The 68,390-nt window shown below is 31.4% G+C and overlaps 2 protein-coding genes across 2 annotated transcripts in view; both read right to left on the reverse strand.

The window, feature by feature from the left end:
• Window positions 1-35,038: 35,038 nt before the first annotated feature.
• LOC129906375 (protein bowel) lies at window positions 35,039-58,603 on the reverse strand. Its single transcript, XM_055982118.1, has 3 exons — window positions 58,154-58,603; window positions 40,870-41,756; window positions 35,039-37,030 (listed from the first exon to the last, which is right to left on the reverse strand). The coding sequence occupies exons 2-3, from the start codon at window positions 41,679-41,681 to the stop codon at window positions 35,650-35,652; spliced, it is 2,193 nt and encodes a 730-aa protein (XP_055838093.1). The 5' UTR covers window positions 41,682-41,756; window positions 58,154-58,603; the 3' UTR covers window positions 35,039-35,649.
• A 6,982-nt stretch (window positions 58,604-65,585) lies between these two features.
• Window positions 65,586-68,390, reverse strand: part of LOC129906427 (uncharacterized) — a 16,573-nt gene continuing 13,768 nt past the window's right edge. Inside the window, exons 15-20 of the mRNA XM_055982200.1 lie at window positions 67,399-67,530; window positions 66,907-67,319; window positions 66,647-66,852; window positions 66,418-66,581; window positions 66,220-66,361; window positions 65,586-66,160 (exon numbers count right to left, since the gene is read on the reverse strand). Coding sequence (XP_055838175.1) covers window positions 66,109-66,160; window positions 66,220-66,361; window positions 66,418-66,581; window positions 66,647-66,852; window positions 66,907-67,319; window positions 67,399-67,530 — 1,109 coding nt within the window. The 3' untranslated portion in view covers window positions 65,586-66,108. The remainder of the gene's footprint in view (window positions 66,161-66,219; window positions 66,362-66,417; window positions 66,582-66,646; window positions 66,853-66,906; window positions 67,320-67,398; window positions 67,531-68,390) is intronic.

The following is a 68,390-nucleotide window of genomic DNA, read 5'->3' on the forward strand; positions in this document are numbered from 1 at the left end:
TTTAATTTAAAAAAAAAATGTTATTCTTTGTAACTACGTTTAAAAAATTTTGATATGGATTTTGGGTGCTCAGATATATATTTTAAATACTGTTCATTTTTTCTTGCCCATGATAACACAAGCCAAAAAAAAGTGTTAATACTCTTGACCGAACCTGCCTATCTTTATGTATTTTGACGTGCTGAATCCGAATCTGAAGTCAATTTTGCCCAAACACCCTCAAAATGTTCATAAAATTTCAAAAATCATTAAAATTGGGGTTTTGTGCAATAAATTGAAATTTCATTCTCGGGTAAAAAACACCATAACTTCCACAAATTCTAACTGTTTTTAATGAATAAAAGCTTTATTGATTCGGCATAAATAGAACAATAAAACTGTTTATAAAAAATAATTTCCAAAATACAAAATGTAGCTTAAAACGATCTCCGAACTCTGTGAAAAAATGTTGTACATTAGGTATTAGGTAGGTGCTTTAGCGAGCATAATAAAAAAATATTTTCAAAAAGAACAAGTAGTCCTCTGTTCAGAACTGCAAAAAAATCTGATATTGATCGAAAAATGGCTGAGTAAAAAATCTTTGAAATCTGAAAACATTGAAAAACCGTTTTTTGACGATAACTTGAAATTAAAAAAAAAATTTCAAATGCCGAAATATGATGTACTCAGTAATACCTACAACCTCTGCTAGGTCATTTCCAAAGTAATTGACATGATTTTTATTTTGTAACACAGTGATCAATGCATCAGAAATCTTAAGATAAAGGCCCAATTTATCCACACTTCATTAAATTTAAAGTCAACGTTTAAAATAGAGAATTTGGACGCTTTTGGACAGACACAACATTTTTAATGGCGACTTTAAATATAATGGAGTATGGAGAGTGAATTAATTGCTTAAATATGATTTGGATCTGACTGGCACCTTATTTGGTATTGATCTCAGAAATCATTTGGATTTGGTATGTATTTTTTTACCTAAAGGCAAGTGTTCTATTTGGTTGAATAGTTTTTGTTAAATTTTTTACAAAAATACATAAAACAATTATATTAGAATTTTTAATAGGATCCATATCGAAAGGGGATTATTTTATACCAAAAAGTAACAAAATCAGATTTTTCAAGTAATAGACTAAAACTCGAAAAGTAACAAAAAAGAAAAGAAATTGTTTACAGAAAAGCTTATATCTTAACAGCATATCCATTAGGGTGGGTCAAAAAAATCGAAATTCTTTTTTACATATATTCTTGTAGGAAATTGAACGCTCTACAAGAAAGGTCTCACACACTTGTTTCGTTTATCTAACCGTTTAATAGATATTTGAGGTCCAAAACTCGAGAAAATCTAAAAAAAATTCATTTTTTGTTCTTAATTTTGTAACAAATTGAAAAATTATAATAATCAAACAGGCAGGACATATTCTTGTATGAAACAGATTGCTCCACAAAAAAATTTTCTTAACTCTTTTTATTAATCTAACAATATGAAAGATATTCAAGGTCAAAGTTAAAAAAAAAAATTTTAAAACATTTTATACTTTTTAAAATTTCCTAATTAACTTATTCGTACATATATTGCTTACTTGATAGTAATGAATTTTCAGTAGGTAAATAAAAATATTTCCTGAAGATGACAAGTAAAATGCCGAAATGCATGGGCCAAAATACTATTTAGTGCCTAAAAAGTTGTCCCTTCGGACAGTAAATTTTGAAAAAATATGGACATTTTTGTCAATATATTACACTGGTTTCAAGGGTTTTGTTGCCGAAACAAAAATATACTTTTCTGAAGGTTTTTGGTATGCTGAATTCGAATCCGAAGTCAAAAACAACTAATCAGGTCCCATTTTTGAGATAGAAAATGCAAAAAAACGTTTTTTTTGAGCTCTTCGGATCATATTCTTTTGTATAAGGAAAATTGTTTGAGCATATTTAGTAACGGTTTCTATAAGAACTGATTTCCATCTTTCGATACCTGTTTAAATCTTTTCAATATCTTTTGTATTGCCCGAGATATCTTAAAATGAAGTAAGTGGGTTTGGCTTCATATATCATATAGGAGATAATGACGTTATAAAATTTATAAAAATACCAAACAACTGGGGATATCTCGGGCAGTAAAAAAGATATCGGAAAGATTTAAACAGATTTAAAAAGGTGGAAAATAGTTCTAAATATGCTCAAACAATTTTACTTATATAAATGAATAAGGTCCGAAGTACTGCATTTTCTAACGGTAATATTTCAAAAACGGGAGCTGATGAATTTTTTTTGACTTCGGATTCGAGTTCAGCACACCGAAAACCTTCAGAAGAGTATATTTTTGTTTTGGCAACAAAAAAAAAAGTTTAATTTTGCTAACCAGTGTTATCATATATTTTAGTTGACATAGAATGGTTATGCTTTAATCTTTTATAAAATAACATTTGCACCGATATGTTTTTAATGATATTTATATATTTATGACAGTTTAAACAGAAAGTGATCAAAACCAAACAACTGCGTTACTTTACTGCAAATTTCAGTTTTATTTGTAAAATCATATAATTAAGTTCTCTGATATTCCTATTTGTTACTATATAGGAACAACGTAAGTCTCCTATGAAGTTAAATCACAGAAAAATTAATTTCAATTAAAAATCAGCTTTAAAACTTTAAATACCACTGCGTTACCAAGTGTAACCATAATGTTCAATGCCGTCTTTACCATAAGGGCACACGGGGCCCGTGCCCAGGGCCCCCATTCTGAGGGGGGCCCCGAAGGAACGAAAATTTCTCTCACACATTTATTCTCAAAACATTTTTGGCGGGCAGACCATCTAACAAAAATTTTAGTTTTTATATGGCAACCAAATAAAGTTTTTTCTACACCTATACGGAAAATATGTATATGTTTTCAAAATGAAAACAAATTATGTGGCGTCGTATGCGGACAAAAATTTAAATCCAAACGACCAAACCCAAATTCAATTTTCCAAAAAATAAGACAATAATATTTTCAAAAAACAAGAAAAATATCTTTTTTTTTTTCACTGAAGGTAAGATTATTTATTATTAATAAAAACAACGAATTCTCTTCCACTATCTTTTTCTTTAAATAATAATTTCGTTTGAAGTTTGCAAAACTGTCAAATTTGTAGTGCGTGCTAAAATTAGTGTAAAAATATGTGTAGATTCGTATTAAAAGACGAAAAAAGAATCAATTCGTCGGCAAAAAAAAAACATCAATACTTTTTTCGTTGGAAAACGTTTAAGAAAAAACTATTGCCGGCTCATCGACGGTACATCAATGTTTTGGTTCAATGGAAAACGCCATGGTACAATGGTTGGCACCCCCAAACATTTTTTAATTTGAATTGCGAATTGCTCTCGTATTTAAAGTTCATTAAATAACTTTTTCAAAAAAAAAAAAAAATAATTTTTTTTAAATCCAAAAATATTTTTTTTTAAGTTTTCTTAATTTTAATATTAGTATAAACCTATTTATGTCAAAATTTTCATTGAAATCGGTTGTTTACATTAACAAATCGTTTTGATGGCAATAGGTACCGTTAATAACGGTCCAAAAACATTTTTCTTCTATCAAAAGTGCGACTTTATTTGCAGCATTACATGGATTTTTTTCAAAGCAAAATCGTTATCCGTTTTTGAGAAATATCTCGAAAACTTTACACTGGATATATACGTTAAAAAGGAGACATTAAAATAAAATAACGGCTCTTGGAAATCACGTACAAATAGTTTGTACCGAGTTTTTAGCAAATCTATCAATCCGTTTGAGCTCTTTTTTTCCAATTTTTCAAACTGAAACTTATAACGGATACAGGGTATAATTATTGGCAATATAAAATGTACAATTATTAGCAGTGGCAACGTTTGATGTCTCAATGCACGTATTATTGACACATATGGAACGATATACTTGCACCCCTTTATAACCAACCATTGCCTTTTAGCCAACCATTGTACTTATTTTACTTTCCAAAAGGGCCCCAAATTCTTGTGTGCCCAAGGGCCCCAAGATAGTTAAAGACGGCCCTGATAATGTTACCGTGATTTGTAAACAATTTAATCCAAATTTGGGTTTTAAACTTGTATAAAAGTAAATAATGTTAATTTTATAACTCAATATAGTTTTTCTACTAATTTGTACTTTTTCTTCAAGAAAAATGAAATTAAAAAAAAAGGGACATTTTTTCAGGCACTAAATAGTATTTTGGTTCGCATACAAAACTGAGCATTGTTTTTATTTTTAATTTGTATTTTTATTTCCCTATACCTAAGAATATTAAGACAGGCATTGAATTATTAAGAAGAAATTACAATTTACTTTTCCCAATAGTTATTCTACTTAATTTCAAAATTTTTAGCTTTGAAATAATTCCATTTTTTTTCAGGTAGAAAATTGTATCATTCAGCTCGCAAGGGCTCTATTCTCAAATTAAAATCACCTATATTGCTCCGAAAACCGAAAGTTGTCTCATTTTAGGTGAAATCGCGGCAGAAAAAGTTTAGTTCACTAAAACACTGTCAGTTTTGCCAACCCTTCATGAAGATTTATCTGCTTCTAAATCATCTTCTTAAGAAATTTTCCTTCGTTTATATTTCTCTGTAAAAAAGTCATTCTATGGGAAATATTTTTATTGCACACAAAAAGCAAAAGTGGTTTATTTTTTTTTTTTTTTAATTTTTTGTTGAGGTCTTCAATTACACATCAGATTAGGAAGCCATTTGAAGTCCCCTCCTTGTTTTCGTTTAGTGCATCGTTTATCTGTCAGCAGCGAGCGATTCTATTTTCTATGTGGCGTTAAAGTGAAATTCAATAATAAACAGCGCGTCCTTATTCTTAAAGATACACTATTTTTTTCCCAGAACATTATTGGTGTGTTTGGTTTCATGGCCAAAGCAGGTCCTTCGTCTTTGTTGTTACAAACACGCAGAGCTGCAGAGCCCCGCATTGACCGTCAACACTTGTTGCCATTACGTAAATTTATTCGAGTGCGCCAATTTGTCTCTCACATTACTTCGTCCGGGGCGCGCAGGTTCTCTCCATTCTATAGGTTCTGGATTGTGTAAACAAATTTCAAGGGCTTAGTTGGAACGCCTTGGTGTGGCGTTGCACAGATTTATGAGATTACGAGGTCGGATATTTTTACAAAATATCCAAACCACTCCTATTACGTTATTTATGATCAAGTAAATGTTTTGTATTTTGCTGAAAGAACTATGGAATATGTGTGACCACTTCTTGTTTGGGTGTCCAATTTCAATGTGTGTCACCCTTAATCGTAGGTTTCGTAGGCGTCTTCCGAAAATGCAATTTAAGAATTTGTTTTTTTTTTCGAGTCTCTATGGAGACCACTTGAACTATCACACTTGCTTAAGTGGCGCTGAGGGACATTAGGTCTACGCGTTCCTCTCCTCTGCTGGATCGGGTGCACGTTTATTTGTAAGTAATTTTTTTTTTGTCGGGTAATGTTTGGCCATATGTTGATTTGTGTTCTACATAAATAGGCATTTTAGTGGGATGCAAGTGTTTAAGGTTTTAAATCATTAAATTTATGGGTGTGCGCCGTCATGTCTGTTGGGCAGTTTTTCACACTTGCATTCCCATATTATTTGTTAACCGGACACCACAGTATCTGATTTTAGAGGAATATCTATGTTTATACTTGAAGATTATGAATTGGGATAGTTCGTTGGAATTTATTTAAAAAAAAAAAACACAAGAGTTTTTGAGCAGAAATGCTAAGATGGTTATTACCCGAGTAAAAATTGAATTCCGCAGCACCACCGCTGCACCACGTCCGCACCATTTTAAAAATTTCTTAGCCCCTGCACCACCTCCGCACCATTTCATTTTGAACAACTGAAAAAAATAAGAAACAAATTCGCTGCACCACCGCGCCGCAGAAATGCTAAGATGGTTATTACCCGAGTAAAAATGGAATTCCGCCGCACCACCGCTGCACCACGTCCACACCATTTTAAAAATTTCTAAGCCCCTGCACCACCTCCGCACCATTTCATTTTGAAAAACTGAAAAAAATAAGAAACAAATTTGCTGCACCACCGCGCCGCACCACGACTGCACCATGATCAAAAATTCTATTCTCGTACTTATACAAATATTTTAGTCGTCTTCAAAGTTATTTTGACTTAAGCAACAAATTGCTAGTTTGTACAAATATGACTGGTGGTAGAGTGGTTAAGGCGTTGGACTTCTAATTGAAAGCGCTCTGGATACACAGGTTCAAATCTCCTTCTCGTCGATATTTTTTTTTTTTATTTTTCTGTAATCCAAAATTAATTATCATGGTGCAGCGAATTTTTCATACAAAATGAAATAGCGCGTAAGTGGTGCAGGCGTGGGAGGCAGTGGTGCACCGAATTTTTCATTCAAAATTAAATGGTGCGGACGTGGTGTAGTCGTGGTGCGGTGGTCAAGATTTGTTTTAGTTTTTTCTTTAAAAATTCAATTTCTATTTTTACTATTCTCGTACTTATACAAATGTTTTAATCGTCTTCAAAGTTATTTTGACTTAAGCAACAAATTGCCAGTTTGTACAAATATGACTTTGGTTGTAGAGTGGTTAAGGCGTTGGACTTCTAATTGAAAGCGCTCTGGATACACGGGTTCAAATCTCCTTCTCGTCGGAATTTTATTTTTATTTTTCTGTAATCCAAAATTAATTATCATGGTGCAGCGAATTTTTCATACAAAATGAAATGGCGCGTAAGTGGTGCAGGCGTGGGAGGCAGTGGTGCACCGAATTTTTCATTCAAAATTAAATGGTGCGGACGTGGTGTAGTCGTGGTGCGGTGGTCAAGATTTGTTTTAGTTTTTACTTGCGATATAGGTACTATAGGGCAAGTTTAGGATTCGTAAAAAAAATCGAACTCGAGATAACAATTTTACATGACATTACGATGATGGAGAATGCCAAAAAAGTGGGTCCGGCAATTCTGTCTGTCTGTCTGTCTGTCTGTCTGTCTGTCCGTCTGTCTGTCTGTAAGAACCTCGAGCTACAGCCTAAACTACTGAAGCGATTTTCTTCAAACTTGGTAGTTAACAGTTTTGGGTGATTCCCTAGAGGAGAAATTGAAATTTTTTTTTTAGGACCAAAATTAACGGTACCTGTCATATAACGGAAACAGAAAAGTTGATTTATTTCAAAAACGGCTCTAACGATTTTGATTAAAATTTTTCTGTTTAGTTTTATAGATAAGAGCTTCCTTTGGAAATAAAAAAAATATTTTTTGTGCAGTTATTTACGGTACCGGTCATAGAACGGTTTTTTTGATTTATGAATATCTCTTTCAAGAATACCCCGATTTCAACGAAAATTTTTATACAAAAGCGTTCAGGTAAAGGTAATATTAAAATTTTAGAAAATTTTCAAAAAACTCATTTTTGGATTTTTAAAAAATATTTCAAAATTTTTTTTTGAAAAATCAATTTTTTGAAAACGGCTTTATGAAAAATTTTGAAATTTCGTTTTTATGTGTAAATAAATTATTTTTTCAAACTGGCATACCAATTTTTTTTTTGAAAAATATTAGAAAATTTTTATATATAAAAAATTATTTTTTTTAAAAACGGCTCTAACGATTTACGAAAAATTTTTTCTAAAAATTCCTTTTTATACAAGAAGTAAACTGGCATACTTGGTTTTTTGTGAAAGATCATTTAAAACGGTATTTAATTAATTATAAAAACAGATTTTTTTCTTTCAAATTTTAAATTTTCCTAATTTTCTTGAATAAAAAGCTTTAACATTAGAATAACTTTAAGTATAAGAGCAAGTACGTGCGACCCCAGTCGTGCATTTTATTTCTTTAAAAATTCAATTTCTATTTTTACTATTCTCGTACTTATACAAATATTTTAGTCGTCTTCAAAGTTATTTTGACTTAGGGCCAATTTTTCAATAGTCAGTTAAACAGTCAGTTAGTACTTATTCCTAAGGATAGAGAAAAAATCAATTTATCAACAGGCAGATATACATAGCTTATTCCTAAGAATAAATCTATCTGCTTCTTTTAGAGACGAATAAAATTATTCTAAGGAATAATTTCAATAAAAATATTGTGTCAGTTGTCAAAGCTGTTTTGAAAGAATTTTGAAAAAAATACAGTGGAAAACAAGAAAACAAAAACAATCGTGTATAAAAATGACGTTTAATTTTAAATATTTTTGAATTTGACAATTTTTTTTTGTTATTCTGTAGAATAAATTATTCTTGATTGAAAAATTCAATGTTTTTATCTGATTGTTTATGAGCCTAATAACTTTATTCGTCGAACAGTTAACTGACTGTTTATTAGAAGATTGAAAAATTGGCTCTTAAGCAACAAATTGCCAGTTTGTACAAATATGACTTTGGTGGAAGAGTGGTTAAGCGTTGGACTTCTAATTGAAAGCGCTCTGGATACACGGGTTCAAATCTCCTTATTGTTGGTATTTTTTTGTTTGTATTTTTCTGTAATCCAAAATTAATTATCATGGTGCAGCGAATTTTTCATACAAAATGAAATGGCGCGTAAGTGGTGCAAGCGTGGGCGGCAGTGGTGCACCGAATTTTTCATTCAAAATGAAATGGTGCGGACGTGGTGCAGTCGTGGTTTTAGTTTTTTTCTTTAAAAATTCAATTTCTATTTTTACTCAGGGAAGGTTAGTGTTCTAAAAACTCTCACTTATTGCCACTTTCACTGAAAACAGAACCCAAAACTGAAACTCCTTGACAATTGGCGATGATAAAATCCTTGACAATTTCTTTCAAAAATAATAATAAATACCTTTTAAAAGAAGGTAAATTCAGCGATCTAATAGAACAATACCTACAGCACCGCCAAAGACATGTTTTATAGATTTTATTTTTATGATTACTGCTGCTGTTGCGTACGACAGTTTTTATTTTTTTATTATCGCCGCCGTTAATAACTCGCAGAACGCGCGGATAATGAAGTCAATACTTGGAAGACTTGCATTGTCCAAAAAAAAACAGCAGTTTCAGGCATCCGTAAAGTAGGTATTTACATCTTCATAGATTTTGACTCTCAATGTAAAGGTTTACGATCTTCATTGTTGAGCTACCATTTCTCCTCTCTGTTTTTTTTTTTTTCTGTATTCGGGATTCTTTATATTCAAAATTGAGAATTGATGCACCACGCGACCTTATATAAAGGTGTCCTTAAAGCAATTTTTAAAGGTATCTAAAACAAAAACATTAAACTCGCTAAAGCAAGGTTTATGACTTTTATGAAATTCCATTGAAGTCGAATCCATCATACCTCATCATGGAATTGCTTTATGAGCTAATTGTAAGAAGTGTCAGAAACAAGAATGTCGCGCACGTTCTATACCCTCCAAGAAATTCTAAAATTTGTTTTTGTTGTTGAAGTAATTTTCAAGGACGCATTATCGTTTTGAAATTTTCTGTTTACATCAATTTTTTTTTTTTCTACTGTGGGATAGAAAAAACTGTGGGTTTCTTCAATAACCATATAATTGAGAGTTGATAAAGTGCTCTTAACACAAATTGCTTACTCAATTTAATTTTCAATCAGAAATCAGAATATTACTAAATTTCAAGTGGATCTCAATCTGTACCCTTCCTTTTTTTCCAGGAGTGGATTCCCCTACATCGTGGCCGCTTTTGTTTGGAAAATTTTTGGTTAAAAAATGCTTAAGTATTAAGTAAACAATTCCATACGTCCGCCAGAATGAATAAAAAAGTGTCATACCAAAATACTAATATTCTGTGATACTGTGTTGTAAATAAAAAATAAAGTTAAGAACAAGCTGTGGGAAATTTAACCGAGAAGCGGAAGGTAAATATTTGTAATCAAAAAAGAATTTGGATAGAGTTCCACCAGGTTGATATTTAGGGCCTATATATTTTCTAGTATTTTCAACAAGATTTTATAAAAGAAAATGCCTTGTATCTAAAAAAAAAAGAAGGTGCAGAAAAGAATAGAAAATAAAACAATATTTGTCATCACAAATGAATTTTCGATTGAGTTCCACTAGGTTGTCATTTAGGACCTGTTCTTTTCAATTTAATTTGTTGAAGATTTTACAGAAAAATGCCACATCTCTAAGAAAAAGACGTGATATTATATATGTTTTATATTCCTCGTGATCCAGATCATTTATTTGCGAAACAATAACAAAACAAAATCCTGCACTTGTTGTTAATCTAATAAAATCAATGATCTGATCTGGATTACGGTTAAAATAAAACACAACCAAGTAGAAGAAAAAAAAACAACCTTTGTCAGCAAAACTAGATTTTGGATAGAGTTCCATAAGGTTGATTTTTAGGGCCTATATTGTTTTTTTTTTTTTTTAAAGAATTTATTTTAAAAAAAAGAAGCTCTGGTAAAGTTAAAAGAGTATAGTAAATTTGGGATGGAATTCCGCAAGACTATGTTTTAGGGCCTTTTCCATTTATACTACTTTTTTGGAGATTCCATAATAAATACATCAAAAGATCATTTATATCAAAAGAAGTTATGGCAGTGAAATTAATAAATATTTTACAAGAAAGACAACAAGTTTTAAATGGCATTCCACAGGGCTGATTTGTAGGGCTTATTATTATTATTATTTTTTTTTTTTTTCGAAAAAATACGTTTTTTTCGTTAAGTGCAATGTTTCTCCGTTAGGCGGCAGAATATCACCGAATAGGTAGAGTTATTCTGAGGCATTTTATTTGTTCCGCAACTACAAAACACGAAGAATATACGACGTCATTATTACAGAAAAGTGCTCAGTTTGAGTGGTGGGTTTTTATACAATTTAAAAAATCTGAATTTTTGCGAAAATGTGCATTTTTCGGAGCCCTCCCGATTTCGTTTTTTCCATTAACGACTCAAAATAGGGGATCAGATCTGGTTCTAGGGATCACTCAGCATAAGTTATGAGCAGTTGGTAGTGAAATGAAAAAGATTAAGTCAATTCAGATGGGTTCTAACTCCTCATAAAATATCGATTTTCGTGAAATACGAGCAATCTTTAGAGGCCTCCCGATTTTTATTTTTTCATTTTTTCCATTGTCAAATAAAAAAAAAAAGTATCAGAATATGTTTAGAAGAGCGCAAGCCATAAACCATGAGTTGCACGCAGTGATCTTAAAGAAAAGTCCAAAAACGCTCCACTCTACTATGCAGTATAAATTTTTATTTTGGTATTCAAGGTATGTCACTTAAATTCAATCCAATAGCTGTAAGCCACATACAATTTATTTGGATAGATATTTTACTTCAAAGCATTAATAGCAAAGAAAAATCTGTACTCCAAAATTCTGTAAATGATAAAAGAAAAAAAGTGCGCACTTTTTTTTTCATAATCAAATAAATTTTTCTTTTATCATTTACAGAATTTTGAAATACAGAATTTTGAAACCTAGAATTATGAATTTACAGAAATTAAAAAACAAAATTTTGAATTTACAGAATTCTGGAAGACAGAATTTTGAAATTCGAATTTTGGCACATACAGAATTTCGACCCCGACCTGAACCATTTGCTGAGCTACAGTCGTTGTATCTTACTTTTTCTACTTGGTTGGTTTAAAATTTTTAAGAATGGATGACTTGATTTTCTGTTTTCCAATGTTTGTGTTTCAGTGGTGTTTTCAAGACATCAGCTATTAAGTTTCCCTCGAAGCTTTGGATTGAAAACTACGAACGCTCAGACATCTAGCACTAAAACAAGTTGGTGACGTAGCAAGGCTGACTGAGGAATATTTTGTAAACTCCAATTCTCCTTTATATATCTAATGCGGCCCTGTGTAATTGTCTTGTTTGTAAAGTGAGTAAGTGGCCTATCAGTGTTAATTAAAAGGGGCAGTCATCACGCAGATAGATTGTGTGTATATATTTTGGTTCTGTTGTGGGCGTTTGTTTAAAAATATTTCTCATGAGACTTGACTTCTTCTGAACTGAGCCCAGAGATGTGGCTCCTCTGTGATTCTAATTATGAGAATTCATACTGCTCCCAAGAGCCCTTCACATTTGCCACCCGATAAGAAGCAATCCAAAAACTCTAAGCACATTTCCCAATTCTACATTAATTTTTTTTAAGATAAAAATAAATGAGTGCACGTTCTGTGCGTGTATCCGCTAATTTTTAATAATTTCTTATTCAAACTTCGACAACAATGACTTTGGTTTTTTTTTGTTGGAGGATTCGGTTCACACACAGAGCATTCGAGAGATGAATCTGAGAATCATATCATCACACCGAATAATTGATGGCGGCTTTTGTCAGTCCATCACCTATCTACAACAGATCTCTAGGCTTGGAGTGATAAATGACGGACTTTGTGTCATTAACTGGTGAATTATAAATGTGTAGATACAACAGATAGATACACACCACACGGTTAAAATCGATACGCTCGCATTGTGCGTGATCACTTTTTTTTTTTGTTAAGATACATTTTGTATCTTACAGATTGTTGTATAGTGTAGGTCGCTTTTGTTCTCTGGCGACCCTACATGTTGACAAGGTGGTTTAGTGCGGTTGTGTTCGCGGCTTAAACTCAGCTTAGCCCTGATGATGAACAATATCGGTACGTGTCTGGAAATATTGGAGGAGATCTATTGAGATCCAAACATCAAAAAAGTATAAACTGATTGATGAATTGTTATGTTCGAGGAGCAAAAAGATATAGATCGGTTTCGACAGGTCTATTAATTTTCGTTTAAACTCTTCAAGCGAAACATAGTTTTCAGAGGAACAAATTTCTTAGTCTCTATATTGTTTGCGCTTAGTAGCCAGAGCGTCAGGACATGCATTCCTACTGTAATTGGAAGAAAAACAAAATCACAAAAAATCTGAAATGATGGAGCGGATTCTTTTATAAAGGATCTGTGTTTTCTAGCACGATGATGTTGCAACCTCAGTTGGTGGTTTCTTTTATGTTTTGTTTGAGCAAACATTTTAGAGAATATTATTATTCATTAATCTTCTTTTGATGAACAAGAATACAACAAGTTTGTGTAATACAAATTAGTTTCTGATGAAATATCATTATCAAGTGGCTTTTTTACTTCGCAGCTCTAAAGACTGCTAGAAATTATTTCTCTATAAATCATCTTCATGGTTAATAAACCATAAATTGTTTTTGAAATTAAAAGACCATCGATATTATTCCAACTAGTGATACCTACTCTGGATGATCAGAAAGATTTTTCATCATTAGCTGAAAAATCTACAAGAGCTATACAAATAGATTAATTAGGACATGAGGTATCGTTTATTAACACCTTTAACTAAAGTATTCACTGTTAAGTTAAAAAAAAGTTATTAAGTCGTATGTAGCAGGAAGGAGAAAGATTTGAGTAAAAGATGAACATTGAAGATTTGAAAAAGAAAAAAGAAAAAAAGCATTTCGTTGCATTTAAAAACTAAAATAGTATGCTGGAAAGACTAGTAAAACTCTTATCGCTTTTCACATTTTCAAATCAAGGTAATATTTGTATTCTTCTGCCTGAAGATAACTCCCAAAATGTTTATTACAATATTTTTTTTTTTTTTTTTTCAAAAAAATTGTAAAAGTTGTAAGTTTAAGACATAATTAAAAATGAGAAATGAAGTTTTTGAGGAGTTCTTCATTTTGTATCGATCTCAAAAATGGTGTGTTTTTACCAGGGTTATAAAAACTCATGTATATTAGACTGATTCAAAAAAAATTTTTTTTTTTTGTTCAAAGCATTGTTGAAAATATTGTTGGAAATGACGAAAAAAAAATACTGTAAAAGTTTCAGCCATTAATGTTAACATTTAGTACCGCCGCACATAGGAGTATTGTCATCAAAAACCTGGCCATAATTATTTTTCGTGGTTTTTGTTATTATTTCTGTTTAAAATGAGTATTCCTACAAGAAAATTCAATATAAACCTAGTTTTTGTTATTTTTATTTTTTTACCAAAAACTAAAAAAATTGATTAATGGCCTGTACTCCGCCTGTCGACATTATTTTTCTCAAAATTTTTTCCTCATCCCTAATACGCAATTCTCAGTTTCTTTTCTCTCTTCCCCAACCTTAATTAAGATCACCCAAAATAAAATACACTAATGACATCAGTAAATTTAATTTAAAAATAAAAAACGTTGCATAAAGTAAGGAGTATTTTCTATCAGAAAGTGTAAAACTAATTGACCCTCGATTCTCTAAAGAGCACCTAAGAGCACCCAATTTTTGTTGCATTGTGTTAAAGAATATATAAACTAACTCATAAGTTTCAATTCATCGCAGAATAACGGGGTATACTAAAACAAAATTATTAAAGTTCAAATAATAACTTACCAAAAATATCAAGTTTTTAGATACTAGTTCTAAGCCCGGATTAAAATAGAAAAAACCATCTAACATTTTCAAAACTTTATTAATATCGTTAATAAATAACTGAAGAAAAATTCTCCATTTAAATTTTTTTAGATTTCTATCTCAACACTTCGATATCGCATATAGAATAACACTTACCAAAATACATCGCATTCAAATAAAAATGAGGTAGATGTAACACTTAACATTGAACTCATTTTTTAACAAGACACGATCGAAAAACAAAAAAATGAGTGCAGCATATTGACACATGTTTATTTTGCACCCATTTTGCCAAGCTTTTTGGTGTCAATTTTGATTTTTAGAAAATCTACTTATGACTACTATTTCCCATACGATTTGTATGGGAAAGATTGTGTATTTTTGTTTAGAATTTTTTATCTTTTTAATGGTTCATCCAAAAGGCTTGAAAAAATCATTTCTTTTGTAAAATTGTCCGCTCTACAAAAAAGCTCTTATTAAATTTTTTGATTTACCCCCGTGTTTCAAAGTTATTCAACTTTAAAATATAAAAAGTAGTTTTTTCTCATTTTTTTCCGATTTTTTGACGAAATTATTAGGTTTTTCAAAAAATTTGGCAAAATTTTCGAATATTTGTATTCTATGTTTTGTTTTGGTTTCACAGATCCTTTTATATAACTCTCAAACCCCTAATACTATCATATTAGATTTCTTCAATGAATTCGAATTATTCATTTTCAACTAAAAATTATTTTAATCAATTTTTCGCGTCCGTTTTTTTTTAAATTTTATAAATGCAATTTTGTAGAGCGTTCAATTTTATACAAGAAAATGATTAAATCTAGCCTTTTTGATGAACCATTAAAAAGATAAAAAATTCTAAACACAAATACACAATCTTTCCCATACAAATCGTATGGGAAATAGAAATTTGCGATGCGGCGGTACTAAATGTTAACATTAAGGGCTGAAACTTTTACAGTATTTTTTTTTCGTCATTTCCAACAATATTTTCAACAATGCTTTGAACAAAAAAAAAAAAAATTTTTTTGAATCAGTCTAAAGTATATGCCAGAAATTTGATTTTATATTCAGTCTTAATAAAGCTTTAAATAAATAAACTTTGACGATAATGTTAAATACTTTTAAATAAAGAACTATTCAACAAAAAATTATTTTTTTCACTTTTTGTGAAAAAAAGGTTTAAGGTGGCTTTTATTAGCAGCGATATCAATTTCTTTAAATTTTATATTTAAATTTTATATATTTATGTTTGAACAATTTTTTGATTTTATAAATATTAAGAAAGTTACAACTCTAAAATAAGTAACCAAATTATTCAAGAGCACACACACAGAAAAATAGTACTAGGTAAAAACAATCACAACAAAAACATTACTGTTAAAAAAAGAGCCAAGTTCTACTATGTTGAAATTATGCTGGCACAAAAAGTATTGAGATATAAAAGTGTACCAAGTTCTAAAGTTTGGGTTCAAATTCGTATCAATAAAATTTTGATTGTTTACTTGACAATTTTTCTTTTAAATATCGATTTTTAAAGTTATTTCAAAAATTTGGGTTCGGCGAGCTCAACAAATGTAGCGAGTTTTAAATTTCTGGCATCTTTGGTGTGGAAGTTAGAGGGGGGTCGAAAATGGCCTGAGTTGTTTCCTGTAAATAAGGGTGTAGTGCCAAAGTTGCTAGAGAACTTGGCTGGGCACTACCGTGCCCCTTGATAAGACTTGCTTATTGAGATCTTTTGCAAAGAAGTCTAAATAAAATCCATGAATAATTTTTTTTCTTGATAAAACCCTACAAATGCAGATTTTAAAACAATAAGGAAAACCAAATTGTTTTAATAATACATTCTTCTTGGATGAAAACCATGTGGTTGATTTTTCTCTGTCAACACTGGTTTACCGCGAAAATGGACACTCAATCCCACTATTTTTATCTTACGTACTTTAACCTCAGGAACTCGGAAATCACTTTAAAAAAAATACGATGGATACGTTATCGAGATATGCTTTTTCAAAGTTTTTTGTCGTTGTTTTTTCCTAGCATAATTAGTATTCGGGCTATATCTTAAGTAATAATATAGGATATATGGACAAAAGAACCGGCACACTAAAGCTGATTATATAAGAAAGAAACACTAAAAAAAACTTTTCAGGGTAACTCTAGATTTTTAAGTGCAATGTATTAAAAAATTTAAAAAATTGATTTTTTAAGGAAAATTTTTACAAAAAAAATTCTTACTAAAAAGAAAAAATAAAAATCTTTCGAATTCTTATACTTTAAAATTTTTTATGTGTAGTACATTCTCTGGCAAAGATAACAAGATACTTTTTTTCAATCTATGGATAAGTTATAAAGATATGACCAATTTCGTAACCATTAAAATTTTAGACTCTTTTTATTACTTTTTGAGTTTTTGTCTATAACTTGAAAAGCAAGTCGAATTTGAAAATATTTATTAAGTAATATTTTGTAGACAATTTAATTTTCTATCGATATGTGGCATTTTCAAAAAATTTAAAATTAAAATATTGTAAGAAACTTACCTGTAAAAACTATTCACAAAAAAGAAAAAAACGTCATTTTGGATGTTTTAACTAAGTAGTTTAGTTTTATACTTTGAGCATTTATAGATATTGAACATGTTAAAGAGAAAAGAAGATACTTTATCTTTCAACATAATGGTCTCAAAAACTTAATACGGCTAAAATTGGATAAAATATGGACTTTCAAAATCTACTGTTTTTGGTTTTTTCTTTAACACATTTTACAAGTTGTAATTACGAGTTTTGTATTTTTTTATCTATATAAAATTACAATTTACACCTCTATTTTCTAAAAAAAACAATATCATAATGATATCGTTTATCCTAAATCCTGAAACTATTTTCTAATTTTCTAAAATTTTTCAAATAAAAATAGATTTACTATTTGTTTCAATATGTTTAATATTTTATAAGTTTTGAAAATACTTAAGTGGTTTTATGATTTAAATTAATTTTGAAGAAGTAAATTTAAATAAGGAATTCATACAACAAAACCACTACTTTTTTCTTGCATTTTGGTCTGTTATCACTCAAGATATAGCGCGAATACTTAGTATGCTAGGAAAAACAACGACAAAAAAACTTTGAAAAATCATATCTCAAAAACGTTTCCATAAACATTTTTTTAGATAAGATTTTCGAGTTTCCTGTTCTCAAATCTATATGAAAACAAAAACGGCACTTGGTGTACAAAAAACTTTTTTGTAAACAAGTGCAATTAGCCATTACAGAGAATGTTAAAAAAGTTGATCCCGCAATTTTGCTTTTTTGTCCGTGTCTCTATCTCTTTCTTTAGAACAACCAGCTATATCAGCAATTCTGGACGGTTGAATTCCCTAGATTTTTTTTTACCGTAGAAGTTAGTTGTTTGGGAAAAGTGTTCTTTATGTATGTATATTTATTATTTAGATAAAATTTAAAATTATTCTAACTTATTAATTGCCAACGAACAAAACATATTCCTTCATTTCCTGAGCAGATTAAAGTTAAAATAACAATCAAATTTAAATCAGAAATCCTTCAAGTTTATCTCAAAAGTCAAATCAAAAATTTTAAATCACAGCCCGTGGTGTTATTTCAACAAAAAAATAAAAGAAAAACAAACAATGAACGAAAATGAACCCTTTGAAAATGGGTAACCTTGTTATATTCCTGCTGAGGGTCTACATACAGTGTTCAACAGTAAGGCCATCAGCAGTGGTATCCTTCTTATTCCTTATCCCTCTGCTCCATCAAAAGAGTATATAAATGAAAAGTTGATGGGATTTTTTGCTCATCTTCCCCCATCAACTGTTTTTTCTTGTTTTATTTTGTTGGGATTGGATTGATGGGGGTTGGAAAATGAACAATTTATGTATAGGTACATCCTGTTCGGATGTTGCTCGTTTCCCATTTGCATACTAATTTCAAATTGACTCTCCTTTAGTTCCATCCTCCTTCTTGTATATTTATATTTTTGTTTTTTTGTCGTTTCATTTTCTTTGAAGTCCTCTGCTTAAATTGAATTTTCCATATATTTTACTCGCAGCTATAGAACGCATAAATAGATCCTCGTTTGTAGATTAACAGATTGAAACATAATTTAGTTACACTATACAACCGATTGTCGATGTGATTTGTCACATCACCAATACGATTTCATGGGCCATCACCCCAATGATGTGATGACAATTTATTTCACCATGCATAATTGGACAAATCGTTTCCACATCGTTATGGGTCGTTCTGGTGTAAACAGTCTTAGAAAAAAGCTATTAACCTCGAAAACCATCGAAAATGATCATTCTCCTTGACAAATTTGCAGTGATAGTTTTGGCGAAGCAGAAGAACCCCCAGGAAATGCAATAATTTGTGACCTTTATTCCTTGGTTCAGCTCCTGCTGAGAGCTGTAATGGCTTCTTCTTCTAAAGATACCTTCAACAATAAGCTACCTGCAGTGCATTCCGAAAACTCATAATTCCCATATACTCGCTAAGAAAAACCGTCCGTCGCGCTTCGATGTTTATATACATGCGAAAGAAAAGAATGACACCAAATATTATTCGATAAAGGTCCTTGACTGTCCTCCTTGTCAAGGTACACTCACATACCACTCTCTGTGTCATTAATGACGGAAATTTAAAAATACAGAAGGTACAATAATTGAAGGACCATAATGCTATAAAATCATTCCTTTTGATCTTTTGTTTTAAGCTAAATTGCCAAAGTCGTGTTTAGAATAGAGGCGATCTTTTCGTTTTTCCATAATTCCAGTTATATACAAAAAGTCCTTTTTTACAACGGTTGTAGATACACGAATGTATAAGAAAAAGACTGCTGTTTTTATTGCTTAACGTTTATTATTTCTTCAACTACTACTAACGAATTTCTGTTTCTCCTGGTATTTAATAAATTTTATGATAATTAGGGGCAATAATTTCTTAGAGGGACAAACAATATCTATAATTTCATTTCAGGATACTGAAACAGCGAAGAAGTCCGTCACACACAGGTTTTTGAAAGAGAGAGAAAAAAAAGTCGTTTTATGATTATCTACGGTCGCGTGGAAGAAGCAGTTTCAGCGGAAGGGCGTGTGCATTTATGCACTAAAAGATCAATAGTTTAGCTACAAATTCGTGTTCAGCTACTTTGGAACTCATGTTTACTTTACGAATGAGGCTATCGCGAGTAAATTCTCAGGAAGTGTTGCAACAATCGCAATTTGTTTATTTTTTCCTCGATGACACTGTCACTTTGTTTAGCCTCGTCAAGGTTAAAAGCAAATTCCAATCAACACATTCCTTTCGCCAAGTACCTTTAACTTATACCCTTAGAAGTTGATAGTTTTTGAAATGGATTTTTTGAGAAACAAAAAAAATTCCAAACAGCTATCAGAAAGCATGACAAATTGCGCAGCTTGTTGAAAACTGAAAAACAAAATCAATCAATCAGTGTTTTCTTTCGACTTCGTCTACAATTTTTGTAGTAGTTGGTGTTGAAGATATGGGGATATGTACTGGCATTGCTAATCAGTGTCATGTTTGGAGTGGGCTTTGTAGGTTGTCGGATAGAAGTGGGTACTTTGCTACTTCATGTCTAAATGTCTTATCTGCTTATGACTTCTGTAGTTTACAAATCAATCGATACTTGAGATTTGCAACGAAGAACATGCACCATCTCGAGGGTCTGTTTAATTAAATTGTCAAGAGTTGTTGTAGAGTTCTAATTAGCTTAAGTTTGATTAAGGAATGTGCTTCCCTATAATATCTCTATCTATCTACTCGACGTAACACAAAATAGACTTTTTCCTTGTCATCCAATGTAGACATAGTATCGTCAACAGAAATGTGTGATGTAACTCATAATCCACAGAACAGATGGAAGTAGAGATAGAGGGCGAGGTGCATTGATATATTTTATATCATTGTTTGAGTTATATCGACTGTTGGCTGTGAATCGGGCCCCAGGAAGTCGCCACTGCAATCTACTCCAGCTCTATGGCAATCGATTGTCCTTTTTTGGACTCTGGACAAACAGTCTTCGTCGTCGTCATTGTTTGTCCTCTAGAACTAAAACAGCTGTAGGATAATTAAAGCAGATTAAATGCAAACATCGTAACATCGTTTATTATGTAATAATCCGGAATGTTGCTGTGATCATACGAAATTCGCATTCGGTATCCATCCATTGTGTGTGCGCCCTAAAAACATATAAAAACTGAACGATGGACAAACATTATAGGTATAGCACTTCAAAATCAATACCAATTTTCTGGTTTATATTCGAGCTTGGCCTCAATCAAAGACATGAAGAGTGTAAGAGATGTGACATATTGTGAGGGATTTAAGAGGGGCGGACGACGTTGATGTGTCAAACCTTTTCTTTCTTAATTAAAGAGGATAATAGTTGTTATGTGCAATGGAAGAATAGGTAGGGTATTACGGAATAAGAGGTCTTGACTCCCCCCGATTCCATATTTGTATTTGGTATTGTTTTCTTTATAGTTTTAAGCAAGATAGGGTATGATATTGATAGTTTACTTAGAACATATGTATCAGATATTAACACTCCAATTTCATTTATGTGTCTTTGAAAAATTAAAGATAAATATGATGCATCGTAAAGTACGGGTTTTTGACACATTGTTAAGTTTAACACTTAAGAGTCTATTGAACAGTGATTTTTTCTGTTCATTTTGGTATACGGAGAAAAATAAATAAAAAAAACGGAACAATTTCTTATTCAAATACATAGAATCTGTTTAAGCTCTGTTAAATTTAAAATTAACTTCATTTAATTTTAATAAGAAGTTTCTTTAAAAACAACTCGACTAAAAATTTAAAGATTTCTTATCAATTTTATGTGCATACTAATTGATATTGAAAGATTTTCTTAAAGAAAAGGGAATCATTTAAAATTAATGTGAAAATCTTTTAAGAACATTATTTTTGGAAATTATTTTTTGTCAGGTACATTGTTTTTGAGTGCGACAGTGAAAGTGAGAGAATGCTGAAAGTTTTTGATAGTGAAGTGTACGGTTTTAAGTGTAAAAATTAATGTTTTACAAAAATTTTAGTTAAAAAAAAATCTTCAGCAGGTAAAAAAAAGGGTTGGGGTCAAAATTCTGCCGGGGTCAAAATTCTTTTGTCAAAATTCTGCTTTCAAAATTCTGTTTTTCAAAATTCTGCAAAAAATTAAAAATTATAATTATTTGCAGAATTCTGTAAAATCATCTTCTTGAAAAATGATCTGCTTATTTGATTACTTACCTTAGTAATTTGTCATTCTTTGAATGCATATTAATTTTTGTTTTATAAATGAATACATTTGAAAATATTAAGAAAAGGTTTTTAATACTAAAAATTTCCGAAAATAATTCAAAATTTTTTAATTAATCAATTAAAAAAATGAATATTCAAAAATTTGAATAAGAAAAGGAATATTTTGTATCAAACAACATCGGTTCCAATAATTTATAGAATTTATTTAAAGAAAATCAGTCTATGCATTTTAAAAAATATTTGCGACACTTAAACAAAAAAATTAAGGAAAGTACCAATGTTGAATTACATTAATGAGGTGTATTTTTCTTTAGTCAGCGCATATGCTGTAAAAAAAAACAGAATTGGCAGAATTTTTTTGGTTAAAGTATAATAATGGCAGAATTTTGAAAAGAAGAATTTTAAAAAGCAGAATTTTGAAAAGCAGAATAGAAAAATAACAGAATTTTGAAAAACAGAATTTTCGTTAAAAAAGCAGAATTTTGAAAAGCAGAATTTTGATGCCAGAATTTTGACCCGATCCAAAAAAAAAAAAAAAAAATCATGTGTGCAATTCACACGTGGTAGAAGTGAAACCTTAAAAAATCATTTTTCTTGCAAAAAAAAAAAATAGAAAAAATCTACCTATTTTTATTCTATCACCTTCAAATCCAGGTTTTTTATATGACAACCTATATAAATTTTATATCATCTGAAAGCTTATTGTCTAAGCTCAAAACATATATATCGATCAGGTATATGAGACATCTACAAAAATAGCTAGAATTTTTTAAACTCGATGAAATTTCATCAAAAAAAGCAAAAAAAAAACATTTATTTTTATGTTCTCATGCTATTAAATCAATTTTTTGTTTGACAACCTATAAAAAATTTTATACCATGTGAAAGCTTATTGTTTCACCTTGTATAATGATGTATAAATCTTATTTCAAAGATGTCTACAAGAGAAGTTAGAATTTTTTAAAGTCAACCATGTCGAATTTCCAGACTGAGATTAGTATACTTCCTACACTGGTAGCTGGTAATCGCCAACAGATCTCCACAGGTGTTTTGAGGTAAGTTTCATTTTTTTCAATTTAAGATTGTGTAACTTGTAGAGCACGTACCGTTATGTGTGATATATCAAATAAAAGGTTATGTTATCAGCATTATTATTAAAGTTAAATCAATTTGTATGTGCACTCGATCAAAAGATATAACGTGTGTTGGAAAAGAACATCTTTTTACCGTTATCTCCGAATTTTGAATATGAAATTAATTGAAATTTTGTACAATTATAATTTATTTAATTACCTATCTACAGTACAAATTTCATTCATCTATCTATTAAAACAAAAAAGTTATAACAAGTTGAAGTCGTGTCGCGTTTTCGTTTCATCTTGTTTCAAATCACTACGATACTAAAGAAGTTTTCACTTCAAAAAAAAACTTATTTGTCTTACAGTAAAAAATCTGATATTTTATAAATGTTCCAATAAAAATAAAAATTCGACCCTGAATCAGTTTCGTTTTTTTTTAATTAGCTACTACACATTTATTTTATGCTTCAGGAGTCTGAAGAAAAACGTTATTAATTGCCTTTATTTTTTACTTGCTCTATATAGGGCAAGTATTGGTTTCGTGTCGAAAAAAAAATTTGAGGTTTTAATCAAAACCAACATTACGATAATGGAGAATTCCAAAAAAGTGGGTCTCGCAATTCCGTCCGTGCGTCTGTACGTCTGTGCGTCTGTGCGTCCATCTGTACACATTTCCACAGCCTAAACGGGTGGACGGATTTTCTTCAAATTTGAAACAGATGATTTTTATGGAATTCTGAAAGTTGGTTTTTTTTTGTTTTTTTATATCTCGTTTAGAACGTATACCTCCCATACAAAAAAATACGATATTGCGAATTTCTCGAAAACGGCTCTAACGATTTTGATTAAACTTTGTAAACGTAATATTTAAAGCAGTGGAAATAAAACTGCATTTTTATTTTTTCTCAAAAAAGCCAAACAACAAAAAAAAAATTTCATGTCCTAAATGTCGGCTCTTCCCCAATATCAATTTTTTTTTTTAATTAAGAGCCAGCTTTTAAAATCTACAAGTAGACTAACATAAAAGTGCTTTGAACTGCAAGAGCAAGTACGTGCGGCCTCAGTCGTGCATTTTATTTAATTTAAAAACACTTTAAATAAAATCGTCTTCACATAAAAATAAAAGGGTTTTCGTATTAAATTAAATGGATTTTTTACATTAAGAATTTGAAAAGATTTGACCGTTTGAATTAAGATGGATATCTTCTTGGCGGAAATCTTTTTAAAATACAAATTCTATTTATTGTTAGGATGTTTTTTTTTTTTTTTCTTCGTGTGGATATGTTCCGAATGAACGTGCTAAGTTTTCGGAATCAAGTGTCGAGCGAACATTTTCAAAAAAAAATTTTAACTTGCAGGTGGCTAGAAATCAAGAAATTAGAAGTAAAAATGAAAGAAAGTCTGCTGCATTTTCCAAAAATAAATTAAACTAAGGTCGAATTAGACGACTGATTTTTTAATTGAAAGGAATTTGAAGTATGTTATTGGGTATTTAATTTAATTAGAAAAATTTTCAAATAAACGTATATCTCAAAATGGTGTCTCTAAGGAAATTCTCCTAACGTGCATCGTAAAAACGGCACTCATCATAACTTGACTTTTGACTTGAAATTTAGAACAAATCTTAAAAACATTATTCCGCGTAGAAATAGTTTGCATGTGTTTATATAACAGTTATTCAAGGTTGGCTATTTTTGAGTATGAAACCGATTAGTAGCTTAAAATGCATGTAAAATAACCAAATTTTATTATTTTCAAAAAATTTTACGTACATATCTACGTATTGCAAAATAAAGTTTTAAAGATGTTGATTTAATTTCAACTGAAAATATTCACAACAATAAGAAAAGGCCAATTTTTTGTTTGGACTAAAGACCATAAAAAGCTAAATTAAATCAAAAATTTAACAAGTCCAATTAAATATATACATACCAAGTGCTTATTCTTCTTCTTTACTGATTTCAGTAGTATATAGAATTTGTATTATTAAACCAATCTTCTTCTTCTATATTGAAACAACTAACTTAAAAGAAAGCCCCACGAAATCAATGACAACAAATTATAATAGATACAAACTTTTTTTCTCATCGTTTTCCTAAAAAATTTTGTATTTTGTTTTAATATTAAAAACAAATTATTTAAAAAAAATGTGTCTGTTTATTGTTCAATTTGCTACTTTATCAATCATTTTTTAACAGCTGCTGAATTTTTTACATCATTGTCCAATTTACTGCAAAAATGTCTCTTCTTCGGAGCCACTTAAATAATTGCCGCCCAAGTGCCACATATTTTACCGACTGTTCATTCCTTAGAAGACCTCTTTCATGGTTCTTATAACTTGACTGGATTAAAGAACCTCAACAATAATAAACAACTATCAGGACCTGATCCTATTCTTGTTTGCAGGAGTTTATTTTTTAAATGCGACATAAGTATCAAAAGAATCACTTCAATTTGGGATAATAACCACATTCAATCCTGGGCCAGCACACGACATTTTTTGTGTTTTTATTTCTATTTTTTTTTTTGTATTTTGTCAAAAAGTAAACACAAACTACTTGCAGACAAAACAAAAAACAAAACTTCTCCAATTGCTTACACAACATTCACTTATTCACAAGAAATCCGGCCACACAATGCCAAAGCAAAGTCAACTGTCATTTCGCACCTTTCAAAAATGCGACCTACTGTGTAGATGTCATTCTCTGATTGTCGAAACTAAAAACCTCAATGGGCGACATTCGATCTCTGAATAATTCCTTGAAAAGTTTCAATTTTTTTTGTCTTCATTTCTTGGATATTTCTCGACAATCTAAGGATATATGCACTCAACATGAATCTTAAATCTCTGCGAGGAAATTTTTCAAACCCTGCCTTGTTGTGGTCTTCATATACCTAAACAATGATCCCAATCCCGAAACACATAAAAAATCTTGTCCTCAATGTTTTGGGCAATTTCAGGACAATTAGGACAAAACACCATCCAATGGCCATGTAATGGAGAGCAATATAGTTTCGATATGAATTTGAAACGAAGAAGGTATAATTGTGCCCATGCGTGTGGTCCTTTACAATAAGAATTCCTGGATTTAATGAGGCGTAGAGAATACCTACAACACACCAACTGGCAAGTGATAGAGTGAACAACAAAACGCAACACAAAAAAAAATAGGTACACGGTACACACATCGATCCTTGTTGATGGCTGATTGCCTTGTAACAGCTATTATCAGTATGAGAAAGGATGTGCCAAGGATATTATATGGATATGAAGTCCTTTTTAAGATTTTGTTTTGCTTTTGTTTCTTTAGAAGATAAATGAATGAAAAGATTCTGTAAACAAATCAATTTTTGGTGCGAAGGGCCAATTTAAGGCACCCAATGTTATGGTCGACTATGAGGTTTGAATAGGCACCTCTAACGATCATGCAGCATGACATTTTCATTTTAGAACAGATTTAAGGAGACTTTAAGATGCGACATAATGGCCCAAGAAATCTACGTTAATAGTTTAAAAAATCACATAAAGATAAGGACATTTCCAGGGACATCATTATGGCTTTGGCCAAGAAGGTGGGAAACCTAACTGGACTTTAGATATGGGAATACATATAAGAAAGATGTTCTCCTTGGTGGTTTGGTTTTTGATGGGCGATAAGACTTTAGGAAGTAAATTAGTAGAATCAAATTTGTTTTCGAAAGTTATACTTTTCTGCTACAATTTGATTCATTTAGAATAAATTGTTGGTAATAAAATAGATTATTTATAGTGTTTGCTTTGCTAATCACTTCTAGAAGATAACATAATAATTTTCAAACTCATTCATAGGAATATTCATGATTTAATTTGAATGAGGCTTTAGCACACCATCAAATAGCTATCAATTAACAAATTCCACAAACTCTCTTAATGATAACATTAAACTATGTAATTTATTACTCAGAAAAAGGTAACTTAAATTGATTGTAAATAGCCTTGATTTATTAAGATCTATGTTTTACCAGTTTACCACCATCTTTTTGGTGGACACACATGTTTTGTACCTGATTTGTTGGTCCATTTTGGAGCTGAAAACATTTTAGCCCTCGTAACCTTTTACATCTCTTTATCAATTGAATTGAATTTAAATGGTCATTGTATCAGATTTATTTGTTTTTTATTATAAAAACCTGGATATTTTGATTTTATTTAAATTAAGTTAAAAAAATTGTTTGGGTTTTACATTTTTTACAACGAAAGCAACAATTTGATTGAAAACAATTTTAATGAATGAATAAATTAAAGTTTTTTTTGTACAAGTGTATTAACACTGTGTTTTTTTTTTTTGCAAGAAGCATTGCTTGCAATATTTATGTTGTCTTTTTTCAATACAAGGTAATAAAAAAAAGAAGATTTTATGTTTAGTACATTGTAAAGTTGGGTTTCTTTTAAATTTAGGTTCATAAAAATATTAAAGTCATCAAAATCGCTTTTGCCAAAGAGGAGCCACAAAATAACATGGTGCCACTCGCCTTAAGTTTGCTAAAAGACACATATACTGGTCTATAGGAAAATGGCGAAATATCTTTTTGATGGATCTGGATCTAGAGTCTAGTTAATACTTAATAAGATCACCAATTTTGATCATTTCAGCAAAAACCGACTTCTTTCTCATAGATGCCACAGTCAGAACTGGACGGGAAGGACCAAGGCCCTATTGCACCAACCACTTTGCATTTTGCAAATTTGCAAAATAATACTTGTCTGCAAAGTAAAGATGCAAAGTGTTTCACCAAAAATGAAAAGTTCCCCACTTTGTACTGTATGTTTTTTTTTTGCAAAGCAAAAAGTGCGGGCTTTGCACCAACTAAAAATGGAACTTTGTGTAATTTCAAAAAAAAGTTTGAAATCTTCATTCATTACTTAAGCAAGGATATCTTTTGAAATGTTGTTGTACTTTACTTTATAATTTGTTATTTTTTTGGTTATAGTTACTTAGACTGTTGCTTTGTTGCAAATTTTTTAAAGAAGTAAATAATAGAATATAATAATATAATATCATTATTTTAACTTTAAATTGCAATCATTCTTTGAATGACGCCTAATTTTAAAGAGAATATGTGGCCATGAAGCAGGGGCAGAGGTCCGTTCTTTATTTAACCATAGTTTACTTATGTTTATAATATCGAACTATTGTCTTTTGTTAAGTTACAATTTGAAACTATTTGACAGCTGAACATCGTTCCTAAACTTCCTTTGAAGTGTCAAATAGCCGCGATTCGAAACTATTTCCAACTCACATAAGTGTGTTGATCTGTAAAATTAGATGTTTGGTTTTCAAGATAATTCAAACATTTTTTTTTTTTAATTGAATTTTTGAAATTTTTTGATGAGAGAAAAATTATTTTGAATAAAAACATGATTCTCGGTTATAGTAACGGAATTGGCATTACTCTAAATAAAATTGGTCGTTTGACAGTTTAACATAACACAACAAATTCTAACAATGTCACTTCAACTTGTTTTCACATATTTACCATAGGTAGTTAAATATTCTTAATTTCAAAAAGTATTCTTAATTTAACATCACTCACGTTACTATTACTATACTCTTCATCTTCAAAAAGTCGTTCAAAGCGATTCATTTTAAATTATCATTTAATTCTCCCGAGCTTTACACGAGAAATGGCCATCCGCAAATGAAATTTTGTCTTTGCATATTATTGAAAAACTTTGCAGAATTTGTTTTTTTGGTTGGTGCAACGAATTCAAAGAGTTCCTTGCAAATTGGCAAAACTTTGAGCCTTTCAGAAAAGTACTTTGTGCTTTGCAAATTTGTGGATGGTGCAACAAAATTTGCAAAGAAGGAATTTTTTTGTTTTACTTTTCAAAAAAGTTGCAAAATGCAAAGTGGTTGGTGGAATAGGGCCCAGGTTTCAAATAAAAGTTTTCAAAAGTTCTGAGGCGACAAACATAAAAAAATACATTCGAATTGAGATCCTTTTTTGAACTCGGTCAAAAACTATCCTAATCGGTAATGACTTATGATCCTTCTTGCGATACTCCTGAACCAAAACTATGCTTTCTCCTTAACAAATTGAACTGTACAAAAATGGTCGCTATTCCAAAGAAGGACAAACACACAATATATCGTCGGCACAACGCCAAAGACGCGAATCTGCATTTTTGGACATTTTCACTTTAATGCGCCATTTTACTTGCTATCGGTCCCTCTATTCACTGCGTCGATTCCAATCTTCCATCGGTTAGTTAGAAGCCTAAACTATCAATTTCCGTTGCACTAGTTTCCATAAGATTGCATTAGTTTCCAAAATTTTGAAGCCGTTTTTCTCAAAACTACAATTTTGCAGATTCGTGGTTTTGGCTTTGTGTCCACTATATCTGAACGATATATCTGGATTTTTGTCGATTTTCTCCTCTTATCAAAGTATTCGAAAAACTCTTACTCCGACACCTGACCTTTCCCAGCAAAACAACATTTTGGATTTCGCGAAAATCCATCCACACCACAATCTAAGATATTTTAAAACTCCAGCATTAAAATACTGCTGTTTTATTGAACTCCCACATGATCGGTGGAGGTGGTAGATTTTTTCTTGACATTAAAAACGCAATCGATACAAGGACTAATTCACAAACATTGCTGATTTGAATTTCATGATAATCTAATCCAAATTGACAACCTCCAATAAAGAACAAACACATTACCCAAGGACATCTTCACCCAATATTGACAATTTTTCAATCAAAAACTTCGCAAAACTTCACTGTCACGGCTAGAGTAATCGATTTTCTCGTTAACAATCGCAACGGTCACAAGAAACATCGCATTTTCCATTTCAAATAAATTCTCTCTATTACATTACAGCGCCACAGTGTGATTCATAATAACTAAAGTAATCGAAGACACTCACCTGTTAAAAATTTCACACGGTTTATACATTTGCTAATGGCAGCAACTCCCTTTACCGCAGATGGCGCTACAAAAATAGTTCTGATTTCAACCACAGCGCCAAATTTTCTGTCTGCATCAGCTCCGAGAACTAATAGGTTCTGGGATAAATTGCATGGGATTATGTCCTTGGTTGGATGATTTAATTTTAATACAGATTTTTGTCACTAGGCGCTGAACTTACGAAGTGCAGAAATGGCAGAGTTCAGGAATAGAAGAATGAAAATAAATTTAATGGTTAAAAAAATTTCATGACGAATGTCATAAACAAAAGCCTCTTTTTATGTTGGTTTTGTAATATCTTTCATTCTTACTTCAACTTTGAAAACTTTTTTGAAAACTATGATAACTGGGAAAATCTTTAAAAACGATATACATATGTTAGGCAATAAAATTTTTTGTACAATTTAAGTAAGAAATTGAGTTTTATTATTAACTTAATTGTGCCGATATGATGAACGAAATAAAATTTTTTTTAGATATTTACTGAGGGAGCAAAGCCCTGTCCCAAAGTAGGGATTTTTTTGAAATCAGAGATAAACAAGTTACCGAATTCTGAGAGCTCTTAAGTTGACCAATCAGCAAATTTTGTTTGAACGATTACTTTTGGGACATCTTCTACTATTCAAACTTTTAAAACTAGTTGCAAAAACTGCGTTAAGATTGTTAGAATACCGAAAAAACTGAAACTTGAGAAAAATTTTTCTGATGGCTTTAAAAAAAGGTGTCGTAATTAATTTTAAGTAATTTTTTTTTTATTAAATTTACAACATCGAAATCGATAGTCAAAACTAATGGGAACCTATAGCAATTTCTTCTGAACGGAACTCTTTGGATTTTTATTAATCCAAATTTATTATCAAATGGTTAAAAGCTTCAGCTACCTTGAATACTTATCTTAAAACATAACAAAAAAAATATTTCCAATTTCTATTTGTACTTTTCAAGGCACAAATACAGTGCGAAATTTTTTGTTAACAGAGGACGTTTACATTAACATTAAAAAAAACATAATTTCAGTCAGTGAAAACTTTTACACCTACCTATGTACGTTCCTATAAGTATAAAAGCCATTACATGTTTAAGTGCAACATTTTAATCAAAAGTAATTATGTTGCACATGATCTTAAGTAAAATTCAGTAGTTGGTACTAAATCAGTTAAAAGACCCCGTCTTTCATACTTTTTATATAACACGCATCCCTCTACGATCATTACTTTTAAAAAATTAAACCTAATGGCAATGAGACACGATATTTTACTTGTATATTTTTTTAGACCCTCCTTTAAACAAACCAACTATATGAGGCCTATCTGATGTCACTTAAGTTACCAATCTACTCAATACAATTGTGGCAACACACATCTTATCTTCTGTAGTAATGTTTGTAAGTATCACAATTAAGGATAAATTTATATATTTATTCTTAGTTCTAATCTAACCTTAAGATTCATTACCTAGCTTCTTTATTATGTTGCTGCTCATAAGAGTGGAACACAAAATCATGCTGATTAAATTACCTACTCTACTCGTCAGAGAGAGCACTTCAACTCCACCCTCGGTGTTGGCAGTTGTAGGTAATTAACTTTAAATTCATAAATTCACACAGGAGTAACAATGGACGTGTTGTTTATAAAACCGAATCACGTAAGATGAGTGGCTCGCTGAGTGATTCCATCATCTTCGTTTTTATTTCCTCGAAATGGGCATGGCTTTTGGTTTGGGGTTTTGCGGTTAACTCTTACGACGACGATGCCACGATACCATCCTCAAAATGGGTTAAACCTCAAGGAAGCAGCAATACACAGACAAATACTCGCATCAAAATTTACTGATTGCATGTTGTACGTGAAACACAGAAAGCTAAATTTCGCTAAGTAAGAAAAATACTTTCCGCTTTTGATTTTGTCATCCATCGGTAAGTTACAATAATAATTAAAAAAATCAAGACATGCAATGCATGAAATGAATATCACGATGACTGTGTTTTTATATTGAAGAATGTCGGTGGAAGCCCAGTTTTATTATTTTGTTTTTCTATCTTGACTAGGATACCGAATAGCAATAAAGTCGGATTTTGAAAGATTTTCCTGAGGTTGTGCAATGTCCAGAATTTGTAAGTATACTTAAGCACTGCAAAATATTTTAAATGGGAGTAGAATTCATGCTACAAAAAATTAATTGTTCTTTAATTTGTTTAATAGAATTTTATTTCAAAGGAAAGGAGAGCAAACGAAAGAGCTGAGGTAAAAACTTGATTAATTTTTTTTGTAAGTAACCTTGCAGAATTTTGAGCAGAGCTCCAAGTTAGTGGAGATGGTCATGCTAGACCTCTCTCTGAACTCTTCGTGCGTGATCACATGGCCTTGGCCATGCATTGTAGTTGGTAGAATTGCTTGATTCTGTCTTGGTCATTAAAATCGTAGTTCGAAAGCCATTTGGTAATGTCACGATTTTTTCAGGTAGAATTGTTTATTTTTGACAGGAAATAGAAGAAGGAAATTATCTGGCCCAAAATCGAAAACTGGATATCAATTTTACTCTCGCAAAGATCTCTTCGCGTCGTCTAGCAATATAGTGAATAAGGCAATTTGTCTGATTTTGTAAATACCTTATTTAAATAACGGTACAGTAAAGGTTCAAAAAGGCTTGAATTAAATGTTACATCATATAATATGAAAAATGTTTTGACCAAGTGAAGGGCGTGTTCAACTGCACATCTAACTTATTCTTATGAAAAATGTACTATATTTTTTTTTTAAACAAGAAAGAACTTAGGTGTCATAATCTTTCAAATTTTTTACATTATCTCATGCTGAAGCTTTTTTTTTTAAATGGGTTTATAAATTCCAAACAGAATTTTTACAACTACGCTCTTTTTTTAAGTTGAAAATAAATTAGCCTAATCTTAATGAATATTTTAATACACAAGTATTTAACATCTTCGGGGGACAACCTTCGGGACTCTTCATTAATAAATGCATATAATACAGACAGCAACAACTGCTCCACAGAGCTACCATTTGACTTACCAATGACTCCAGAGTAGGATATACTTAGTGCTCAGTATAGGTAAGCTTCACTATTATCACCTTATTCAAGACCACTGTATGTTTAAACAAAATTGATTTTTGTTGACTTAAAATATACTTGAAGTTGGAACTATTTTAAATTATGAGCCCTATTTTCAAACTTCCAAAAAGGAGGAGGATCTCACTTCGTCTGAATTTTTTTTAAGTTTGTAACCTCACCTTTGTAATTCAAAGCTGGCAATGGTAGTGTGACTACGGCATCCATGAGAAAACCATAATAATTATAAATTTCGATCAATAGAAGTCGTTTTTTTTTATAAAAAGTATTATACTCTGCGTCCTCTGACTATTTCTCCAGTAAAAGTCACAGTACAATATACTATCTGCACCTTACTAGAGAAATTTAAAATCAAAAATAGGTTAGTTTATAGTCTGTATGAAATTGGAAAAATAATTTTAAATATTTCAGGCGTTTTTTTTTTTTTTTTTGACGGAACTCAAACAATTTTTAATATTTTTACTTGAAATTTTTAACAGATCTGTAAAATTTTGATTTTGCACGTATATACGAGTACTGATAAATATAATAAATAATAATTAAAATAAAATTATGACCACTTAACGGAGCTATTTTTGAGTCAACAATCGTAGCCCTTACGTATTTAAATTTTTTTTAATATTTAAAATTTTATCAAACTAAGAGATAATTTTTCAATAGCCAGATGAACCCCAGTTAAGGCTTATTCCCACGAATAATAGTTTTTTTTATATTGACATTTATTCCTCTGATAGTCTAACTGACGATTGAAAAATCAGGGCTTAATCAAATATGAATTTTATATTGCTTCTGGTGGACCTTTAGTTCTGTAATATTGTATACCGTGGAGCACACCATTTGCAAAATTTGGATTAAAGACACCCTATTTTCTAATATTTGTGATGAATTTTTTTGTGGAAATACACCTCAATACACTCAATCATATTGTTGTCAATCTATAAAAATCGAAATATGTAGTTTAAATTTTAGTCAATCCCATCGCACATACATATCTTAAAAATTTGTTAAGATATAAACTTGTAACCAGTACCTATTGGTTACTTGGAAAAGAAAATTCTATTTCAAAAACAACAAAATATTACGATGACCGAGAAATACAAAAAATTTTTTCGTCACAAAGTTGGGCGGTTTATGCGTCTATCTTAACACATTTCCACTGCCTAAGAGGGAGAACGCATTTTCTTTAAATTTGGTGCAGATGAATATTATGGAATTCTCAAAGATGTTGTTCTTCGCAACGTGTACCTCAAAAATTTCTAAGTTATTGCAAGTTCTATCGAAAACGGTTTTTACAATTTTTATTAAACTTTGCACAGTGCACATGTCATTTTAAAAGCAATCTTAACTTATGGCACATAATTAAATCTGATATAATATAGAACTAAAATTATTGAAAATAGTTTTTGATGAAAAGAAAAACACTTATAATTTGAAATTAAGATCAATTATAGCAAATTGGGGATACAGTTTTTGAGAAAATATTTTCAAATTCTTTATCTATATTGATGCACCTTCAAGCCATATAGGTCTAATTTTAATCGATCGATGCATGGTTTTTCTCCTTTCTTTAAAGCGTATAGAGACAGTTGTTCTACAAGTTAACTTTGGTATATGGAAGTGTTTTGAACTGCAAGAGCAAGTACCTGCGACCTAGTCATGCATTTTATTTAATATAAGGCAGATCTATAAATATTCTCGTTATATAAGAAACCATAATAGTTTCTAGAAAGTTATTATATCAGGCAAAAAGTAAATTTATTTTAAATTAATCATTTAAAAAAAACACGTATACGCCATAGTGACCAAAATTCATAACAACTTCTAAATTCAATAAATTGAGAAAAAAACAGTTTTATTTGAACATAATAACATGTTCTTGAAATAAAACTATATCAAGCAAGTTCCTATAATTTTAGTTACCCCAATAAAGTTTTCGAAAACACACAAAAAATAAAATTATTTAAAAAAAATTGTTTTTTTTTTTTTCTTTTGAAATTTTAAATTTTCTCTGAAACCAGACAGTTTTCAGTGGTTGAATGACCAGAAACAGTTACTAATTTCAAAATAATTGAATTCTTATTGAACTAATAGGCCGCTTTTAAAAAATTTCAAACACACAAATCTTCAAATTCTAGTCATTAAAAAAATGCTTTATATTCAGCTCTCTCAGTTAAAAAAAAATTCCTTCAAAACTATTATCTCTTTTTTTTTATATAAATGTAGACTTTATTGTATATAATATATATATATATAATTTGATGAGGGTAGTTAAAGGAAGAAACGAAAATAAAACTTTAAAAGTTCACAGAGGCAAAAATAAAATACTTTCGAGAGACTCTTTATCCAAGCCTGATTTTTTTTTATCTAAAAATTACAAAATATAAAAAAATATATACCTTAATACTTAATAAAAAAAACTTAAACCTAATCATACATTGCTCGTTTACAACATTTTCACCCAAAAAAAAAAAAAAAATTAAGAACTTATTTTAAACTTAACAAATAAAATAGCTAAAACTTGGAGACAAAGGGTATCTTGTGTGATTATATTGCCCCTTTGCTAGGAAGATAATACAAAATAATGTAAATTAATTATAAACACTTAGTGTTTGGCAAGCCTTATTTTTATATGAAGATTCTCTTAAATCTAAAAACTTAAAAGCTATTTAAAGGTTTTTTTTTTGTTTTTTTCAATATATTCTTAATCTAAATGCAAAAGTACAATTAAGGAGCTTGGCTTACAGGGTAGATCATTAAAATGTAAACAGATGAATTTTGAATCACATATCTAATAGGTTTTTTTTTTTAACTTAAGCTAAGAAGTTGGCTAGCCGCCTAATCTGTAGGTCGCTAATTGGAATGTGGCGGTGGTGGTGCGTTTTCAGCGCCGCATGATGTCTTCTATACTAAAGCCTGTTCGTCTTGGTGGTGGTTGTGGCGGCTGATGATTGGGAGCCCTGGGGACTTGTTGCGGCGGAGGTGGTCCTGGAGCTGATGGTGGTGCCAGTGGACCACTTGGAGCAGGACTGACATGCATTGACATTTCGGGAGGAGGGCCGGGTTCGATCAAAATCTGTGACGTCACCGTTGCTGGGTGTAAAATTGGTGGGTGATGGAGTTTCGTTGTTAAAGTTGGTGGGGCCATATCATGCAACGGTATATCTTCTTTAGGTGGCTTCATGAGCGGATGATTTTGTCGACTCATGTTGATAGCCATATGACTGTGGCTAGTGAATTGTGGTGACCTTAAATGCGGCTCACCATCCAACCCTATTGGTCTCTTGCGAATGGGAATCGATCCAAGGAAACTCGGCATAGAGTCTAGAGCCGAGTGACTACTTAAGGTATCGGTGTTTACTGGTGGGGTTGAAGAGTTCTTATGGTGATGCAAATCTCTGCGGACATGTAACATTGGAATGTACGGTTCGGGTGGTTTGTGAGATGAAGGCGAGTGAATGGACTGGGCAAGACCCGATATTAAGGGTGGTCTGGCAGGAAGATGGGTATGAGGATTCATTGATGGCCCATATAAATGTGGTAACTGGGTACTACAAAGGAAGTCATTGTACTCTCTGTCCTTGTCGGAGAAGTTGGGACGCATGGTATAGGTTTCCCCACCTTCATGATGGCAGTGCGTTACTGCCTCTTCACGTTCTCGACGCTTTTCTGCATTAAGTTGTTGAAGAAACCGTTCTTCTTCTTCGTCGATTTCATCATCATTCTCCTCGGGCTCATCATCTTCCTGATCTTCCAAATCACCATCAATATTGTTTCCATTTTCGTTACTCTGCGTTACGCCAGCAGTTTTTTCTTCTAAATTCAAGATGGTTTCCACTTCAACTTCTGGCGCGTTATTTTCAGGAGACGGAGATCTGTGCCGCTGGACGGGTGATTGTCGAGGTGAATCCACCTCGAGTAGTGAATCTTCTTCGTCATCGCTGCCATTTTGGCCATCCTCCTCTCCAACATCTAATACTTCTGTAGGGACATCTCCGACAGCATGCGTCAACGCATGTCTCCGTAGATCGCAGTTCCGTCGAAACACTTTGCCACATGAAGAACATTCATAAGGCTTGTGATCGGTGTGGGTCAACAGATGTGTCTTGAGATTTGAACGTTGATTGAAACTTCTGCTGCAAACTGGGCATTTGTGTGGTGATTCTTCCATATGGAGAATCTTGTGAACAGCCAGTGTTCGTGATTGGCAGAAACCCTTGCCGCATTCGGTGCATTTAAATGGTTTTTCTTTCGAGTGAATGTATCTGAAATACAAAACAAAAAATTAGAAAAAATTAAATTCTATTCAAAAGACTATAGTTTTTTTTTCATATCCAGCTACCAACTTTAACCAAAACCAGTAATTCTATGCATGACTTAAGCAGTAAATAGGAGACAACGAAAAAATTGACAAATATCACACTTTGTGCACACAAGACCACATAATTGAATATTTTAGTGGAATTGTTTACTCATCGTTCATTGTTTTTTTTTTTTAACTGAAATGCTAATGAATGACATTCGGTGACAAGGCGGCTAAAGGCTTTGATAATGTTTTTAAGCACATCTATCATTCGGCGGATTCATTAGAAAGTTTAAATGGGTATACATTAAGACGACAAGTGAATGCCAAATTTTTATATATATTTTTTTTTCGTTAAGACCTTTTGAGTCGCGCGTAGATTTGTGGTTTAAAAATCCCGAAAAATAAAATCTATAAGTGTATCTACAAGTTTATTTATCATCATTGCTGTTTTTTTGTCAAGTACTTGAATGATATTATTTGTATGCGAGAATTGTATTTTTCATTGGAACTTTTAATACATTTTTATATTTGTTTATAAATATACTTAGAAGTTGATTCATACATAAGGGGTGCTTTTTCTCTTCATGATCAGGGATCAAGATTAAGAAAGAAGGTGATGTAAAAATCAACTACCAGGAAACTTGACAGCTACGTGCAACTCAATGGGTGTAAACATCTAAAAGCTTATTTAGTATTCCTCATTTGTTCGAACGAAAGGTAGCACATGTCAACAAAAATGAAATTGATTCAAAACGAAAAAATTGAACTTTTCAGATAAAAAAACGATTCAACGTTAAAATTTATTAGCACATTCTAACTTATTTTTCTGTTTTTGGGTGCAGCATTGGCAAAAAAACCTTAAATCATGTGCAATGTAGGTACCTCCAAATCTAAGAAATCGAATATCAATTTAAAAATCTTTTTTTTTTTTTCATTTCCCTAAAAGAACACCCTTTTGCCTTAGATATTTAATCTTTCTGTTCTGATTGGTTCTCATGTTTAATGCAGCACTTTAACTGAATTTTGTGATTTTATTCGTAGGGTGTTTTAGTATTCCAAACTTCCAAATCCTCCTTCTTCCATAAAAAAAAACACCTTCCATCTTGAAATATAAGTAATGGACTTGATTCATGTTACAAATAAATCCATATTTTATTATGTACTATAGCTACATATAGGGCTACTTTTTGGTGATTGAAATTGAATTTTTTTTATTTCCACTGGTAGTACTTGCCATATGACCAATATGAAAAAACTCGTTTTGCTTGAAAACGGTTTTAACGATGTTGATTAAAACAAATGTGCTATTACAAATAAAATGCATGACTGGGTCGCACGAACTTGCTCTTAGAGTTAAAGTTGCTTAAATTTTTAAGACTTTTTATATAGAAATTTGGAGAAAAAAACAAAATTCGTTTTTGAAAAAAAAAATAAAATTAAATCTGAAATTAAATTGCCCTCCAAAACAAGTATGCAGTTTTGATTGATATATTAGCATGCATTTTTAGAAAAAAAATTTTCAAAATCGTTAGAGCCGTTTTTTTAAAAAACTAATTTTTTATAAATATTTTTTTGGAAAAAAAGTTTTAAAATAAAATTAGTATGCCATTTGGTAGAAATCACTAATCAACATCTAAAAACAAAATTTCAAAAAAGTTCAATGTCCCGTTTTCGAAAATTTGATTTTTCAAAAAAAAAATTTCAAATTTTTTTTAAAAATCCAAAAATTATTTTTTTCAAAATTTTATTTTTGGCTTATATTTAAATTATATAAATGCTTCACAAAAAGTTTCGTTGAAATCGAATAAGCAGTTTCGGAGATAATCGGATTTGAAAAAAAACCGTTCTATGGCAGGTACCGTTAATAATGATTTTCAAAAAAAAAAATTTTCATTGAAAGATAGACCTTAGCTTAAAACTAACATTTGAATTTTTTAAACAAAATCGTTGGAGCTGTTTTCGAGATATTTCAATTTTACTTAAATCGGTATATGACATGTACCGTTATTTTTGGTCCAAAACAATTAATTCCAAAAACCCCTCTGGAGAGTCGCCAAATAACGCTACATACCAAGTTTGACATTAATCGGTCCATCCGTTTAGGCTGTAGCTCCTTATACAGACAGACAGACAGACAGACAGACTGACAGACAGACAGACAGACGGACTTCCGGGACCCACTTTTTTGGCATTGTCTACCATCGTAATGTCATGGAAAAATGTTATCTCAACTTTTTTTTTTTGTACGAATGCATAACTTGATATATAGTACCTATATCGCAAGTAAAAATGGTAGGTATGTCATTTTTACGAAAATATTATTCAACACATAAAAACGAAATTTCGATAAAATTCATTGACTTGTTTTCAAAAAATTGATTTTTCAAAAAAAAAAATATGTGAAATATTTTTAAAAAATCCAAAAGAAAGGCCATTCTATGGCAGGTATGTGTATATCGCAAGTAAAAAAACAAGAGCAAGCACTGTTTCCTTTGCAGTTCGATTAATCTAGATTTTTGTTTAGGAAGTATCTATGTATTAAAAAACTTAATAGAAAACAGAAACCTCACTTCAGTGAAAGTTAAATATTTACTTTATATTTAAAGTTTATATGTATTTGATTATTATTTATTGATGATTTAAATGTTATAGTTTAATTTAATTCAATGAGCCCTCATAAACTTAATTTTACAAGATAACACAAAAAAACAAACCAATGCAATCATGGTTCTCATTTTGTATTCATTTTATTATTATTATTATTTTAGCTTCCATTCAGTAAACCTATCCTAATGTAATTTGCTTATAAATTCAAAATCAATGCAATAATTTGAATGCTAAATAAATGTGAGGGAATTGCAATATTTTTGATTTCGATAAATTTTAAATAACTTAAAAAAATCAAAAATTCATTCACAAATTTTATAAAAAAAAATTCCAGTTTGACTGACGCACAAAATCAAATCAAATTGTCATGAATTTTACGATTTTATGTTTTTTTAATACAAATTTAAAATGTTTATTAAAATAACCTATAAAATGTCTATAGATTATTGCATTTGCCATAAACTTTAATAACATCGTCTGTGATTTTACGAGTTTATTTTCTCATAGAATTTAAATAAAATTCCAATTACGTGTAAAATAGCAAAACTGTCTCACATAAAATATTCCAAAAAAAATAACTATCTCTAGTTAACTCGGTGAGTTATTATATACCTCAAAATAAAATCAACTCAATAAATACTTTTAAGCTACATTTTATGAACCTGCACAGCAAATACACCTCTCAAACCTCGGAATAAATAATTAACCACTTAACTTGTGCGTTATTAGTTTCTTTTTTTTTTTATTTATTTGACCCGGATGGTAAAAGATCAGGTAACTATAGTTCAGTTCAGATCATGAACACAGAGCCAAAGCACTAGTTTTTTGTAAACATTCAATCACCATTAGTTACCAATTTCTTGGCTTGGCTTGAAGTTTATAAGATGAATTGAAGAAACAGGTTTTATGAATTTTTATCTTTCTTCCTCGAGTTTGCTTGTTTAAAAAAAACGCGCCTCATATATTCTCATAGATCTCATGCGTATCTATTTAAAAGTGTTTAGAAATAGATCTCGCATTTTATTTAGCCATAAAGTCTTTTTTTTTTTTTGTCTTCTATACGACTTCTACCCACACGCGAATCAAGTTTAGGAATAATAATTTCGAAGGCAAATGGAAGACCATCAATCTTAAGTTGGTAGCTGAGTCATAAATAAACTTTGAGTTACATAGAAGAGAAAAATGACTTACCTATGATCCCTCAGATGATCCTGGCGACGGAATGCTTTTCCGCAAATATCACAGGAGTACGGTCGCTCGTCGGTGTGCGTGCGCTCGTGGATGAGCAGATTGTATGACTTTGTGAATTGGCGATTACAGAATTTGCATATGAACTGCTTCTTGGGTCGCGACGCACGTCCAGGTGCTCGCAGGAGTCTGCGATCCAGACCGGCATGCATGCTGGGCGGGACTCCTGGCGGGAAGAGTCCACTGGCACCAGCCGAAGGTGGAAAGGGAAATGAGCCCGCCGATGTTGGCGATGGACCAGGTCCGCCAAGATACGCTGGAGAGTACATGACTGTGGGGGGCCCACCGGGGCCCTGACCAGGGCGGGGTAAAAGCATTGCAGCAGCTGCAGCTTCTCGCAGTGCCAGTTCCTTGCGCTTGTCGGCCATCATAGCGATTATTTCGTAGCTGGAACCTCGTTTCGCCACATCTTTGTCTGGTCCATCCATGATTCCCGAATAGAGGGCACCCGGACCACGGAGGTTCCTTGACGGAAGAACTGGCACGAACGCGGATATCTCTCGGTGATGGTTGGATTGGGGGCCGGATGAGTTGATGATGCCCGCCGCTGCCGCTAAATGGTGTTGGTAGGCGAGTTGTGACTCATAGGACGAACCAGTCGCCAGAGACGCTGACGATCCACGGCCCCCGGACGATGTGCGCTGCACATCCGAACTGGAATTTGAGCCAGTTGGCGATTGCAGGAACTGTTCCATTCGTGAAGTGCGCACCAATGGCACACTTCCATGTTCAATTATTGACTTCTCGGTTGGCATGATCGCGCTTTACCGCATTTCACGTGTGTGTGGGACGATCGGTGCGGTTTCTCCACTGTAACCAGAAGCCTCTATCTGCAAATACAGAAAAAAAGAATGAACATTTAACCAATTAGATAAAAAATAGTTGGTTTTTTGTTATCTTATCAGTTTTAAGATAAATACACTTTCGAAACTCTCTACAACAGAACCGTAAAGTCAATTATTGTTTTGACGTTTTTTTTTTATTATTTTTCTTATTTTGTGTTAGGTCTTGAAGGTACCTGTCTAGTTGCTTAGTTGCCCTTTTTTTCTATTGTAACCTGGCATTGTTGGTGGCCGATAAGACGATTATTATTTAACTTTGATGGAAGCAAAGTCTGGAGTTCTCTATTTTTTTTTTTTTTTTTTTTGAGGATAGCGAGTAGCGAGAGTAGGTGTAGGTAGGTATAAAGTAAGTAAACCTACTTCTACCTGGTATCTTTATTGGGATATGATAATCGAATGAGTAGAGATAAGAATAACACACCAGTCAGCTGTGTATATATGGCTTCTATATCCAAACAGCAATACACTTTGAAACTAGTCTATACGTTTGATATGGGATTTTCATCACGCAACAATTCCATGGAATCGAGATAGCAAAAGGCGGTGGGATGTTTGTCAATAGATGGAAGCTAGCTAATAAGTGTCACATTGTTACTGTTTATCATTTTGGAAGGTTACCTTTTTCAACTATAGCAAAAGGTATATAATCTTAATTAATTGATTTTCTTTTTTTTATAAATCGGTTTAAGGCGATTTCTTTTTGAAGAATGTTCTAAGGTATTATTTTTGGGATTTCATAAAGCAACGACATAAGGCTTAGATGTGGAGTTGGAATTGAAAAGGCAAAAAATAGTATTGGAGAGAGATTTAACATACTTTGAACTTGTTTTGAAACGTAATTGATAAGGCCTTCCAATTTAAGTTGTACCTAATTGCACCTTGACATACGTAAAAGTTGAAGTTTACCAAAATTTGTGAGAGCAAAAAAAAAGAACTTTCAGTTTTAATTTATTGTGTATTATCCGAGTTTTGAGACTATTTTATTAATTGAATATTTCTTTTCTTTAATTTTTTAAATTCGAGAGCAGAATTTATATGAAGGACTCCAATTTTGCACAAGAATTTTAGATCAAGAATTTTATTTTTGGTTTCGATCATAAATTGAACGTTTTACTAAAGTTCTTAGACGTAAACACGAATTAAAATAATCTTCGAAAAAGTAAAGTGTTTATTACGTCAAAGGGTGGTTTTAATAATGTAAGGACGAAATTCAGAGTCGTCAAGTAAAATTTTTTCTCAAGCACTAGTCTAAAATGAGTTTTCTGAGTGCTTGCTCACGCACTTACTTCAAAATTTTCTCATTTGGTATTCATAAGCTAAAATCAAAGAAACCTGTTAGTAAATAAATAAAAAATAAATTGCACGACTGGGGTCGCACGTACTTGCTCTTATGCTTAAAGTAACTATAATGTTAAAGCTTTTTATTCAAGAAATTTAAAATTCGATATTTTGAAGAAATTTCATAAGTAGTATAAAAAAATTAAATGTGTTTTTATAATTAATAAAACTCCGTTTTAAAATATCTTAAAAAAAAAAAAATATGCAATTTTATTTCTCGTATAAAAAGGTATTTTTAGAAAAAAAATTTTGAAAATTGTAGGAGCCGTTTTTTAAAAAAATAATTTTTTATATATAAAATTTTTTTAACATTTTTCAAAAAAAAAAAATGGTATGCCATTTTGAAGAAATAATTAATTTACACATAAAAACTAAATTTCAAAATTTTTCATTGATCCATTTTCATAAAATTGATTTTTCAAAAAAAAATTTTGAAATATTTTTTAAAAAACCAAAAATGCGTTTTTTGAAAATTTTCTAAAATTTTAATATTATCTTTACTTACACACTTTTGTATAAAAATTTTCATTTAAATCGGATTAATTTTGTACGAGATATTCAGAAACGAATAAAAACCGTTCTATGACAGGTACCGTTAATAACGGTACAAAAAATATTTTTTTTATTTAAAAAGTTGGCCCTTATGTGTAGTATTACACACAAAAATTTTAATCAAAATCGTTAGAGCCGTTTTTGAAAAAAATTAACTTTTCTATTTCCGTTATATGCAGGTACCGTTAGTTTTGGTCATAAAAAAAAAATTTCAATTTCCCCTCTAGGGAATCACCAAAAACTGCTAACTACCAAGTTTGAAGAAAATCACTTCACTCGTTTAGGCTGCAGCTCCAGATAGAGACAGACGGACAGACAGACAGACAGACAGACAGACAGACAGACAGACAGACAGACAGACAGACATACAGACAGACAGAATTGCCGGACCCACTTTTTTGGCATTCTCCATCATCGTAATGTCATGTAAAATTGTTATCTCGAGTTCGATTTTTTTTACGAATCCTAAACTTGCCCTATAGTACCTATATCGCAAGTAAAAATAATAAAAATTATTTTTTACCGACTTCCAAAAAGGAGGAAGTATTCAATTCGCCTGTATTTTTTTTTTTTATATGTTTGTTACCTCATAACTTTGGACTGAGTGAACCAATTTTGATAATTCTTTTTGTATTGGAAAGCTGGTGGCTGCAATTCAATTTCAATTTCGTTTAGTTATATCCAAAGGAACTATTAGAAATCCATAAAACCCAGTTTTGATCCATGGAAATCGGTTTTGGATTTTGATAAAAAAGATTATATTTTTAAGCGGAGTGATTGAATATAATTCAATTAAACTTTTTAATTGAATTAGAAACCTTTAAGTATTCTTAACGTAACGAGTAGCATAAGTGGGCCAAATGCAAGAGCAAATGATCACTTGAGTAAAATTTTTACTTGAGTGACGACTCTGAATTCCGCTCTTAGTGGTTTTTTTTTTTATCCAAAGCTGAGTATTGAGTATTCGTTTTTACGAGGTTTAGTCAGGACATACATGTTTTTTCTTTAGAGGACTAAGCCCCTGTAGCCCAGGAAAAAAAAGATTTTCAAGGAAAACATTCATAACAGGCTGATTTCTGGTATACAGGTTAGTATTGAGGTGTTTTACAATCTGTAAAAAGTCCTGCAAGTTCCTCTGTCGGCTTGACCCGTTAGAGGTCACAAAAATGGAATTTTTTTATGTTGGAACTTTCTTTCAAACCTCCTTGCAGGTTAAGTTCTAGATGCGTTGTTTTGTATAGTACAGAAACCTGATCCACATTATTTGGTATGTCAAACGGTCGTATAAATTTATAAATACATACACTGCGTGTCATAAATAAAGGTGCACATTTTACAAAAGATAAATTACGATTTTTTTCATTTCTTTGGCTTTTTTTCTATTCTTCCTCGGATACTGGTCCTAGAAGGATGGTTTATACCTTTTTGAAAACGGTGTTTAATGTAAACAAGAACTTCATCAAACATTTTTACTTCTTTGAGGCTATATCTAAAAAAAAACATCCTCATAAGTCAACATATAAAAACCTACCTATTTCAAATGAGAAAAACCTTTAACCCTTGTGTCAAGTTTTAAAAAAAATATGCAAAAATTAGGAGATTTTTTTACTATTTTAAAATAGTATTTAAAATTAGAAACTTGATTCTGGAAAAACCCTTAAATAATGTATACAGCAAGAAAGAAACTGCAAACTTTCGTAAATAGATATCTTTTAAAAATTTTCAGGGTTTTCTGGCTTAATCGTATATCCAACGAAGAGTTTTGTAAGAGAATTTTGTATACCAAGATGTTAGTTAGTAAATTAAATTATTTGTTAAAATTTATTTTAAACTTTAAAACAGGCTTAGAGTCGTTTTGCTAAATCGAAACTTAAGCATTTAAGTTCAACATAAATCCTTATGTGACAGTTTACGCAGAGGAAAAAGTAGAGAATAAGAGTTTATGCTAAATAGAGCTGTAGCAAATCGTATGTATTCGTTACTAAAATGCGGGTATTCACTTCAGTAACGAGTAACGAAACGTTACTTTCTAAACAGTATCGTTACTCGTATGTTTCGTTACTGGGTACTGAAGTAACGAAACATACGAGATACGAAACATACGAGTAACGACGCGATTCCAGTTTCAATACTAAATCCGATGTAAGAGATACGAAATGAAGTGATACACTCAATTTGTCGCATTTCGCATCTCGTGTCGGTATCGTAACCATAGTCAGAATGCTAACTGCAGATAATTATCTGGAGTTTACTTTTGTCTCGATTAAAACAGTAGAGCCAAGGTTCAATAACACTGGTCAACAAGGTTTTTGCCACAAGAACCAAAATATACTTTTCTAGTAGTTTTTGGGGTGCTGAATCCGAATCTGAAGTCAGAAAAATTTGATTGGCCTTCGTTTTTGAAATATTACCGTTAGAAAATGTCAAAAAACGTAATTTTGGCTGTTTTCGAGGTTATGTTTTTATGTGGAGTAATTAATTGTGAATAAATTTGTAACGGTGCCAATAAGAGCTAGTTTTATTCATTCAAAAAATGTTTAAATCTTTCCGATATCTCTTTTATTGCCCGAGATATTTAAAATTTAAGTAGAGTTCTTTGAATCAGAAACAACACTGGCCAACCAAATTACACTTTTTTTGCCTCAAGAATCAAAATATACTTTTCTGAAGGTTTTTGGGTTGCTGAACTCGAATCCACGATCAGAAAAATTCTATTAGCCTTCGTTCTTAAAATATTACCGTTATAAAATGCAAAAAAGGGTTTTTTTTATAACGGTTATATTTCAAGAACGGAGGCTAATAGAATTTTTCCGATTGCGGATTTGAGTTCAGCAACTCAAAAACCTCCAGAAAAGTATATTTTGGTTCTTGTGGCAAAAATTCTGTGGCCAGTGACTTAAACTTTAGATTGAGTTTAGTTTCTCTTTGACTTATTAAATGAAACTAAAGATATCTCGAGCAATAAAAGAGATATCGGGAAAATTTAAACAGTTTTTGAAAGAAGAATATCTGTTCTTATAATAACCATTACAAATTTGTTTATAATGAATTACCCCACATAAAAACAGAACCTCGAAAACAGCCAAAATTACGTTTTTTGACATTTTCTAACGGTAATATTTCAAAAACGAAGGCCAATCAAATTTTTCTGACTTCAGATTCGGATTCAGCACCCCAAAAACTACTAGAAAAGTATATTTGGGTTCTTGTGGCAAAAAAAAAGTTAAATTTTGTTGACCAGTGTAATCATTGTGTTATCGATAATTTATACAGAAATATCAAAAGAGACGTTTTTGTATTTTCTCTATTTCGCCGAAATATGTATGTATATCCACGACGCAACCAATCTGTTTATGGCCTTGGTGTTAATGGTATTGATATTTAGCTTAAGAATGTACCAAAAGTTTTTGGTTTTTCAAAAAATTAGTTTATTTTCGGTGAAAAATTTTCAACACAAAAAAAAGCAGAGAAAACGAGGTTTGAAAATCACTCTCAATAGAAAAAATAAATGAAAAATTGTTCGACATGGTTGTATTGAAGTGTTAATATTTCGAGATCTGCGCGTTGCACTTTTGAAATAAAGGTCTCTAAAGAATTGTGATACGATTACTGAAAGAATATAAACAAAAAATTACCAAAGTTTTGTGTAAAAATTTGGAAAACAAAATCAAAAAAGTTTCCACGTTTGATAAAAAAAAAACGAAAAAAATTCAATATAGCTACCTTTAAACTCTTATTACATGAGAATGCCGCAACTAATTTTAATGTTAATGACCTTAAAATGTAGTTTAGATTATAGAAATTGTTTTTGGTTTTTTTCAAAAAAAAAATTTTTACACCCTTATACCAATGTACGAAACATACTTAAAATACCAAACATACGAAACGTATCAAATACATGAAATATACGAAATGTACGAAACATACGAAGCATGCGAAAGTAACGAAAGTAACGAAACATGCGAAACACACGAAACATACGAAATATGCGAAAAATGCGAAACATACGAAAGTAACGAGTAACGATATTATTGATGCGGGTACTAGTATCAAAAGTAACGTATACATGCGGGTACTCATTTTGTCGTTACTTTTACAGCCCTTGCTAAACATAAATTTATTTAAGTTTCGGTTCAGCAAATGGCACTTAATTTATTAATTAAAAAAAAGTCATCTTACCTCATCCTACTTTAAAACAATACGATTTCCGCTTAAAATAAATGGAATCCGCTTAGAATCTGTTAAATTTTAGTTGAAATTATTATTAAAACGTTTCCACATAAAAATAAGATGCTTTAAGTGGATTTCTTTTAAATCAGCACATTCAAGATATTAAGAAGATTTGTCTTAATTTAATAAAAAAAAAATCATGTGTGCAATTAACACGTGGTAGAAGTGAAACCTTAAAAAATCATTTTTCTTGCAAAAAAAAAATAAATAAAATAGAAAAAATCTACCTATTTTTATTCAAATCCATGTTTTTTATATGACAACCTATATAAATTTTATATCATCTGAAAGCTTGTTGTCTTAGCTCAAGCTTAGATCAGGTCTATGAGACATTTACAAAAAGAGCTAGAATTTTTTGTACTCGATCAATTTCCATCAAAAAAAAAGTGAAAAAACACGTATTTTTATCTTCTCACGCTATTAAATGCAATTTTTACCTAACAACCTATAAAAATTTTTACACCATCTGAAAGCTTATTGTCTTAGCTCAAAATATATATATCGATCAAGTCTATGAGACATCTACAAAAAGAGCTAGAATTTTTTAAACTCGATGAAATTTCATCCAAAAAGCAAAAATAAAACATTTATTTTTATGTTCTCATGCTATTAAATCAATTTTTTTGTTTGACAACCTGTAAAAAATGTTATACCATGTGAAAGCTTATTGTTTCACCTTGTATAATGATGCATAAATCTTATTTCAAAGATGTCTACAAGAGAAGTTAGAATTTTTTAAAGTCAACCATGTCGAATTTCCAGACTGAGATTACGATACTTCCTACACTGGTAGCTGGTCATCGCCAACAAGTCTCCACAGGTGTTTTGAAATATGTTTCAATTTTTTCAATTTAAGATTGTGTTACTTGTAGAGCACGTACCGTTATGTGTGATATATCAAATAAAAGGTTATGTTATCAGCATGCGTATTAAAGTTAAATCAAATTTGTATGTGCACTAGATCAAAAGATATAACGTGTGTTGGAAAAGAACATCTTTTTACCGTTATCTCCGAATTTTGAATATGAAATTAATTGAAATTTTGTACAATTATAATTTATTTAATAACCTATCTACAGTACAATTTTCATTCATCTATCAATTAAAACAAAAAAGTTATAACAAGTTGAAGTCGTGTCGCGTTTTCGTTTCATCTTGTTTCAAATCACTACGATACTAAAGAAGTTTTCACTTCAAAAACAATGCAGAAATCCGCTTAATTTAATACAGAATCCACTTGTTTTATGGGTCTTTTTTCTCCGTTAAGAAAACACCATTAACTCTATGAAAGAAGGTAGAAGTTTTCAAATACTCAGATATAACAATGACACATTTTATAGCTCAGTCAAAATTACCTTCTGTTCACATAAAAAAAAGTACAAAACAAAAAACAATGTACTGTGTTTTGTGGCTATACCGTGTTATGGACTGTTTGCATGTAGCCCGACATATTTTCCTATTCGTAACATATCATTTACATTCATCAAGAAAAAAAAAAAAACCGAAACAGACAATTGTGGTAGGTCATGCATCAGAGAAATCAATTGAGGTATTTGATTTCCTGAAGCTACTGCATAATTCTCTCAGTGAACATGGAGTTTAAAAATTAAAAAAAAAAAATTAAAAACAAAATAATCAAAATAGCATAGGCATCCCTGTGTTAATGAAAGTAAGTAATAACTAAGAATCTGTACAGGGTATTAAAGCTAAAAAATTCTCACCAACTAAAAACCCTTTCAAGTAATTCGAGAGTTAGCTTAAGTATTCAATTCGTTTCTAACTAAAAAAAATATTGGGTTTAATTTAAATGATATTATAGGATAAAGATTGATTCATTTCAGTCTAATCGGATTAACATAATTTCTGATTGAACCAATTTAAATATTTTTAGGTCTATTCGATTTAAATTTGAATTGATTACAAAAAAAATATTCCAATCTTCTTTAATCTGTTTGAAAAAAAATTACTTGGGAAAGGATTTAAGAGGTCATAAAATCTACCACTTTATTGCTTAACAATACTTACTTATCCTAGGCTTTATTTAAAACTTCTAATGCTTTAAAAAATCAATTTATATGTACATCTATGAGAATTTATTCTGTGTTGTGAGAAATAAGATTAGACTGTAAGTTGTATCAGACTTAATACTTCAAAAAAGAAACTACAGATTATCGTTCGCATGTAACTAATAACATTAACTTCACCAAATCTTAAACTCCTGTTTAATGCGATTAGATGTTCAAAATTTTTTTTTAAGTAACTCTTCTTAACACTTTGCTCAAACTTCTGGCAATGATAGGCCATATTAACAGATTGACAGACAGAGGTAAGAAAGTACGTAGTTTTCTTCAGTGACTTATACTTGAAATAAAAGCTTCTCACTAGCTTATAAGGACCATGTTAAGCAAACAATAATAAAATTGAAATTGAAAATTGACAAAATAACTGGATTTCGATATGAAGAATTCGCATTATTGAAAGAATATTTATATTCTTTTGGCGGAAAGGGATAAAAAAGATCCTATAAAATGAATGAAAGAACAAATAGGATTTATTAGTCATGTGCTGAACGCGATATTTTACGTCTATTGATATGATTTTTGTTCGTCAGGTGTTCACTCTTTTTTTGTCCTCATTAGTGGAACCAAAGGTGACCGAAGGTGAAATTTAATATGGCTTACGGTTATGGATATACAATATAGAGGTATCTAATGTCTGGATTTAAGTCGCGACAAAATCAACCACCAATGCATTGGAATGCGTGACATATCATCAAAAAACTGGCATATGGTGTTATGGCGGTCATTTAAAGAGTTTATAATTTTGTATAAAAAAAAATCAACCGGAGCAACTGAAGAATTCTTCTTCAAAATTTGTTATTGTTTTTAGGTTTTTGATTTTTGTTTTAATTTGTTAGGGTAATTTGTTAATGTAGAAAACTTCTATTTTTCAGGGCTAATGATGGAAAAATGTAAACATAATACCAAAAAATTCTCAATTTAAATACTCGCAAATTAGATTTCTTCAGGACAAATCTATTGGCATTTTTGATCTCGTGATATCGTTCTTAAAGTAATTATGTGTGTCTCTCAAATTAATTTTCAAAAAATCCTTTCAACTTCTTAGTTATATGCTGTTATGGGGGAACAAAATTTTTTTCTGAGAAGCAATCTATTTTAAATTTTTGTGTCAAACACTTTTGGAAGGCTTATGATGGTTGCTTCCGAACACTTCTGGACGTCCAATCAAAAACGACATTACTGTGTTCGCAGCCCACTTTAAAGGCAACTTAATACCGAACTGTTTTGCAGTTCCAGTCTTCTACCAAAAAGTTAAAGTAAGAGCATCTATCCATTGTAGCCAACTATTATAGGTACCTAACACTGATAAATCAATAAAAAGTCACACCTATCTTGCAAATGGTCCAGTTGATGGCCCAAACCTGTGCAACCCAAAAAGGGTTGCTGAATCTAAAAAGCCTCATCAACTGTTTCAATAACAGCTACATCTATCAAAAAAAGAGTGTGTGTACACATGTACACTCGACTGAAGTTATACTTCTCATTCAGTATACATATATAAATGAATTTCATTTGATTTTTTTAATTTCTATTATTAAATTAATTAATCCACACTTCGTTTTTTACATTTTTATCAAGTGAACAATAAATTAATTCTTTCATCCTCCTTGCGTCCATGTAGTTTTCAATTTAATCTGTGAACTTTACTCATGTTGTGCGGTTCAGAACGTACTATATATGGTTAACGAAAGTAAATGATTGCGCATAAAATGTGCGATATGGTAATTTTATGAGAATTGTGTGTGCTTCAGCACTAGTAGTAGCAATATGGAACTTGCAGGGTTGCTACAAAGCTCAAAAGTGAGCTGAGCTCAGCTCGCAGCTCAGCTCAAATTTTGAGCTAGCTCACTTTTGAGATATGTACCATAGCTCAGCTCATTTGAGCTGAGCTGAAAGTGAGCTGAGCTGATGGTTGAGCTGAGCTGTTGGGTGAGCTAAGGTAAAGTGAGCTGAGCTGAGCTGTGATGGGTGAGAGGATACATTGATTTTTATTTGGAAAGTATAATGAAATATGAAGATATTTTAAACTTTTATATAACACCATAGCTTAAGATGTTTGGTTCTAGTTATTAATGGAATTATTTTAACACATAGATATTTTTATAAATAAGACAGATAATTTTTCGTGATCTTTTCTCTTGGTGTTTTTGATAGTAAATATATTTCTATTTTTTTTAGTAAAATATTTCTTTTTTTATCATAAAAAAAAAATTCCGGTACAATCCGGTTTTTCGACTTTTTTCAAAATTCCGAGAAAATCGCGTTTGAAAGTTGGGGTAAAATTTTTTTTCGAAAAATCCCCGAATCTTTGAATGCTCTTGGAAGCTAAACCGCTTGAGAGCAATTTTTGGGAGTGATACCCAATGATAGCTTGTGTCATGGGCCTACGCTTTGCACATTCTCAGATTTTTAAAAAATCATCTTCCATGTTAAACCGCCACATCATACCTATTTTTTTCAGAATCGGACTTAACTTTTTTTTAACCTTTAAGTTCACCCGGTTTGAGAACGCGTGGACCTACAGGGATGGGATTTGTACCCAAATGTAGGTTAGAGTCCCCGCTATCTTTTGGCATCAAAAATTTTATTTTCATTTTCTTCAAAATTCCGCGATATAGGCGTTGGAAGTTGGGGCACTCACTTTCAGCTCAGCTCACTTTCAGCTCAGCTCACTTTCAGCTCAGCTCAAATGAGCTAAGCTATGGTACCTAGCTCAAATTTGAGCTGAGCTGTGAGCTGAGCTGAAATGTGAGCTTTTTGCAACCCTGGCAACTTGCCACATGGAAATTACCACATGCAACTTGCCACACGCAACTTGCCACATACGACTTGCCACATGCAACTTGCCACATGAAACATGTAACTTGCAACGTGTTGTGTGTTTTATGTTTGCCGTACTGCGGCGTACTGCATTTTTAAATACTAAAGTACTGCCTACTCTAAAGGTGAAACGACAGCCCTGCTACCCAGGGTGATCGCGTCATAATCCCTTTGACATTCTTGTCAAAAAGTAAATTTTCATACCCACCCTCCCATAAGAAGTATAACTTCAAAAATGGAATACTGCAAGAATCGTGGTGATTCCTCTGAATGGTGCTAGTTTTATGATCTTCAGTTGCAGCCCATTCTCTCTTCTCAATAATCTAAATGAGCTCTAAGTTGCAGCGATAGCAACATCATCTGAATCATGCAGTTCGTCTTTCAGAAGAAGCACTCCACACTGCTTTCATTTTGCAGTAATTTAAATTATTTCTTTACTTCCTTGCGAAAACCTTCGTTAGGGCGACGCATAATGGGGCAAAATTTAAAAAAGCTGGCATTTAATCGAATCATAAAGTTGAGCTTTGTTTTGAATAACCCAACTATTTCTCTTGGAAAAATAATAGAGAATCAGAAATGAGAGAGAAAAAATTAATTTAAACCACGTGTAATTCAGGAGATTGTCTCAAAGGAAGAGAAATATCACTTCTGGGTAGAATTTTTACGACTTTCTATCATTTTGGGTTGTTTCAATAAATTGTGTACTGTTTATTATTTATTACTTGTACAAAGTTGAATCTTTTTGAAATGGAATCAGTGAGGTCTAGTAATAAATTTTCTTTTTATGGAAAATATGTATTCAAAATATTTTAATTCCTAGTCAAAAATCAGAAAAAACCTAAAAATAATGTGTTTTCTGCACTCTTCTGAAAATCTTAGTCTTTTAGTTGTGATCGCCGTAAAACGCCAATAAGTTTTAGATGTCATTTTTTTCTGGGTTTTATCTAGTTTTAGAATATGAAAAGTTTTCTTGCTACTTTTTGCTACCCTGTGAGAATTGTTCATTTTTAGTTGGTGACGTCATTTTCCATAAATGCTCATTTTTTAGTCGAAATTGAGAGTGATAAAGACATTTAAATTATTAAATTGGTTCATTTATTAAATGTGTACTTATGTATAATAAAATATTTAAGAAAAATTAATTGAATAAATTTATTTAAACAAAATAAAAATAAAATAATAAAAAAAAAAACATAAACAATTTCAAAAGTTTCAACCCTAATTTTAATTTTTGTTTTTATATATAATTGCAATTGCATTTACTATTTTATAAATGTCATTCAAAGTTTAATTGAAACTGATTGAGGATTTTCCGAGAAAGGAGAATGGGCATTTTGTACGTTGAGCGGCCATTAATGAAATTGGTATCAAATGAAAGGGCTATATCTTAGGACAAACTTTTACATTGGATGTTTCACTGTATTGCATTTAGAATGTAAGATATTGCAATATTAGTATTGTTAATGCATCGTTTAATGTGTGAATGAAAAATTGGATTACATTTTTATTTTAAATATACAATATGAGGCTCTGTCATTTTCCCTGGTATTGAAGACATTGATCTTGAAAATCCGACCAATAGAACTCATAATACAAGATTTTTAAGCCAACCACTTTTGTTTACAGTTTTTTCGTATGTTTCCATACTTTGCAGTGACTGCTTTTTGTTCCGTTTTTTGTTTTTGTTCAAGAGTTTTTCAAACGATTCAAACTAACAAAAAATTGAACAACAAAACTCTCAAAATAGGCTTAAAATTGTTGTTTAAAAAAGCTAATAGTGTGGGTTCTAGTGGTTGGATATTCAAGATTAAGGTCTTCAGAGCAGGGAAAATAACAGAGTATCATAATATGCACTTTAAATACATATTAAAGATACAACATTGAGACAATCTGCATAATGTGTTAAATGCAAAAATGCATTTTACCCGTTTCTGAAGTTCCGTCACAAGGATAAAACTTCTGCAAAACATATGTAAGACTTAATAACATCATAAAATAACAAATTCATTAATGGCCGCGTAACGTCCACGTTCCATACAAATTTGCCCATTCTCCTTTCGAAAATCTTAAAAAAGTGTATGGGTGGTAACCCTAAAAATGGGCGTGGCCATTCGATATTTTGGCTATGAACTAACATTTTTATCAGTAATACTTGTTCCAAATTTCAAGTGTCTAGCTCTATTGGCAAGTATAGCTGCCAGGAAAGTCGAAGTTCGCATTACTTTATAGAAGTTTACTCAGGTTTAATTCTCTAGGTAGTATACTGAAAAAACTTCTCCTAAAACTGTTCAGTAAGAAGTTAGAGGAGTGCTTGTCAAGGACAAAAGTAAAGCTAAAAAAAATTTCATCCCAAGAAAGATAGAATATAGAGTCAGTAACTAAAATATATATACAGGGTGTCCCAAAAGTAATGGATCAAACGAAGTTTGCTGATAGGCCAACTTAAGGACTCTCAGAATTTGGTAACTTGTTCATCCCAAATCCTTACGGTTTTCTATTAAATGCAGTTCTTGTGAAATTTCGAAAAATCACGACTTGGCAACAGTATTTTGCTTCCTCCGCCCATAATTGATCAAAAGATTTTTTATTTTTTACGCCATTTTGCTGCAAATTAATTAACAGTTCCAAGTTTTTTTTCAAAACTCAATTTCTTACATTTATTTCAGAGCAACATACTAAACAAAATTTGTATAGTGTGACATTGGTTTATTATTTTAAAAACTTGTTCCGATATTGCAGTTTTCAAAACGGTGTAAAAGTTTAAAAAGTTGAAGTTCAATCGAAAAACATTACAATTTCAATTCAACAAAACTAGGTTTTTCAGAGCAAAAATCAAACAAAAATAAACACATTTTCTCGATCTGTTGTTTGTTTATTTCTCTTTGTACAAAAGCCTCTATTTTTGTTTGTATTTTTCCTCTGAAAAACACTGTTTTGTTGAACTAAAATTGAAATATTTTTCGATTGAACTTCAACTTTGGAAACTTTTTTTTTAGTGTGTTGCTCTGAAATAAATGTAAGAAATTGAGTTTGAAAAAACTTGGAACTGTTAATTAATTTGCAGCAAAATGGCGTAAAAAATATAAAAAGTCTTTTGATAAATTAATTGTTTCTTACTATTAGGCAACTGAAGCCACCTGTGCGATAACATGAGACAATTGTCAACGATGTCTCCCCCTCTGTGCCACGTAGTTATGTGTTATATGTGTTTCTGTTGTTCTTTCTTTCTTTGTCTTTCTCTCTGTTGTATTAATGTCTTGTGCTGTATCAGCAAAATGGACTAAGTGTCCGAAGCTGTAGTGTGTGTCTAATCCGTAGATTTATCTTCGGATTAGATTAATATGTAATGTAATGTACTATTAGGCAATATTTTAGTGAAAGAATGGGAAAAAACAAAAATCAATTATGGGCGGAGGTGGTAAAATACTGTTGCAAAGTCGGGATTTTTCGAAATTTCACAAGAACTGCATTTAATAGAAAACCGTAAGGATTTTGAATGAACAAGTTACCAAATTCTGAGAGCCCTTAAGTTGGCCTATCAGCATATTTCGTTTGATCCATTACTTTTGGGACACCCTGTATATAAAATTTTAACTAAAATATTGAATCTAAAGTCCCCTAAATTGAGCATATTGAACTACTTTTTAAAGCAGGGGTAGTGGAAAATGATATTTTACCAAAACCTGAAAATCTGATACTAAGGGTTTTTTTTTTAAATGGTATGAATTTAATGAAATCAAAGATATTTCAATAATAGATAAACATAACTACCTCCGAAAAAACTATTACCATTTTAACCAGATTCAGGCGTAAAAAAAAACATGGTTTTGTGTTTCACCGGTATGATTTATGCATGTTCATCTGTACCCTCGTAATTTCTAAACTACTTCTTATAATTTGACAGATGAAGTATTGTTGAAAACGTGTTACTTGTTCGCTGGTTATAAATTGTGTGACTTTACATTAAATTGAATATAGCGCCCTCTAGAAGTAAAACTCTTGAAATGATTGCCATATTTAACTGGCTCAAAAAATATCTAAAACGTTTTGGTTCAAAATTTAAAGGAAAGCTCATGAGTTTTATAGATTTTTCTCAAAATCATAAACAAACTAAAAATTATTTTATTACATGAATTCTTCCTTATTTCTATCAACTTTGATTTGTCCAAACTAAGCATCCAAAAAATACCAGACAGTAAACAAAACATAAATTTTGCAAATATTTCTCATCGTCATAAACCATAATTCAAAATCAATGAACAACAAAATTAAAAAAAAAAAAATTAGATCATCAAACCATATCGACATCTCGGCGACGACGACGACGACACGATGACGGTACGAAAGCGACGATGAGTGAAAAACCACAGAATTTGATCCAAATGGAGAAAAATAAAATTTAAAAAAAAAATGAGAAAAGAAATATAACAATAATAATAAACTTTAAGATAGAGCAACCGAACCAAACCACATAGGTTAGTTATATTCAATTCATATCTGGGTATAAGCTACAGTTTTAAAACCGCACCGCAGCATCATAATAATATACTCTCTACATCAGCAGCATCATCATCATCATCCTCTGATCTCTGACGGTGCTGAAGCTAAATAATGCTGATGCTGGAAGAGTTCTCTGGACCCAGATTCAATAAAACAAATTAAAATCTACAAAAAAAAAAACAACAAACGAAATATAAGAAGAAAATGAAGTGGCAAAGAAGAAGGAACAAACGTAAACACAGAGATCGATGCTCGAGAGAGGTTCGTCGTCATCGTCGTTATATCTACTGTCGTCGTCGTCCGTTCCACCATCATCATCGTCGTCATTGGAAAAAGGCTTAAATGGTTTTCCCATTTTATACTCTGAAAGATGGCTGCCGCCTGTTGCGTTAGGTGCTTTTCTGGTAGGTGAACATAATTGTAATCAGGAACCCATTAGGGAGCAACAGCAGCATAGGGACAGGGAGAGCAAAGAACTAGTAACCTGTAACCAGTGTCGCGCTGCAAGTACATACACTTTTTTCCTCCAGCAGCCTTCAATGACGTGGCCGTGTACCAACGATCTTTATAGCTACAAGTGCGCATCGAAGAATACCTATTTTTAATTTAAAGTCTTCTAACTATCTTGATACCCATACTTTTTTAAGCTGGACAGTCTTATTCGAGGTTTTTTCGTATCTTTAAACAACCATATCTTCGTCGTCTCAGACTCTCTGGTCAAACATTAACCAACAATGAAACGAGGTTCTTTTCTTGTATTTGCACAACTAAGTGCTATAGCTATACACTCTACAGCTTGACAGTTCAAATACCATAATCTCGACAAATATACATTGCCGTTAAAAGTATCTATCTTTAACTTACCTCTTAAAAAAACAGTGAGTACTCTGTTGATAGATAGTTTTTGTGTGATTTTTGTTAAAATCCAAAATCCATTCGAGGGTATTCCATAAGAGCAATTCAAAACGTTCACGAAATATTCCAAAAAAATTGAGGAGAGAAAAACTTAGCACCGTGGTCTACTAAAGTAGCATTTTGGGATCAAAAGCCCAACATGGCATCACACTGTGTTCGGTGGCAATGGCAGTGGCAACACACATACACGCACGATTCTCCACTAATACACACACTCACACATATACACATTTATTCAATAAAGAATTTTTTTTGAAAAGTTTTCCTCAAACCAACTTCTCTTAGGGCTTTAAAGTCGTGTTTAGGATCGATTTTGAAACTTTCTTTATTTACAAAACTCGATTTTTTCAATTCATTTAAGTTTCAAAAACAAACAAAACGGTATTCATTGGAAAAAGCACTCTCTAATGCACGTGTTGCACTCTTAAATTCAAACTTTTCTTCCTTAAAGTCGTGTTTAAAGTTTGAATTTGTTTTAATTTTATAACAAAAACAATAAAAATTAAATGTAACAATCTTATAAAATATTAAAATATCGCGCACATCTTATTCGAAATTCATAAAACATAAGAAACTGAAAAAAAAAATATTTATTAATCTGTTTCACATACACACACACACACACACACACAGATGAGAAGAAGTATTTTAATCCAGATGTTATGTATTGGTGTGGATCAGGTTTTGGAATTTCATTCGGTAGGTAAGTAAAGGTAGGTAGATATATTTTTTTTCACTGAGATTTGTGTGCCTCGCGTATGAATTCAATGGGAGCTGACGCTAGCGCTACCAATTTGCTCCTCAAGTAGTCCCAATCTCTTCCCACACGCCACTCTACCAATGGGGTGTGAGCGGGAGGGAAATTTGTTGTTTTTGGTCGCGTCGAAGTGAGACAGTGCGAGAAGGCTTAAACTAGATATACTGGCGCACAAATACAATCATAAAAGGCACAATATCGGATGCGTTTTCTTAAGACGACACACATACACGAATGCGGGACGACGGGAAGAAGAAGGGACGAAGTCAACGAAGACGACGACGAACGTACGCTCGAACAGTTAAATTACAGGTGCGCAAGGTACGATCAACTCTTTAAGACTGATCGAAGAGCAAACTGGAAACTCTGTTGGGGGCATACATTGCGGCGAGAGATTAGGACGGACGGTACATTCGTATAGCTACATAGCTGCTACTACTTGATGTTGAGGTTGTTGAGAGTTTGTTGTGGCTCGGTGGCGGCTCTGGGCTCTGAGCTCTCCGATGGCAGAGTGAACTGGATGGATAGTGTGTGAAAGTCCAGTTGGAAGACAGGGACAGTTTGAGCTACCTACTACCTTAAGCTAACCATTTTTGCTGGAGAATAAGAATATTTGAAAAGTGAACGTGTGGTGCCGCTTCTGCTGATGTTGCTGCTGTTTATATGTTGGTTGGGTATTATGGGTATCTGCGGGTTTTTTCAGTGCTGCTGAGAGAGATTCCGATTCCAATTCCAACTCAGACTCGAATTCGAGCTCAAAGTTTGGGTTTTTTTTTGTTTTTTTTTTTTTGTGCCTTTGTATAGTTTTGTGTTTATCTTTTTGTTGTTGTTGGTTATTTGGTTTTCTTTTTTTTTATTTCGTTTTATTCTTCTTTTCTATTCTCCGATTCATTTGGAAGATACGCTACGAAACTAAATAATACAGGTAGAGATAGTTATAGTTATAAGGTACCTATAAGTTGTGTTTTATAACCTGTCTGTGGTGGCATGTAGCTATTCCGAAGTTGAGCTCTCTTTTTTTTTTTTGTATCTTCGTTCATTCGTTGCGTACACGAATAAAAACAAAAATTCTTCAGCTTGATTATTTTGTGAAGTTACACGAATACGATCGACTTTATGAAATTTTGTCTGAATTTATATTCAAATAGACTTAAACAATTTTTTTGAGTGTATCGGTATCCTGACCACCTAATTTCCTCAATTATAATACAAAGTTGCTAAATGTACCTGTCCTTGAATTTAGTTGTATTTTGTTTTCTGATGTTTATGCATTTGCAAAACTTTTGCTCTAAAGCACAACCCATAATCTGCAATGTCTGATATGAAACATAAATTATTTAAATTATTTACTAACTCATATCGGTCATACAAATTCATGAGAATCAACAAGAACGAACATTTTTATTTAGACAAGTTGCTTTAACTAAAAAAGTAATCTAATCGCCCATATTCTCTTTATGCAAGTGTTTCCAAAAAACTCCAAGGCAGAGTACTCAAATATATTTTTCCAGAACCTGTACGTAAACTTTTGCAGTGAAATTGGGTTCTAGGAAGACCATTATACATTTTCCATGTCTATAGTGTAGAATTCCCAGACCATCACATCTTCAGTTTTGGGGGAGCTCATTATTATCTTTGGTTCGCACATGAATTTTCCTAACTCTAACATGCAGCTTAGACTTCAATTTCGCAGAAGAAATAACATTGTTTTACATGTCTTAAGTTTGAATCATATACTCCTGAGCCCATATGGCGTCATAATAATAGTCCAGGTAAAATAGTACATTAAATACACAAATCCCAAAAAGCCAATGATTCGTGTGATACGTCTAGAATAATACAACGATTTCTCTTTGGAAAATAATAGAGAATCAGAAATGAGAGAGAAAAAATTAATTTAAAATACGTGTAATTCAGGAGATTGTCTCAAAGGAAGAGAAATATCACTTCTGGGTAGAATTTTTACGACTTTCTATCATTTTGGGTTGTTGCAATAAATTGTGTACTGTTTATTATTTATTACTTGTACAAAGTTGAATCTTTTTGAAATGGAAACAGTGAGGTCTAGTACGTTCTAATAAATTTTTTTTTATGAAAAATATGTATTCAAAATATTTTATTTCCTAGTCAAAAATGAAAAATAACCTAAAAATAATGTGTTTTCTGCACTCTTCTGAAAACCTTAGTCTTTTAGTTGTGATCGCCGTAAAACGCCAATAAGTTTTAGATGTCATTTTGTTCTGGGTTTTATCTAGTTTTAGAATATGAAAAGTTTTCTTGCTACTTTTTGCTACCCTGCGAGATTGTTCATTTTTAATTGATGACGTCATTTTCCATAAATGCTCATTTTTTAGTCGAAATTGAGAGTGATAAAGACATTTAAATTATTAAATTGGTTCATTTATTAAATGTGTACTTATGTATAATAAAATATTTAAGAAAAATTAATTGAATAAATTTATTTAAACAAAATAAAAATAAAATAATAAAAAAAAACATAAAAAATTTCAAAAGTGGCAACCCTAATTTTAATTTTTTTTAATATATAACTGCAATTGCATTACTATTTTATAAATGGCATTCAAAGTTTAATTGAAACTGATTGAGGATTTTCCGAGAAATTTCGAAAATATTAAAAAAGTGTATGGGTGGTGACCCTAAAAATGGGAGTGGAGATTCGATATTTTGGCTATGAACTAACATTTGTATCAGTAATACTTGTTCCAAATTTCAAGTGTCTAGCTCTATTGGTTGATTTAATGCCACCTTTTTGCCATTTTGCCCCATTGTGCGTCTATGAACTTAAGAATAAACGTTCAATTTGTCATCAAAACCAAAAATAAAATTAATCATTGGCTTTTTGGGACCAATTACAGATTTTACTGTCTCTTCGAAAAAAAAAACACCCTTTCACATAATTTTTTTTTTTTTATGAAAACTCTTTATTCTTGCTTTCTATCCCAAACTCAACGTTTTTACCAAATTTCATTAAGGTGACCCATCATTTTTGTTTTCTTTCAAAAAAAAAAAAAAAAACACCCTTTTAACCATGGTATTCTTATAGACACGTCAGATTCTTGATTCTAATCTCAAAGGCAACATAATTGCTAAATTTCAATAGGGCACCAATAAAATCTTGTAGGTATTACTCACTTTTTCAAAAATACCCATATTTTCTGTAGACACCCTTTCACATGAAAAAATTGTAGAAACTAGTTTTATTCATAATTCAAATGAGAAAGACAACATATACCATTGATTGTATCGGACTTATGTATAGCGGATTTGTATAGACTGCTTGGGTTCTGTTATAAATGAAACATTTTTACCAATTTTCATTGGTGTAACAATTTTTTCCCAGTTTTTGTGGTACTAATTCCGAATTTCATCATTTCTTAGAGAAAAAACACCCTTTAACACAGGATAATTTTGTAGACTCTGTTGATTCTTAGTTCTTACAATAAACATAACTTATTTACCAAGTTTAAAAAATTAACAAAATGTATGTCAGTTGTTATTGTTATGACACCTTTCTCACACACAACTCAACCCATCCAAAAAACACCCTTTCACCAAAAATATTTTTAAGAACTTTATGAATCATTTGTCCCTGCTTTATCTAAAATCTTCATCTTGAATTTCTTTAGTGTAGCATGTTTTTCACATGGGTTTTGGTTATATTATACCTGTTGAAGTCAAAAAACAAGAACCCTTGTTTTTAATCGGCTATAACTTTTTTTCTTAGAGCAATCGTATTGAATTTATTCTTATGTCATTCGATTCAGCATCAAAAAATATCTTAAAAACATGTGTCATATGATATTCCACAAACAATTTTGTTCACTATATTTTTGACCTTCACCCCCTCTCTCTTGTCCGCGGAAAAACACCCTTCCACCCAACTTTTTTTTATAGACTTTGTTTGTCCTTGGTTCTTATCCCAAAAGCAAACTTTTTGCCAAGTTTCATAAGTGTAACAATTTTTTATTTTTAAAATGCCTATTTTACCTGTACTATAATGAAAATTAAAAAATTAAACGATTTCATTTGCAGCCATGAACTGAAATCAATAAAAGCTGTTCTTTAATTACTAAAGAAATCTTATACAAACTGCAATACAGGTTCAAAAAATAAATTATAAATTAATTTGTTTTAGTCATACCAATTCATGAGAATCAACAAGAACGAACATTTTGTATGAAAACTTAAGCCAGTATATTTTAATTGAACGACGAATTTATACACGTTTTCAAAGCAATTTTTTTCGTTCATGAAAAGAAACTAAGATTGTGAGTTAGTAAAAAATCACCCTTTGTTTGTTTGTGGGGGTAAACATTAAGTTTTCTTATAAAAACTAATTTTTGATGAAAAAAGAAGAGCTTTTTTCAAATTTTAGCTTATAACTTTTTTTTCCCATGTTGCCTTCACTGTCATTGCGTCTTATTGTCAAGTTGAGAAGTGAAACTGATTGAAAAAAATTATAAATTTAATTCCTTGAGGCAGAGGTAAGGTAAGGTAAGGTATAAAGGTATTATCATCATCATCATCAACATCGTCATCTTCAACGTTCTGTAATTTGTTTTTGTTTCTTTATTATTTATCTCTTTTATTCGTATTGGTATAGTGTTTTTGTGTGTGTGTGTTGTTCATATTTGAATTCTTCAAGTTGCTTACTTTAATCTTGGAAAACCAGAAACTCCACAGTAAAAAAAAAAATAAAGGTAGAAAGAGAAAAGGTAGGTAAAGGTAGATAGACGATGATGGTTGTTGCCTTTCTTCCCATCAGATATACACCACACAGGTAAGTCTGAGAGCTCTGAGGTACTCGACAATGCGATGGAAAAGAAGTCCATGGATTCTGGAGCCGGTTTGGACCGCCAAAGATTTTTTTTTATTTGTTCTTTTTGTTTTCCTCGGTTTTACTTTATTTTCTTTTTTTTTTCAATTTTTGTTTTTGTTTTACGGATTAGTTATTTTTTGTTTTTTTGTTCACCTTCCTTCTTGCACCACTGCTGGCTGCTGCTGGCACATCATCACACAGAAGATATAGCTGCCGCGGTCGCTTTACCACCAGCAGTCTCTACCTCTGCTGAGCAGGAGCAAAATGTTATAGTTTTGACTTCTGTACCAGTAACTGAATAAAAGGTAGTGGCAGTGAATAAAAATTTATGCACGGTGTCAATGAGCTCAGCCTATTAAGAGTTTGATAATGCACTTGTCTGCCTGATGCCAATATGATTATGTACGCAACGCTTTACACGCTTCTTCTTCTTCATCTTTAGATTTTTTTTTTTATTTTGCTTTAGCAATGCATATGTCAACCGTGGTGAGTTTGTAGTTTTGGAGATTAAGGTTGCTGCTGCTGGTTTTCTTGGGAATTTAGATTAAGAAAATCTGAAGCATTGGTATTTTTTATCTCTCGACTTAAAAAATGAAAAAAAAAAAAAACAAATGCAAAAGCAAAACTCGATTTGTTTGATGAATTTATTGTAGTTCTTTTTTTTTTGTATCTGTCTGTTGGATTTGCCAGTTTTTACCATTTTACAAGAAGTTAATGCGATAATCTGAAAATTTTGTCAAGGCATATTTATTATTTAACTTTATGAACTAATTTATAGAAAAAATGAATGTATTTTGTTTTTTAATTGCTAAAAAAAATAAATTAAATAAGACAAAGGTACTTTTCATATTTGAAAACAGATAAAATGGATGATGCTTTACCCAAGCATTAAATTTGGTTTAGGTTTCTGAAAATTAAAGGACTCTAAATATTTTCCAGAGTGTCGATTCTTGTTCTGTGAATCTGTGAAATGATAAATTTGATAACGAATTAATGCTTATTTCTACTGCGATCATTGAAAATTGAAATTTTGTAGCGCAGGCCTCACTTACCGACTGGCCTTATTACCCGCACCTACCTTGCAGAAAATTAAAAATACGAATGTATGTTAATTAAGCTTTTTAGAATATGGCCCACCAACGTATTTTCAAAACTAAAAACAATTGTTGCAAAACTTCATTTCAGCGAACATAAAAACTTTCAACTTCAAGTGAAGTACCTATATGCCAAAAACACGTTGTTATACTTCATTCCTTAACAGGTTCAATTGGCAGCCAAGATTTGAGTTGACACTTAAAAAATAAAAACAGTACTGCTAAAAATTCAGATATCCAACATGTTTTATAATTGTTTACTCAAAAACAAGATTTTGCACTTAATTCAACAATTATTCATCATTCATAAAAGAAAATAAACCAAAAATCACTAATTTTTTGAACAATTTTATTTCCTATCTTCTTTTTTTTTTTAAATAACTTAGGGCCAATTTTTCAATAGTCAGATAAACCTCAGATAGAGCTTATTCCTAGGAATAAAAGTTTTTTTTATATTGACATTTATTCTTTTGATAGTCTAACTGACGATTGAAAAATCAGTGCTTAGTTAAACATTTATACTATAATAATAACACATCGAGGCATTAAAAAATACATTGTACAATTTCTAACTAACTAAATGTATACATAAACTTTCGCATAAGACATTTTGTTTACCAGGACGAAGGACGGACCCTCCTGGATTATTTTTATTGACCAAATTTGGTCCTTTGTTTAGAACTTTTTTAATTTTTTTGTTTTGTTTTTTTTTTTTATTAATTTAATTTAATTTTTCTAATATATTCGATTTAACGTTTCATTTTTTTATTTAGTAAAAATATTTATTTAACTTTTTAGGCATTTTATTCATTCATATGTGATTTTGTTTTCTTTAAGAAAATTATTTTATTTTTTGTGTTTAAACGCTTTGTACAATGCTTGTTCATGTTTTTTTTTTTTTTTTGACAATATTCAAAATACACACATCTATAAAAATAATAAATTAATAATAATAAAAAATATTTTTTAAAAAAATTAAAAAAATAAAAAACACAATGACAACAATTAAGATGGATAGCTTCATTTCGTAGCACGCGTTACATTTATATCTACCGACACCTTGAATATCGAGAAAGACAGACATTTCTCCAATATTTCTCACAGTGCCTTTTTTAGTGTCTTGTGGTGACTTTTGTCTTTTTCTTTACTATCAGTAAGTTGACTTGCTGATGCTACGACGTTTCTTTTTGTGGGGCTTAGATTTGACCGCTAGTTACCCGGTTTTGATCCATCGATCTATCGAATATTCCAAAGCTGATATCCAACTAAAATTTAAAAGTTTGTAGTTTTTATGTTTTTTTTGAAAATAAAATGGCTGACTTACCGTTTCTTATCCATTTCTGACTCTGTGCTAAAGTAATAGTGTCGAAGTTTTGACTCTGGTGGGATAATTTCGAATGAATTCTTGCGACCAGCTGAATTAGTTGACATCGAGGCTACCTTAAAACCTTGAAGACATGCCATTCCTATAAATATAAATAAGTAAATCAAATGTGTTTCCTCCTTAAAATGTTCATCCTACCAAAAGCCACTTTACTATTTGCATCTTGGTAGAAGTATAAACAAGCATCCTTTAGGACACAATACCTCTTCGACCAACCACACCATCGGGAACCGAGTTTCATAAGGTAGCCAAAGCAATCAGGACGATCAATTCCTCCAGGCGGGAGTTTTAAATTCCGTGAGCTGTTAAACAAAAAATCAACAAAAGTTATTTTCGTTTCCTAATCTTATTTGAGAATTTTCGTCACCTCATATCTAACCAAGGATCTGCTTGTGTAGCCGAATGCCTCATAGTTGTTATCCATCGCGATAAAATGTCCTCGGTATCAGCTGCTAGATACATTGGAATACCTTCGCCAGCTTCAATCTTAAAAGCAAAAGGCTTTCCAACACTTGTGTCGCAACGTTCAATAGTATGCTTTGCCAGGATGATTGCCCCCACAGGTTGAGTATCCTTGAACGATAAAATCATTAAAAAAAAATTGGCCTCCCAAAAGGATCAACTTACATCTTCAGTCTTGTAATAATATAAGCAATGGTCTGGTCTAAGGCAAAACCATCTTCTCACCCATTTCTTTGGGTTTGGTATTCCCTTCGCATGGCCACTTTGTCGCCAAAGATAACCTTTCTGTATAATAGGACGAGGTGAATCTTGTTTCTCGTTCATCAGGACACCAATTGTTCGTGCCACCTCCAATTCCAAAGTCTCACATCCTGCATGAGCAATTTTGACAACTTCGGTATGATGTTTGTCAAGCACCGATACTCCATTTACTGAAATTATAATATCACCAACTTCTAGACCTGAACTTTCAGCTGGAGTATCCGGTTCGATGGCAGCTACCACAACGGGTTTTGATCCGTGTATTCGGAAACCGAATTCTCCTGAATCACTTTTTACCACAATTGTTTTGTCAATTTCTGAAAGACAGATTGGAAAAATTTGAGGTTTTTAGTTGACGAAGAAAAAAACTTCTGTTTAAAAAAAAATTGGTCTAACCATTTGTTTTGGAACCTAATTTAGCTAACACATGAGCCTCCCGCGCCCAAACTACCAACATCAATTTGAAAACTTCTTCAAGTTTTCTCCGAAACGGTTCCGGTGTAGAATTTTTTGATATAAGTTCTAAAAGTTAAACATTTTGTAAGAACTTTGTCTTGAAAAAAATATGCACAATTTTTTAGCAAACCTAACATTCTGCAACGGCTGCTGTTAGTTAACTCAAAAGTGCATCGCTTGGAAAATTAATTTTTTCAAATTATAGGAACTATGAGGTGAAAAGTGCACACACGTGGTATTATTAGACAATGAACGCGCGTCACGCCAACAAAAATTGAACGACCGCTTTTGATTATTTTTAGAAAGTGAAATCAAAACATACACGCGTGTTCTTGTTTTTTTTTGAAATGCTGTTTATCTAAATGTACGATCTTCACCCAACGGCCTTTCCAAATAAACTGCACGAGCGAAAATAGAGATATATTTTTACTCAAAAAAACATTTTGTTTTTTCTCTGAAGAGCAACAAAATTGCGTGAGAGTATCTAAATTGTTGAAAAATATTTTTGAAATAGGGCCATGATATTTGTTTTTGAAAATTACGCTTGACGCCTTACGCACAATGATCTCTTGTGTGTGCTCTAAGAACATAATAAAAGTATCTATAAGTTATTTAAAGTATCTTTTTAGGGCTAGTGACTTGTTAGCTTGGCCCGGTGTGACGTTCCCGGGTTAGTTGGACCCATTTCCTGAATTAAATAATTTATTTTCAATTGAAATTGAAAATGAAATGCATGGTTGCGTTAAAATAAGAGGTTAATGTTTATTTTTTATTTATTTTTGAAGACGAAAATGGTGGGAGAAAAAATCACGTAGGTATTGTGAAGAGGTCAGAATTATGTTTGTTTGCTTTTTTTTTATTTGTTTTCAACAGAAATTAAGTAAAATTTTCCAAATTTTTGTAATTTTGTTTAAGAAAAAGAAAGGCAAAAC

Source organism: Episyrphus balteatus, chromosome 1, assembly GCF_945859705.1.
Source record: "Episyrphus balteatus chromosome 1, idEpiBalt1.1, whole genome shotgun sequence".
NCBI lineage: Eukaryota > Metazoa > Arthropoda > Insecta > Diptera > Syrphidae > Episyrphus > Episyrphus balteatus.

Coding starts and splice junctions, on each gene's coding strand:
- LOC129906375 (XM_055982118.1), bottom strand. CDS start 41,681: ATGCCAACCGAGAAGTCAATAATTGAACATGGAAGTGTGCCATTGGTG. Junction 37,031..40,869: donor GATCATCTGAGGGATCATAG/GTAAGTCATTTT, acceptor TTTGTATTTCAG/ATACATTCACTCGAAAGAAA.